We start from the raw sequence: 72,089 nt of genomic DNA, 5'->3' as shown, positions 1-72,089 counted from the left end.
GGTTTTAATGAAAAACATTTTTGCGCCTTGGATTTATACATAAATCTGTAGAAAGTTGAGTGTACTCGTGTGTGTGGTTGTCTGTTGACAGGTTTAATAAATTTAATTGAGAGTACTGGAAGTGGTGTGTTAAGTATTTACTTTACAGTAGAGAGAACAAGTGCTATATATAAGACCATATTCATAAATCTCCAGGTTACAGAGGTCTGTGTTGTTTACTGCCCATGCCTTAGAAGTTCAGAATATTCTGAATGTCTTCGTCAAGGCCTTGAAGACTTTAGCACTTTACCTCAAAGGCAGTTCTCTACAAAGATGTCCTTGGCCAAGTAACTGAGACCTCAGTCATTCACCAGAAACTCTGGAAGTTGCTGATCTAATTGTAGGAAAAGACCAGCACCTCCTTCAAGAAACTCTGTTATCATGAAATAATGATTTGTTGATTCATAAAGGAAACCAATTAAAAGGTCTTAATGCCATTTGTGTTACTACTGATCTATAAAGTGCTAATACCTGGGTCGTCCCCTGAAGTCTGCTGATTCCATTAGCACTACTTTCAGAAGTTTGTCTGTATCAGTTAGTAGGACAGTTGTACTGATTCTTGGTGTTCTCATTAAGACAATGCTGAAAAAGTCCACCACTTCACAATATCTGGCTTCTGTCTCCCAGACTAATCCTCCATTCCCAGCTGAGTCAAGGTAATGGTCAGAGAATGCATTATGGGCTGCTTTGATGAGATGGACAAAGGACAGCAATGGTTACAAAGATATGGATAAATGAGATTTATGGAAGACTTGGCCAAGGGGAACTTGTTGATGCCATTCTTCCAAGGTTCATTGGTTTGGAGATTGGATTTCCTAATCATCAAAGGTCACACACATTATCAAGTGTCATGCTAGTGCAATGTTTCCCATGATGTCGTGATCCACTTTTTCACATGTCAGTGTCTTCATGACCGAATGGAGAGGGGGTCCACCTTCATGAACTGAAGATGATTGTCAGAGTTCCCCATTGGTGAACCAAAGATGATCTTCAAAGATCCCTCTTTGTGAATCAGGGACAACTTGGTGAATCGAAGAGGCAAAGCAGGCAGGGGTGTTCCTCTTCATGAATTGAATGTGTGAGATATAGGATATGGCACAGGAAATTTAACGCAGCAAAGCTGATCACTTAGGCAGACCACCATAATAGGGTTGCATAAGCGACCATGACCCACTACCATTATTTGAATAGGAGCTCACGACCCACCAGTGGCAGGACAGGAACCAAAAATAGGTTGCAGCCCAGTGGTTGAGATGCCATGCTGCAGTGATCAATGAGAGAGTGACTGTTATGTAGTGGGTTACACAGTTTTATTTTCCCTTTATCTTTTTTTGAAACATTTGTTAAACATTTTGAAACAATTTAAGACTGATTTCCAAAACTAATCCTCTACAAAGATGTCCTTGATCAAGTAACTGAGACCTCAGGCATTCACCAGAAACTTTGGAAGTAGCAAAACCTCATCGGCCAATTGTAAACCAGAACCTCCTTGATTAGTGATTTGGTGGTAAAATGTCCAGAAATCTTTCAGACTAAGGGCAAATACTTTTTGGGGTTTCCATGATGGGCAAGGAGAAAGAAGCTTGAAGAAATTCGAATGTATTAAGGCCGACTTCTTTGCAAATGTTGATTGGCAAAATTTGCCAAAGTGTTTTCACGTCACATTTCCTGGGTTGGCAGGGGACCTTGTTTGCCAAAATTTTCCCTAAAAATCTGCAGTGTGGCCAGTTTAGGCAAATCCTTTTTTCACAGCACCCCATGATGCCTTGTGAGACCATCATGATGTCACAGAGCTGTAATGGCTAATATTGGATGGGGATGTCACTACCTGATCTGTGCTACCTACCTGATTTGCGTCACACATGCAGAGAACTTTCCACCTGACGTATTATGGCACTACCCAGTCCTCAAGAATAATATCCTTACTCAATTTGTACTTCTACAACAAAAAATAAAATAAAATTTTATAAAATAAATAAATAAAATAAATAAGGAGTATGTGGTGGGTGTCATTTTCTAACCCACTTGATCCATGCCAGCATAAGGTAACATAGGTATCATGAAATGGGTGTCCCGAAAACACAGGTACCAATGACAATTCCAAGGCTGCCCACTAGAGGGATTGAAACACAGTCAGAATACCCCGACTAGAAACAAAAAGGGCCGACACGAATCTAGATAAAAGTAAAAGGTTAATTTTCATAAAAGGCTATGCAAGCAACAAAGTTCTGAAGAGCATAAGGAGATGCCTAAACGGCATGGCAATAACAGAATAAACAGAAAACAAAGTCCCAATCCGGAATCCAACAGTCATGGTCAAAAACAAAGCAGAGGTTCAAAAATATCAATAAGCACAGTAACAAAAACAGAATTCATGAGACATAGTCAAAAGCAGAGCACAGGGTCAAAATATCAGCAAACACAAAGCAATAGCAATAGCATATAAACTCACCAAAAACACTCTCTACTCCAAGGGCATTCAATGAACCACCAGGAACTACAGGAGGCCCTCCCTTAAATAGGATGGAGGGCCGTTCCTGGTGGTGATTGGCAGGTGGCCCCACCCCTTGGGGAGCCACCCACAAAACACAAGGGACATAATCAAGGCCACATTCATTTATAGAAGAACACAAAGAAAAATGTACATTGTGATGGATACCGGGGAATTCACCATACTCCAAACCCCAACACGAACACACACAGGTCCTGGGTTCAAATAAAGGATGGCTTATTCGCCAATTCCTTCAAAACCAACAAAAGCACTGGTTATTTCTTCCCACAATACCTCTCCTCACAACATCTCTCACCACCGCACTGCCCTCCTCCAGTTGAGTGTTGCTCTATGTCCTCCCAGCTCTGGCTCACCTGGACAAGGTGCCGGGTCCACTGCCTGATGGAAGTACTTCTGAATCATATGGAAGTCTCCCGACAACATCTCCCGACAGCACCCCCTTTTGGCACCCATGGTTCCCAGCACGGCTGTATTGTTGGACTACATCTCCCAGCATTCTCTACTGGTTCATAAATGAGTGTCGATACAGAGGACTGCTGCCATCTCCTGTTGTGGGGGAATAAAAAGTCACCCGCAATATCTTCCACTTCCGGTGGACTGTCTGTACATCTCCTCTGGTAGTCACTTCCAGGTCTGGCTCCTTCCTTTCTCTTGGTAAAGATGCCCATCTGCCTGTTCGGAGCATCCCATTGGGTTATGGACCCATCCTCCTTCACTGGTCAGGGTGCCCGTCCAACCCGTGTGGCATTCACAACATAATAAATATTAATCCAAATAAAAGGCATAAAATAACGCAAAACAAACAAGAAACACCACTTTAAACCCCAGACAGGGGAGACATGCTGACTGAAACGTGACAATAGGGAAGAAGGCAGGAACAGACCCTGGACAGGGCGCCAAAGTGTATATAAGCTGACTATAATGAGAATATTATGAAGATACTTTGTTGTTCTGCATAGACTCAATGGACGTCGTGTTTTCACATGTTATGCACCTCACTGTGTAGGCAAATCGGGTAATGACACTGATCTCTTTCATCATCGGCTCTGTGGGAGTAAGCTAGGCATAGAGATAAGGACTCATCCTATCTTTGGTTGCATGCACGGTGGTGCAGTGGTTAGCACTGCTGCCTTACAGCTCAGATCATATTTTTCACCACAAGTATTAGTCCACCATACACTTCCATAGCCCACAGGGACAACTTCAAGAACATTGCACCATTTTGATCAACTCAATGCTAGCCCAGTTTCTCTTTCTGTACTGACTTCACTGCATATCGCCAAAGTTCTCAAACATTTTCACATATTTGGCTGAACCTGAGGCAAAGGGAATTCAGCAGGATTCATCCATCACTATTCTTTATGCAATATTTTAAACTAAATTGTCTTTTTTTGTTAACAAACACTGTCAAAAACTGCCTGGGATGCTCACGTGTGAATGGTGGCCTATTGACTCTTGCAGTTCCTAAGACCTGCTCTATAGCAGCCACTCTGTGGATGAGTATGTTTGTTTTTACTCTTAAAATTGTTAGAAAACATTTATGGAAGAAGAAGAAGAAGAAGAAGAGAACCCAACCCTCTTCATGTTAATTATAGCTATTTGTCCAATTTGTCTTTCTGATAATCAGTCATAAGTAGCTTCACTTTCTTTTCCATATTTTCTATCATTTACTGGGCTTAATTTTACTTGTATGCCTAAATTGCTATGTACTGGCACTTAGTATGAGTGACAGTATACCCAGTACAGTTTGAATTACTGATGCCAGTCTAAATTGCCAATAACCATAGACACTATCCATAATCGTAAATTTTACCTGACATGCACCCAGATTGTATACTCACATATTTTATAAAGGCTTCATCAAGGTTGTTAAAGTTTTTTATTTATTTATTTGTAACATTAACTTTCAAGTCAGAAATCCTTTGTGCTGTTTATTCAGATGGTTCAGTGTAAGGTGTAATTGCAAAATTTCACGCTTTTAGTTTTAGCTATTAAAAGGCATAATAGCAGACAAAATGGTATTTTACTATAGTAAGCTCAGCTATTTCCCCCCTGTAGTTATATTAAATTGTGCTGTCTTTTTCTCAGTTATTTGCTTCAAGCATTAACAATAAATAGTACAGCTTTTACTTCTGCTAATCTTAATAATTCAAAACCATTAGCAAACGTGATTCCCAGCAGTGGCTAATGCTCAAACAACTAAGTTCACTTCCATTAAATATTTGCCAAGAGCACAGTTGTCCATGAAAACACATCTCAATGACACCACAAAAAGGCTGCTGACATTCAGATATTCAACAGCTGTCACGGCGAATGACCTTTTTATGTTACTTTAGGTAACCACTCAACGGAGAGAAAATGCGAAAAGGTCGAAAGATTAACTCCATCAGAAATTCTCCTTGGAAAGAAAAGCTTTGCGCGTCGAGCCATTGTACTTTTCTCACTAAAATCACATGTTATATCTCGACTAGACAAGATCTATATTATTTATTTCTTTGTTTATTATCTAATTTAAAGTATGTCCTACTATTCTAATGTAATAGCTTATTTGTCATAAATCTGAAGTGTTTCTCTGTATTTTCCTTTAGGCCTCATCGGCCATGCTGCTAGAGAACAGGGAGTAGGGACAGTCATCAACAACATCAACAACAATAACATTTATTTATATAGCACATTTTCATACAAAAAGTAGCACGGCTTTACATAATGAAGAAAAGAAAAATAAAAGACAAAATAAGAAATTAAAATAAGACAACATTAGTTAACATAGAAAAGGAGTAAGGTCCGATGGCCAGGGTGGACAGAAAAAACAAAAAAAAAAATCTGCAGGGGTTCCAGGCCACGAGACCACCCAGTCCCCTCTGGGCATTCTACCTAACATAAATGAAATAGTCCTCTTTGTAGTTAGGGTTCTCACGGAGTCACTTGATGCTGATGGTCATACAGACTTCTGGCTTTTAATCCATCCATCATTGTTGGAACATCACGGTGCTTTGAATAGATGGTGGTGGCGCAAGCCATCACCAAAAGGACAACGGAAAAGGAAATAGAAGAGAGAGTAGGGGTTAGTACAGATTTTAGAGCCACCATGAATAGTTATTATAATGAATTGCATATACAGAGTATCAGGATTTAAATTACAGTGAAGTTATGAGAAGGCCATGTTAAAATAATGTGTTTTCAGCAGTTTTTTAAAGTGCTCCATTGTATTAGCCTGGTGAATTCCTATTGGCAGGCTATTCCAGATTTTAGGTGCATAACAGCAGAAGGCCGCTTCACCACTTCTTTTAAGTTTTGCTTTTGGAATTCTAAGGAGACACTCATTTGAGGATCTGAGGTTACGATTTGGAATATAAGGTATCAGACATTCCGATATATAGGATGGGGTGAGATTACTTAAGGCTTTATAAACCATAAGCAGAATTTTAAAGTCAATTCTGAATGACACAGGTAACCAGTGTAGTGACATCAAAACTGGAGAGATGTGCTCGGGTTTTCTTTTCCTTGTTAGGATTCTAGCAGCTGCATTCTGCACTAGTTGCAAACGATTTATGTCTTTTTTGGGTAGTCCTGAGAGGAGTGTGTGAACTAATTTCTCAGCATCTTTCAATGATATAAGAGGTCTAAATTTTGCTGTGTTTCTTAAGTGAAAAAATGCTGTCCTAGTGATCTGATTAATATGCAATTTAAAATTTAGATTACAGTTAACAGTTACCCCTAATCTTTTTACCTCCGTCTTGACTTTTAATCCTAATGTATCCAGTTTATTTCTAATAGCCTCATTGTATCCATTACTGCCAATCACTAAGATTTCAGTTTTCTCTTTATTTAGCTTGAGAAAGTTACTATTCATCCATTCTGAGATACAAGTTAGACCATTGTGTTAGTGAATCAAGAGAATCAGGGTCATCAGGTGCTATAGATAAATACAGCTGTGTGTCATCAGCATAGCTGTGGTAGCTCACATTGTACCCTGAGATAATCTGACCTAATGGAAGCATGTAGATTGAGAAGAGCAGCAGACCCAGGATAGAGCCTTGTGGAACACCATATTGGATATCATGTAATTACCACAACTATCAAAGAGTTTTCTCCCTGCCAGGTAGGATTCAAACCAATTTAAGACACTGCCAGAGAGGCCCACCCACTGACTAAGGTGATTTTTAAGAATATCACGATCAATGGTGTCAAAAGCGGCACTCAGATCTAAGAGGATGAGAACAGATAAATTGCCTCTGTCTGCATTTACCCACAAGTCATTTACTACTTTAACGAGTGCAGTTTCTGTGCTGTGATTTGTTCTAAAACCTGACTGAAATTTATCAAGAATAGCATGTTTATTGAGGTGGTCATTTAGCTGCATAATGACTGCCTTCTCCAGAATTTTACTTAAGAAAGGCAGGTTAGAGATGGGTCTAAAATTTTCAAGAGCCGAGGGACATGAAGGCTATGGTGCTTACAGTGTGTGTATGTGACTGTGCGGGTCGGCCCCACAATACCCGGTCCTCCCAGTGAGCCATTTGAACCTGCTGCTGCCCATAATATACCAGAGGATGAGCCAGTGGATGAGGACCCTCATACAAAGCAAGGGGTAGTTGCATAAAGGTGCCAAGTGCGATCCAAATCAAAGTGCAAATGGTGCAGTGCATCAAAATGATCTTTCATAAATAAATAAATAATCCATAACAGCTGCTCAGAATGAACTGGAAAAAATGTGAATGTTCTGCCTCCACTCTGCGCAGCACTAACAGTACCAGTGCACAAGCCATCCATGATATCCAGCAACTTTGGGGGGTGAATCCCATGAAGTCTCAGGATGTTTCACAGGGCAGCTCGTTTAATCGAGTCAAACGCTTTACTAAAATCAACAAAGGCTGCAAAGAATTTATGTTGATAATCGCGCTTGCGCTCCATGAGAACCCTCAGTGCCAGGATGTGGTCGATAGTAGACTTCTGAAGTGTAAAAATAGACTGCTCCATTCACTGGTAGTTGAGCAAGTGATCACAGATCCTATTGAGAACGACCCTAGCAAGGATCTTATCTGGCACCGAGACCAGTACTATATCCCCTTGTAGATTCCACAGTCCAGGCTATCAGCCCTTCCTTTCCAGATAGGGACAACAAGTTCCATTTTCCAGTTCATTGGGATGGCACCCATCTCCCAAAGCAAAGACTGCTTGTAATACCAAAAGGACAGCCTTACTACCAGCCTGGAAAAGGTCACCCCGGATACCACAGATCCCTGCAGCCTTAGGTACCCCCACCGGGGTGGTTCACAGTTAATTGGAGGATCAATCTCAAGAACCAAGAAGCCAGAGTCATCCAATGTCCTACCTGGAGGAAAAGCTGCTCAAAAAAAAATGTAATTTTTCTTTGTATTTCTCAAAAGCAACTTGAACTGGCGTTTATACTCTTTTGAAATTTGTGGCTTCACTTTTTCCCATGGGAAAACGTTTGATCTCTGACTTGAAGTATTTGATTTAGGTTCTTGTAGTGTTGTGACCTTTGAGGGCACCTCAGAACACCAATCCCCAAACACAGCCACACACACACACACAAGTTCTTTGTTCAAACAAGAGCTCTTCTTCAACAATAAATAATCCTCTTTTTCTTCTTTTGTCTCCTCTGCTCTTCCCAGGCAAGCATTGCTCACGAGTCCAACACCCTGAGTGAGGAAAGGTGGCTCCTTTAATGCCGGCCTTGGATTGTATTGTGATCGGGACTAAGAGAATGAAAGTGAAAAAAAAAATGCTAATTTTTGCAAGTACTAAAAATTTACACCGGCTGTTACAGACACAAATCAAATGTATGTTTTTATTGTATAATATTAACAATAAGAGCAGCTCACTACTCAAAATGGTAAATTTGTGTGGCACCCAGGATCGAACCCATGGCCTTTTGATTACAAGTCAGCAGTTCTTACCACTGCACCACAGAAGCTGTCATATTATACTTGAACCGTTTGTGAAAGTGTTTATTTGATATATGGACTTCAGGCTTCACACATTATACAGTTCATGTCTACATTTTGTCATTTATTACTAAAACATGAAAAACGTTTCTGTTTTAATGATTGTTGTAGATAAAATGTATGTGTTACCAATAACAATATATTATTTCCCTATACAACTCTAGGTACCTCATTCCAAGATAATCAAGGCTTGAGCTGGGGGAACGTCTTGCCCTTTCTGAGGCAGTGGGTGGATGGTTTAGCAGGTGGCTTGCTACTTGTGTTGATCGACACATTTACAATACAAAAGATGCTGACTGAGGGGTGCGAAGGATTTAAGGTGGGCCGAAAAGTTTTATTGTAGGCTTTGGTAATTCCAGTTTTAACGGATACTGCCACCTAACAGCTTGTTGAAGCATACAGAACTTATAGGCAGTCTCTCCCTGTCTTTCCATTACACAGTTCAATCCGAGAAAGGGAACACAAACCACACCAGTCAGGACATCTGTATCCTTTATTCTTTATACGACATCATTGGGTAGACAACAAACCATCCAACACAGTCCAGAAGTCACTCCATCCCTGTCTTCTATTATAATGAATAAAAAGGATACGATTCAATGAACAAGGGGACGACAGATAATTCTGTCTTCTGGAATGCCTGTCTATACATTTCTAGTATGCCTTATATCACCATTTCTATTACTGTATTCTATTCTGTAACTGAACATAATTTCTAACTTGCTATTAATAACTTGTCTATTATTGTAAGATTTGACTGATTACTTATATGTTATCATTGTAACTGATCCTGAAAAGGTATAATTCTTTTTCTGCAGACACACACTGGATCCCAGTGACCAAGTCAATAAGATTATTGACCCAAGATTGTGGGTTCGCTTCCTAGTTCCTCCCTGTGTGGATAGTGCTTTGAGTACTGAGAAAAGCACTATATAAATGTAATGAATTATTATTATTATTATTATTAAGTCCAAGTATTCATTTCTAGTGAATATTCTTTGAATTAAATGTATCACACAGCCTGTAAGGTTTTATTCTGAAACACTTGCTGAGAAATGATGTTTAGCCATCGAGGTTGCATATCAAATATTATTTACAATTTCTACCATTTCCAAAAAGAGAAAAACTTGGGGCATTGTGTAAAATGAAAACAGAAAAAAATCTTTTACCCCGTACTAAATTGAAAAAAGTACAAAGATAAGATTTGTATCTCCTGTTTTGCCTCTTAAATTTGTAAATATGAGGTAATTCCAATTTTCATCCTCCAGCAAATTTATTTATTTATAAAGCACTTTAAAAACAACATCAAAGCTGACCAAAGTGCTGTACAATAAAACCCAACATATCAGACACACAATAACCAAAGGGTAAAAGAAACAGAAACACATAAACACATAAGAGCTAAAGAAATTAAAGTTAAAAGCCAGGGAGTAAAGGTATGTTTTTAAATAAGATTTAAAGACAGCAAGTGAAGAAGCCTGCCTAATGTGCAATGGCAAATCATTCCAGAGTTTTGGAGCTGCAACTGAAAAGGTCCGATCATTTTTGAGTTTGCATTATGTCTTCAGAAAAAGTAAAAGCATCTGGTCTGCTGACCTGAGAGAGTGAGATGGTACATAAGGGTGCAGCAGCTCCGACAAATAAAATGGGGCACAACAATTAAAGGATGTAAAAACAAATACAAGGATCTTAAAATGGATTTGAAAATGAACTGGAAGCCAGTGAAGGGAAGCCAAAATCGAGGTAACGTGCTCATGCTTGCTTGTGCCAGTTAAAAATCAGGCAGCGGCATTTTGCACCAACTGTAGGCAGGCAGTGGAGGCCTGGCTAATTCCAAAAAGTAATCTAGACGAGAGGTTATAAAAGCATGAATCCTTTCAAGGCTGCGTTTACACAAAACAGGCTTGATTTTTGACAGCTGTCTCAACTGGAAAAAGCAAGACTACGTTCACATGGCTATCAAGTTTTAAAGTAGAATCCATTTTCACACCTAAATTTGTGATCATGGATTTCTCAAATTGAGTGGAAAGGTCGATGCAGGGGTTCCACTGGTGCCATTGGGTCTAAATAGCATGACTTCTGTCTTGTTCTCATTAAAACATATTCCAAAACATATTCCAAAAAAGCTGGGACAGACGTCCACTTATCTATGGAATGTCAAAAAAAAACCAGTTTGCAAGTTTCCACAGGTAAACTGGTGTTTAGGTGAATGGTGATGCTGTCATGATTAGGTATAAAAGTAGCAACCACAGAAGGATCAGTCATTTACAAGCAAGGATAGGTCAAGGCGCGGCGCTTGCCACTAAACTGTGTAAGCAAGTAGTTGAAGAGCTTTAAAACAACATCTCCAAATGCAGGATTGCAAAGAATTTAGGGGTTTCACTATCTGTGGTCCAAAACATCCTTAAAAGATACAGAGAGTTCAGGGAAGTCAATGTGTGTAAAAGGAAAAGGTCGCATACAGACATCGAATGGCAATGATCTTCAAACCTCGGATGGCACTACATATACAAACAACATTCTTCTGTAATGAATATAAACACATGGGTTTGGGAATAAAATCAAAGATAATTTGTCACAGCATCTACTGTACTAAAGGAAGCAAAATCTCCACTATGCAATATCTGGAAATGTTGGTGTATTTTGTGGGCTAAAGCTCATCACAGATGGACTGACTTAGAATGTAAATGTGTGCCGTATTCTCACAAGTCCACCTTTCAACATGTTTTTTTCAGAAAATTAATTTTGTGTAGGCTACTCTGGAACCAAGAAGATAAGGATCATCCTTTGTTACCAATACCAAGTTCAAAAGCCACCTTCTGTTATGATACGGTGGCGAATTAGTGTCCATGGCATAGTAAACTATGGGGGAACCATTAACACTAAAGGATACATGCACATTTTAGAACAGCACATGCTGCCATCTAGTTGATGTCTTTTTCAGGGACGTCCTTCCTTATTTCATCAAGGTAACACTAAGGCACATTCAGAATGTATTACAACACTCACAATTTTGCCTAAGAACACAGCCATGAATAAAGAATGGGACCAAAACATCCTCCGAGAGCAACTTTTCCCAACCATCCAAGAACGGTTTGGTGACCAACAATGAACAATCCATCATGACGGAGCACCGGGCCATGAGGTGAAAGTGAGAACTAAGTGGCTCGGGGAACAAAACATTGAAATTTTGGGTTCTTAGCCAGGAAATTCCACAGCCCTTAATCTCATTGAGAACTCGTGGTCAGTCCTCAAGAGGTGGGTGGACAAACAAAAACCCACCAATTCTGACAAACTACAAACATTGATTATGCAAGAATGGGCTTCCATCAGTCAGGATTTGACCTAGAAGTTGATTAAAAGACAGCATGGCTGGGCGAATTGCAGAGGTCTGGAAAAAGAAAGAAGGGCCAACACTGCAAATATGGACTCTGTGCATAAACTTAATGGAGTTGTCAATAAAAGCCTTTGAAACTTAGGAAATGCTTGTAATTATACTTCAGTATACCATAGGGACATCTGACAAGAAGATCTAAAAACAATGAAGCAGCAAACTTTGTGAAAAACAACACTGGGGTCATTCTCAAAACTTTTGGCCACAACTGTAGATAGATAGATAGATAGATAGATAGATAGATAGATGTGAAAGGCACAATATGATAGATAGATAGATAGATAGATGTGAAAGGCACAATATGATAGATAGATAGATAGATGTGAAAGGCATTATATAACAGATAGATAGATAGATGTGAAAGGCACTATATAACAGATAGATAGATAGATATAAAAGGCACAATATGATAGATAGATAGATAGATAGATAGATAGATAGATAGATAGATAGATAGATAGATAGATAGATAGATAGATAGATAGATATCCTCATAGGATACAAATTGCCTATTACAAACCTATAAAATTCCATACCAAGTCCAGTCACTTTTCCAGCACCACACTACACAATGTTTCCCACACAAGGTTTGGTTGTAGCATTTAATTGAATAATCTTAAGTGGATTACAAAATGATGTAGACGGCCACAGCATTCACCCATTAGTGAATGTGTAGTGTGACACCCTCAATGACTCAGTCATAGTACCTTTCTCTCTTAGTTTCGTGATTTTCTCGTAGCGAGTGATTGCAATTGCACATATCATTTATACTTTCATAGTGTAGGATATCAGCCATGGACCTAGCATATTATAGATGGTGTCATTTTCTCTTAAGATGTGAGCTAGATCAACTCAGTAACACTGAGCACAAAAGAAACAAGACCACCTTGAAGGATGACTCAGTGGCAGAGCCAGAAATTTCAAAGTGGAGATGCTTGGAAACAACTGGTGTGCAAGCCATAAGGTGTTTTTAAATTCTAAAAGTCTCAACATCCAGAGGTAGAGGCGATAATCAGCTTTAAACGTCAAGAAAATGCACAGACTTATTTTGTTAAATTGGAAGAATCCTAACTCTCCTCTGATAAGTCAGTGGGAAACCGATGTTTTATATTATTTGAAATTGGAAAAAATCAAATTCTCAGTTAGAGGATCTGTACAAAATTTTTTCAAAACCTGGCAGGATTTAATCAATATTATTTTAGAATAAGAGAAATAACTATTACCGCATTTAATCCCCTTGTCCATCTCTTATTTACATATATATTTATTTCTCCCTTTCTTTTGTTTATTGTTGTCTTATTAAAAAACCCTAAGCAATTCTCCTTTGGCAAAGCTCTCCTTCTCAGGGGTGGGGTTTGATTTGTCTTCAATTTTGTTGGGTTATAAATTGATCTATTTGTATGGAATGATTACAATGAAAATTAATAAAATAAAAATATAAAAAAAAATGTAAAAAAAAAAAAAAGAAAATGCACAGTTACAGTAAAGATAGACTCTCTTCGCTTGGAGGAATGTTAGACTCATTGACATGGAGATCGAGATAGAAAATGAAAGTGAGGTACTGGCATCAGCTGACTGGTCCCCAGCTGATCATGGTGCTGTAAACGTTTGTGTAGGTGATGCGCCTACAGGACCGCCACTTACAATGACAAGAGCTACAAAACAGATTGCATTGCACTGTGACCCACCGCCATCCATTCGCCATAACTGCCCCTTTGCAGCCACTGCCGCTGTATTCAGAGACGGCAAATACGCAGTGAGAGTAGCCATAGAACCAGCAGCAAACATTTTATACAGATTTATGTGTGAAAACAATGCTTTATGTGCTTTTCAGAAAACTGAAATATTCAACTCTGAGAGAAAAGAAAAGGAAAAAAAAAATCATCCCTAAAAGAGCTAGTCTGTCATTCAGATGAACCCCAAGGCTTTGCAAATGTTTTCACCACCTACACCATCAATGAGAAACCAGGGTCACTGTGAGTTTGACCACCTACCCAAAATCCACAATTATCTCCTTTGTCTTAGTGATACTGAGCTGTAGGTGGTTCACTTTGCACCATTCAATGAAGTTCTTCATTAGTATCCTGTATTTACTCTCTAGCCCACAGCTTTTCCACATGACGTGAATTAGTATTTTATCTAAACTCTGAGGTGTATAGGGTGAAGAAGAAGGAAGCTAATACAATTCCCTGTGCTGTGCATGGTCATGTCTGAGATACAGTTCTTAAGCCCCACAAACTGGGGTCTACCAGTTACAGAAGGTAGTCCATTATCTGGGCACACTGGTCATACAATGGTGACACAGCAACTCTTGCTGCCAGCTTACAACTCCAAGGGACTGAGTTGGGTTCCTGTCCTAGTTACTCTCCATGTGTGGATTTTGCCTGTTCATCTGGTTGAAACATGCAGGTTAGACTCATTGATGTCTCCATGCTTGGAAGACTGCATGAATGAGTGTGTTCAAAAATGAAGGGACGTTGCATTCAGGGTTGGTTTCTTCCTAATAATACTGGGATAAGCACTCTCTGCTATGGCCCAGTAGGGATTAAACTGGGATTAGAAAATGAAAGGTTCAGATCAAATGACAGAAATCTGGATTGACCAGTCAGAGGGAGAAGCTCCTTGAGCTTGAAGCCCCTTTCAAGATAATAAGTGTGCTGTTGTAAAAAAAATCAAATAAAAACACTGGCAATCCTTGAATAAAATCTTAACTTTGGCACTTAGGCAGCTTTTCCCAATGAACGTTACTTACCATTTTTTCACCACTACTGTGAAAAAAACATTGAGAGGCCCAAAGGCACAGAGCCGACAAGTAACAGTAATAAATGAGCTAAATTGCAAAGAAGAGAAAGCACAGAGCAGCAATGCGATTAAAGGAAAATTATGAAGAATATGCTGTTTTGTCCCCCAGAGTAGCTGGCGTTCCATAGACACTGATAATAACTTGCTAAAGCTTCTGAAGAGCAAACAGCTGAGTGCCCTCTATTTAATAACTTCTTTCTAAGACCCAAGAGGTCATGTTTGAAGATGTAAACTTTTCCTTCATTCATGTAAATTGAAAATATATTGTTTACCTCACCTTTCTCTTGTCCCTTGGATCTCCTTCAGAATGTGAAGGTCAGCCAAATCTCCAAAACTGTAAAAATGAGACCTTGGAAAGCTGACACTGTGATAACAGTCAATGCAGATATAGATGGTAGATCTACAGGATACTTGGGCTTCTAGGACTTAAAAAGAAGACAAATCATGGAGAGCAATGGGGCTGAAGTGATGTTGAAAAATGGTCATTATAAAAGCTCTTAATTCTGCTTGATGAGAAGTTACAGAAGAACTTGCTGAGTTACCGGAAATACCACTTTAACACTAGAATACCTGAAGCCTACAAAAAAACTTGTAACTTAAATTCCCTCACACCTCCTCATCAGTGTCTTTTGTTTCGTAGCCTGCTATCTCATTCTCCACCGATGCAGCTTTAGTCGCACACAAAGTTTTTGCAGCTCAAGTCTGTTTATCGTGGTATGAGGTGCCTGAAATTGTATAGGGAGTGAGAGGTTCAGCCCAGACACAACCAAACGGACACCAACAGTTTAGGAAAACACACACTTTTATTAAACTAATGTCCCCAAACACCAGTCCCGCACACACACACAGTGCTCCCGCACCACAACACCCTTCCTCAGGCCTTTCACTATTCGTGGGCCGCCTTTCTTCTCTTCACAGGAGCTTCATCCTGCTCCCACTCCCGACTCTAGCTCCCTGATTGTAGGAAGGCACCCCCTTTTATTTCTACCCGGATGTGCTCCAGGTGCTCGATGACATTCTTCCGGCAGCACTTCCTGGTATGGCGGAAGTGCTGCCCTTGCACCCGGAAGCACTCCGGACATTCCTGGAATATCCTTCCTCCATCTTCCCAGGTGTGGTGGAAGTGTTGATCTCCCGGACTCCACGACGCTCTGGGTGCCCCCTCACAGGGGCCACAGGCCCCAGTGGGCTTGAGCCACCTTGCTCCTTCCCTGTGGTCCCCTCCACATCCAGGGTGGTTGCCCCCTTGTGGCCCGGGGGACATATAGATCACCTCCCGGTCCTTCCAGGCGTCCCGGCTGGGTCTGACCCCCAGCATCCTGTGACAAGGGGAAATACTATATTGTTATTTGGAACACATACATTCCATGTGTGTTCTGTGTCTACGGGATGACAATGCCACTCCTTATTCAGTAAAATATTCCAGTCGTCCCACGGGAGAAAGACTTTCCAAGTCTAAGGTCATAAAGCTTATGGAGTCATTTCTGGACAAAGGCAGAACCATAACAACAGTTGTGTAAAGTATGACAGGAGTTCACATTATACACTTTATGTCAAAATTTTGTCATTAGTACTATAGCATGAAAAAGTTTTCTGATTTATAAATGTGTTCAACATTTGTTGCCTTGCATTTCCTGTCATCCTACAGTACATTTACCCAGATTGTTGTAGACATGGAACACACATGAAATGTATGTGTTCCAAATAATAATATATTATTTACCCTGTACAACTCCAGGTAACTCACACCCAGATAAACAAACTTGAGCTGGCAGAACTTGAGGTACGACTAAAGCTGCGTCGGTGGAGGATGGGATAGCAGGCTGCCTGCCGCCAGTGTCGATCGACACATTTGCAAAACAAAAGACGCTGATAAGGAAGTGTGTGGGTATTTAACCCTTTAACCGCCAACTCCCTAAATATTCCCCAAGCCAGGCGAAATCTGAACAATTTTTGTTTTTTTACTTTTTTACATTTTTTTTACATTTTTTACATTTATTCAAGCAGTATTGACCACTAAATGTTGTGCAAGTTGCCAGTGTATACACGAAATCTATAAATGTAACCTGAATTCTCAGCTAAGCAAAACATCTTGATACCAAACCGTGCCCTTTTCAATGGTAGATACTGTCGAAACTGTAAGCGGCCCTTCCACGACAATAAACTTTCATCAACTGCAACTGACGGTCCTGGCATGTAGGGTAACTGAAATGCTTCAAATAAATGATCAATCAAAGGACGTAGCTTGAACAAGCGGTCGCGGTTTGGATCTTTCTTATCTGGCTCGTTTCTGTTGTCATTCAAATGAAAGAATTTCAGCAGCAAAGAGAATCGGTTACGTGTCATGACAGCTGCAAAAATAGGTGTTGCATACATAGGATCTGTAGACCAGTACATCTCAATATCTGGTTTTCTGATTATTCCCATCAACATCAAAATCCCAATGAATTTTTTCATTTTGTTTTCATCAGTGTCAAACCAAGCACGAACACGGGAATGTGGAGGTAAATTGGGATTTTTCTCAATAAACTGTGCTGCATACAGATTTGTCTGATGAACAAAATGTCTAATCAAATCAGGTGACACAAACAGCTCATAAAACTGCTCAGCAGTGTAATTGTTTACATCAACAATAAAGCCACACGTTCCCTCAAACGAATGCAGAAAAGGTAGTTCACCACGGGCAGCAGCCCAGCTGAGATGCTGGGGATACACCCACTCAGCGCCGTCATCCGATGCGTCTTCATTCACAATATCATGCAGCGCACGTTGCTGCTCATCACTGTCACTAAAATCTTCTTCAGAACTGCTACAATCATGATCAGAACTGTCCAAAATCGCCTGCAAAGCCTCACTTGAAGTCAGTTTACGTTTCGCCATATTCACAGCTGTTACATGCGAATCACGTCACATGACCGGCCAAAACAACCACAGACTTGTCGAAATACAACGTAGTAATAATACCCACGCCAAACCGTCAGTTATACTACTTGCCAGGCATTCATATAACCACAGGCAAATGTGCCGGATAATTCCAGCAGTATGGCGTTAGCATTAAAACAGCGGTGCCGGATATATCCGGCAGAGGGCGGTGAAGGGGTTAAGGTGGTTTAGGATTAAGAGTTTTTTCGTAGGCTTCTGGGATTCTAGTGTTAAGGAATAATTATTGTCTGTGTCACCGGATGCATGTTGCTTGTTTTCCAGCACTGCTATGTCTTTTGTCTAACTAGAAATACTCAACAATCCAGCTATGGACCCTGTCATGGATGGCACGCCTGGGCTAGGCCTGGGCTCTGCTAGGATGAGTCCCGGTCTATTTCCTAGCTGAGAAGCCAGGAGATAGTAAAGCCAACAGACTTCCTGTCTTTGGCAGGAAGAGCCGCCAACAAGTTGTGGAGTGTTTCAGCATCCCAAAGGGGTGGATCAAGGACCCTTACTAAACCGAGAGGAGAACATCATGGAGCAATCTGGGAGGACTCCATACCCTAGATGGCAGCATTGCTGAGCCTTGATAGCTAAATGGACAAATGCTGGGCGTGCTGGGTAATGTAGTGCCGTGGAGCAGTCCTGTTGGGCTCCATTGGTGCCGCCAGGGAGTGCTTCAGGGATTTATGCTCCCTACTTTCAGAGAGTTCCATTTGAACCGAAATTACTTGCCATTGGATGTGCACTGGAGGTACTCCATGGTCTTGGATAAAATGAATCACGCAAGAGAGTTGGAGTCGGGTGGAAAAAAGATAAAGCTCATATAGGAGCTGTGGAAGTAAGAGAGAAAAAGGATTATGGCTGTGCTTGTCTGGAGGTTAATATCCCAAAATAAGCCTTTTTTAAGGTAATTTATTATAATAAACCTTTGGGTTGGGGGCGGGAGTGCTGTATCTCCCCCTAATGGTCACAACCCACTAGCACCACCTAGAGCACGGGGTGTCAAACTCAAGTCCTGGAGGGCTGCAGTGGCTGCAGGTTTTCATTCTAACCCTTTTCCTAATCAGTGACCAGTTTTCACTGCTAATTGACTTCTTTTCCCTTTCTTTTAATAGCCCTGTTTTTAAGGATTCAGTCCCCTGAATTTATTCCTTTGTTCATTAAGTGCCAGCCAAACAGAAATGAAATGTGAAATGAGCTAACAGATGACCAGCTAAACCAATTTCACTCCAACCAATCTCTTAATGAGAAGCTGATTCTTGCTGTTAATTAAACTTGTTATTTAATTCCACAGCTTATTGCTGCTCTCATTCTGCCACAGCAGACATTTCCAAAACTGTTGATTTTTCTGTGTTTTCTAAGAACATTGTCAAAATCTTTTGGTGACCTGTGAGATCAGCCTTACAGAGACCTTCACCTTTCTTTATTTTCAGATATTGTGTGATGGGCACAGGTGAGCTGGTCATGTGGCACCTTGTTTTGTGTTTCATTATTGTTTGGCTGCTAATTAAGGAAAAAGAAACAACTAAGGGGCCTGAGTCAAGTTAATTAAAACTAAGGCAAAAGAAGTTAATTAGCAGCAAAAACTAATGAAGAAGATGGTTAGAATGAAAATCTGCAGCCCCTGCGGCCCTTCAGGACACCAGTAACCTAGAGTGTGAGCATAACATCTTTTGATTTATGTACATTTTTTTATAATTTAACTTATGACACAATTGCATTAGACAATAGTATAATTCATTTTGCCTTTTTTCTGAATATGATTAGTTTTATTTTTCTTATATTGTATTGTGCTTTGTAAGTGGGTACTTGCATGTAAAGACAACGTGCTGCCAGACGATGTGACACACACCAACATAGAATCAGACTTTGCTATGAATAGACTTTAAAAGAATGTGGTATCAGAATATTAAGAAGAAATGTGTATTGCGCCTCCTACTTAAAAAAGCAACACTTGTTATGGTATATTCACACTCGAAAGTTGTAAATTTACGGCATTTGTTTAGCATTTTTTCAAGCTTTGTACTGGCATTTTTCAAGTGTTTTTTGGGACATTTCTCAAGTTTGTTTTGCCAAAGGTTTGAAATGTGCCACTGTGATCTCTGAGGTTTATTCCATATTAGATTATTTTACTCAAAAAGGGTAACTGAGTCCATTAATAGACACAGCTGAAGCATTTAAGCCACGCAAACCAACTGACAGGGAGAAGGCAAAACTGCTATGTAAGCAAAATGACAGGGAGAAGGTAAACGCAAGATGGGAAGAGACAAGTAGAGGCAATTCAGGCAGGTAATTAAAGGAGAGGAGGTGTACCCCGTGGTTTGACGTTCAATTTATGGTCAACAGTTACTGTGTGCCATTTAAATTTAAACTGTGGCGGTAAAAGATTGCATCCTATGTTTGGAAACGGCATGCTCTTATTTTGAAACCAGAGGCTGTGAGAAAAGTATGAAAGCTCTGGCAAATGCACTAGACATGGACGCTCACCTATGGATGGATGGAAGACATCTCTCCGGCCCATACCTACCTGTAGGAAAAATGCCTCTGCACAGCCCAGTGAGGTCTGGGTGGTCTAATGGCCTTGGAACCCCTGGAGACTTTTTTTTTCTCCAGCCTAACTGGATGTTGGGCTTACAGGCACCGTGCTCACTTGGTTTAGTTCTTATTTATCAAATCGATTCCAATATGTACAGAAATGTGCTGACAGTACTCCATCATTATACACAGAAGTTCAATATGGTGTCCCGCAGGGCTCAGTACTGGGACCTCTACTGTTTTCACTTTACATGTTTCCACTGGGATCTATCATTAGGAAACATAATGTTAATTTTCACTCATATGCAGATGACACCCAGTTATACCTTTCATTTAAATCAGATGAAGTTTCTCCGATGTTGTCTTTAATTAGTTGGGTTAGTGAATTAAAGGAGTGGATGAATAAGAACTACTTGTCTTTAAATACAGATAAAACAGAGATGTTAATTATTGGAGGGAATGACGCTGACCAGAACAATATTTTGTCATCATTTAACTCAATTGGAATCCCAATTAATTTTACTGAATCAGCCCGCAATCTAGGAGTTATCTTTGACTCTAGCATGTCATTTAAAGCGCATATTACAAAGTTGTCCAAAACATGCTTCTTCCATCTTAAAAATGTTAGGAAATTAAGGCGCTTTCTAAATAAACAGGATTCTGAGAAATGAATTCATGCATTTATCTCTAGTAGGATCGACTACTGCAATGCGGTGTTCACTGGATGTTCAAATTGTTCTTTATACAGCCTCCAGTTAATCCAAAATGCTGCTGCAAGAATTATTACAAGAATAAGAAAATACGAACACATAACTCCAGTTCTTAAATCCTTACACTGGCTCCCAGTTAAGTTTACAGCAGATTTCAAAATCCTTCTTTTAACATATAAAGCATTAAATGGTCGAGGTCCGGCTTACTTGTCTGAACTTATCATGACTTACAAACCAGAGCGCACATTAAGATTTCAAGATGCCGGTCTGCTTATGATTCCAAGGATTAATAAAATAACAGTTGGAGGTCGAGCTTTTAGTTACAGGGCCCCAAAACTGTGGAATGGTCTGCCTGCTACTATAAGAGATGCCCCTTCGGTCTCAGCTTTTAAATCCTGGCTGAAGACTCGCTACTTCAGTTTAGCACACCCTGACTAGAGCTGCTGATTAACTGTACAGACTGCATCTCTGTTGTTAGTCATTAGCACTAAAACATAAGTAACATGATAGTTAGAATTGGATACTAACCCTCACCTATTCTGTTTCTCTTCTCGGTACTCAAATGTGGCACTTGGTGCCACGGCCCACCTGCCAAGTTGTTTTGCCTGCCTAAGGTAAAGTCATCCCTGATGGAGGATCGCAGGAATCGTGAGAAAGAGGGGTCCTTTCATTGGATTGGCTGGCCCAGCACTGTTTCAGCCGTGGAATGGCCAAATGGGGGAGGCAGCTTGATGGATGAGGTCCCAAGGAGTCTAAAATTATCCAAATCTTATTATGGGATATCATCTACTGTTAAATTCTGCTCCGTACTTCTAAAAAATTTTTATTTTTTATTTTTTATTGAGGATTTGTTCTGTTCTATGTATTGTATTGTATTGACCCCCTTCTTTTGACACCCACTGCACGCCCAACCTACCTGGAAAGTGGTCTCTCTTTGAATTGCCTTTCCCAAGGTTTCTTCCATTTTTTCCCTACAAGGTTTTTTTTGGGAGTTTTTCCGTTGTCTTCTTAGAGAGTCAAGGCTGGGGGGCTGTCAAGAGGCAGGGCCTGTTAAAGTCCATTGCGACACTTCCGGTGTGATTTTGGGCTATACAAAAATAAACTGTATTGTATTGTAAACTGTATTGTATTTTTTTTTTTGTTTTCTCTGTCCTCCCAGCCATTTGACCTTTAGTATGTTTTGTTGTTAATAATTCTTTATTAATTTATATTGCCTAATCTTAATCATTTCCTTGTCTTGTAACTTTCTTTTGTCATCTTGTAAAGCAAATTTGCTATAGAAACAAATGTTGTTGTTGTTGCTGTCTTGAAGTGGCCAGAGTCGACTGGAAGAACCCCATGACTCCATGCTTTGCCAGAAGCTTTCCTTTGAAAATGTGTTATTGTAAGGGTCAGCCAATAATAAAACTTTAGAACATTAGAACAATCTAAACAAGAACAGGCCATTCAGCCCAACAAAGCTCACCACTGCTATCCACTTAATTGTTCTAAAAAGAGAAATCTTGAAAGTCCCTAAAGTCCTACTGTCTACCACACTACATGGTAGCTTAGAACCTTAGTGCATCCTTTCTTTAGTGTTGTTTGTCCCTTATCTTAAAAATAAGACCCCACATTTTATTTCATTATATAACATCATTTCCTGTCACTTGTTTGTGAGTTGTGAAGCTGATCTAGTGTGGTGAGGTGACTGTTGAGTCTCCAGAAAGTCCTCTTTGGTTCTTTTAACCCGACTGCCTGAAAAGGTCAATTACATCTCCAGGGGGCAGCAGCTCATGGCTTTCTCTTTCGGATGCTTTCTTTTTTGTTTTGTGTAATATGTTGGTTTAGTATGCTTGTGTATTGTAAGAGCCATTTTCCTTGTTCTATAAGATTCATGAATATTTCTTAGATGACAATGCATAAATAATGGGAGGTTCCTATAACCCCCGTAAATAGAATTGTATTGGTATATTCCTACCATTTCTAACAGCTTGGAGTAAACATTATTCTTCAGTTAGTTAGTGATAGCCTTGCCTTGTATAAGGTGTAGAGGCATACGGTTTTTAACCGTGATCGCACGTCACCATGCCTGGATACTTGCCTATGTGCCAACCGGCTTACAAGCCTTTTGAGTGTGTGAAGTAAATATGCACTTAACAGCACTTAATTTATGTGTTGTACCGTACGTAAAGCATACAGAAGAAGAAGCTAAGAACCTTTAAGTAGAGAAAAAGAAACGTGACCGCACGTAACGGTGCTCGATGGCCTACGGGCTCTTTGAATGTGAGAAATAACAAGTAAAGAAAACTTGTTTACTTAAGTACCGCACTGTACGCTAAGGCATACAGAAGAAGAAATTAAGAAACTTTAAGTATAGAAATAACTAAAATCTTTCAAGAAAAGCTAAGTTTAAAGAAGATACATTTTTCCCTTTTTTTTTGCCTTTTATTCTACGTGTGTAACTATTTTTTCTTTTATTCTTGTGTGGATTATTTGCTTTTAGCTTTCACTAAATACCTTTAAAACGAACTCTTGGACTTGTGTCTTACCCGTGCCGGATGACACCTTATATTTCAGCGGCTACATGTATAGTTATGGAAATTGCCTCCAAGATTTACTAGATATTGGTTTTTGGCTACAAATTCCCATTACAGATGATTTTCAACACACTCACAAAGTTCCCGCTGACATAGTGAGACCACCGGGATCACTGTTGATTGTTATTGGGGTCTGTCAGTTGCCACAGACAGCGGGTGGAGAGGAAACAGAAGAGGGGATGCTAGTCTGGCCTACTAGGGGGGGGGCTCAGGAAACAACCACATAAGCCTCCTTTGCCGAGTATGTTTCTCATCCAATGCAAGATCCTTGACTCAGAAAATGGATGAACTGGAACTGTTAATTGCTGGAAATCATTATGTACATGACTGCTGTGTTATGATAATAACTGAAACTTGGCTTCGCCTGATGATTGTGGACACAGCAGTGCAACTAGCAGGCTGCACAAATCACCGCGGGGACCAAAACAAAGACTCCGTTAAGAGCAGAGCAGGCGGTCTTTGCATTTACAATTGAGGTAAAAAGTTTACATACACTCATCATGGACGTGAATGTCCTGGTAATAGTGGGCTTTCAATGATTTCTTTAAAGTGTTCTTTTCCTGGGGTGGAATGATTGTACAACATACACTGTTAATGACTCTAAAAGAGAGGAATTTGGTGCACAAGTTTGAGTTTATTTTGGATTTTCTAAAATCCAAACAGGGCCAAAATTATAAGGGGAATAATGCCAGGTGTATAGGAGGTGGGTTTGAATTATTCTACCATGGTGTGGATGGGAGGAGAAATGGAGTAGGGATTATTCTGAAGGAACAGAATGTCAAGACTGTTTTGGAGGTGAAAAGAGCGTCAGACAGAGTAATGATTATGAAGCTGCAAACTGGAGGTGTGATGATGAATGTTGTTAGAGCATATGCTCTGCAAAGTGGGTGTGCAATGGATGAGAAAGAAGATTTTTGGAGTGAGTTGGATGAAGTGATGAACTGTGTACCCAAGGGACAAAAAGTGGTGATTGGAGCGGATTTCAATGGGCATGTTGGTGAAGGGAACAGAGGAGACAAGGAGGTGATGGGTAGGTATGGTCTCAAGGAGAAGAATGAAGAAGGTCAGAGGAGTGTGGAATTTGCCAAAAGGATGGACATGGCTGTGGTGTATTTTAAGAAGAGGGAGGAACACAGGGTTATGTACAAAAGTGGAGGAATATGCACACAGGTAGAATACATCCTATGCAGAAAAGTTGATCTGAAGGAGATTGAAGGCTGCAAAGTAGTGGCAGGGGAAAGTGTAGTTAAGCAGCATAGAATGGTGGTCTGTAGGATGATGTTGGAGATCAAGACGAGGAAGAGAGTGAGGGCAGAGCCAAGGATCAAATGGTGGAAGTTGAAGCAAGAGTGCAAGGTTGAGTTTAGGGAGGAGGTGAGACAGGCACTAGGTGGCAATGAAGAGTTACCAGACAGTTGGTCAACTACAGCAGATGTAGTAAGGGTGACAGCAGGAAGGGTGCTCGGCGTGACATCTGGACAGAGGAAGGAGGAAAAGGAAACCTGGTGGTGGAATGGGGAAGTACAGGAGAGATTACAGAGGAAGAGGAAGAAGTGAGATAGTCAGAGAGATGAAGAAAGTAGACAAGACTACAAGGAGATAAGGCGCATGGTGAAGAGAGAGGTGGCGAAGGCTAAAAAAAAAAGGCGTATGATGAGTTGTATGAGAGACTGGAGACTAAGGAGGGAGTAAAGGACCGGTGGGCTAAACAGAGGGACCGAGCTGGGAAAGATGTGCAGCAGGTTAGGGTGATAAAAGATAAAGATGGAAACATACTCACAAGCGAGGAGAGTGTGTTGAGCAGATGGAAAGAGTACTTTGAGAGGCTGATGAATGAAGAGAACGAGAGAGAGAAGAGGTTGGATGATGTGGAGATAGTGAATCAGGAAGTGCAATGGATTAGCAAGGAGGAAGTAAGGACAGCTATGAAGAGGATGAAAAATGGAAAGGCCGTTGGTCCATATATATATATATATATATTTTTTTTTTCTTTTTGGATTTTACTTGGGCGGCACGGTGGTGCACTGGGTAGCGCTGCTGCCTCGCAGTTGGGGGACCTAGGTTCGCTTCCCAGGTCCTCCCTGTGTGGAGTTTCAATGTTCTCCCCGTGTCTGCATGGGTTTCCTCCGGGCGCTCTGGTTTCCTCCCACAGTCCAAAGACATGCAGGTTAGGTGGATTGGCGATTCTAAATTGGCCCTAGTGTGTGCTTGGTGTGTGGGTGTGTTTGTGTGTGTCCTGCGGTGGGTTGGCACCCTGCCCGGGATTGCTTCCTGCCTTGTGCCCTGTGTTGGCTGGGATTGGCTCCAGCAGACCCCCGTGACCCTGTGTTCGGATTCAGCGGGTTGGAAAATGGATGGATGGATGCTTTTACTTTGCAGAAAGCTTACTAGTTACTTATCTGACCAAACTTCCACTGGCTACTTATTTTCCTAGCTTTTTATGTTATTTGTTTATTTTGAAGGCATGTGTGTAGAACAAATCTTTTACAAGGTACGTACATAATAATAGAGCCTGTTAATATGTTACTTAAAGTGTCCATAAAGAGTATTCAACCCCTTTGAAGTTTTCACATTTAATTGTTACACAACATTAAATCACAGTGGATTGAATTTATCTTTCTTGAATATGAACAACAGAAAAAGACTGTCAAAGTGAAAGTAGATCTCTGCAGAGTGGTTCAATTTAATTACAAATGTAAAATGCAAAATGTCTGCTTGCATAAGTGTTCACCCCTAAATCCTCACTGGTGCAGCCAATTGGAATTAGAAGTCACATGATCAGTTCAATGAAGATCACCTGTCTGGGGTTTCATTTGATCGAAGCATACATGCACCTGATTGTGGAAGGGCCAACATGCAGTGGGTTAAGATGGGCTAACCCACACAGTGAAGACCAAGTAACACTACAAGGGGATTGAAAAGCACAAGTCAGGTGATGGAGACAAGTCACTGAATATCCAGTGTGAAATAAACACAAAGAGCACAGATAAACATTTGGGGTAGCCACCCCGTATACTTGACAAGCAAGTTGAAGATAATAGTCTTTACAGACTGAGTATAAAACAGAACTGAACAAGGGGGCTCCGCCCCCTGCTCGCTTCGCTCGCCTACCCCCGGTGTTGGGTAACCCAAAATACATTGATAAATGTATGAGATATATTGGAGTGTAACAAAGGAAGTATATTCATTAATCCTAATGAATGTCCACTAATAGTGGACTCATAACAGAATGCGTTGTCAGCTAATTGGCGGAATTGTTTATCGGCCGTCTCTCGTTCCTTTCTTTGCCGTTTATCTATTCACTCTGCTGTTTGAGGGGCGCGTTGTAGGTGCCTACGTTCATTAATTGTATTCAGGAAGGCTCGCTTCTGAATGTATCTCTGTCAGTTGTGGTCGTTCGTTTTGAACCCGTTCCTGCTTTGCTTCCGCAGTTTCAGACGCGCGTTGTAGGCGTCTATGTACATTGTATTTGACCATGCAGGCTCGTTTTTGTAGCTCCGTTAGTCGAGCTGTTTGGTTTTGGAGCCGAGACAGTTTTGCTTCCGGGGTTTCAGACGCGCGTTGTAGGTGCCCACGTCTTTTGTTTTTATCCATGCGGGCTCGCATCTTTGTGGACCTGTGGGGCCTCCGTAGGTGTGTTAGAAGCACGTGGGCCATGCTGTGTAGTGTGGCCGTTTAGTTCAGAAGCGCATTGTAGGCGCATGCGCCTTTCGTACTTTCACGCGCCTTCTGTACTATCTTTGTGGACCTCTGTAGCCTCTTCCGTTTGACTCTGGGGTGCAGCGCAGAATCCTCTTTTTTGTGTGTCTGTGTCGTCACCTATGGGTGCGTTGCCTCATTTCTTATTTACGTTAGTTGAGCTCCTTCGTTTTTGAGCTGTGACTCTTTCGTTCTCGGTGGATCGGACCTCGCTCGCTGTCGGCGCATGCGCACTATGTCTCCTGCGTCCATGGGCATGCCATGTACCTGCGTAAACAGAACTGAATACAATGATCAAAGATGGTGTTTATACAATGAGTTGGCAGGAAGGGGCAGGTCAGAGGCACAGAACTGGAAATGACATCAGAGGACTTGACTTCAGTCTTAAGAGGGAAAAAGAGAGAAAGCGTCAGTGGACAGTGCTAACCCCCGGTTGTTGTAAGTGTAATTATCTGAGTCAGTTAAATCAATCATGAAGTAAAGGAAAAAGTATGTAACATGAGGCAACATCAGACAAGATTATTGTGAGCTAAAAAAATGCTGGGAGATGAGGGTGCTATTGCACAGAATAGTCGAAAAAGACCGAGCAAAAGGTGAGAAGCCAGAGAGACAGATGAATACCGAGTGACCGAATCAGAAAGGGGGACTTGAGAATTGTAAACCGAAGAAGAGAAAGGAGAATAAAAAAAAAAACCCAAAGTATCGATTGGCATCTAACTGCCCACTTTTCGAAATGACTTTGCCACTAATGAGTTCACAAAAGGTTTGTTTTTATCCATCAAGGTATACCGAACATTGACGGAAAAGCCTCATTAAGTTGATTGGCTTGACCCCCCAGGTTGATCCGCAGTCACAAGCAAATCTCAACCAATCAGAAAGCACAATGCACTGAAGTACTGCTGTAACCTAAAGACAGGAATGGGTGACGTGATGTGCCAATCGCAGTTCCATGCTTTTCGAGGTCTTGTAATGCATTAATGCTCAAATTGTAAACAAACAAACAAAAAAAAAACAGTTATAAATTCTGCTAGACCAGGCTCTCCACATAAATTAAGTTAATGACTAAGTGAGAACTCAGAAGGAGTTAGAAGTTACACAGAGTTAGATGGAGAGGCTATGCAGACAAAAACTGTTGCCCAGGTGCCTCATCAGTCACATCTTTATGGGATAGTGGCAAAGAGAAAATATACACAGGACTTCTTAGGTGGAGCTTGCCAAAATGCATCCGGGAGACTGTGTAGTCAGCTGGATGAAGGTAGTATGGTGTGATCAGACCAAAATCGAGCTCTTCGGCAATCAGACTATACGCCATGTTTGAACACTGCACATTATCAAAAACACACCATTCCCACTGTGAATCATGGTGGTGGCAGTATCAGGATATGGGAATGCTTCTCTTCAGCAGGTCCAAGAAGGTTTGTCAGGACAAAATGAATACAACAAAATAACTCTGAAGCAATCTGCAGGAAACCTTCACCTTGGAAGAACATTTTTTTCTAGCAAGACAACAATCCCAAGCATAAAGTCAAAGCTATACTGGAATAGCTTCAAAACAAAAAAAAAATAATGTCCATTAGTGGCCAGGTCAGAGTCGAGTGTTGTATTTATCAAGTGTCTTAGAGTAGGAAAAAGGTCCCAACTTGCTCAAAAAACACAGAATGACACAAATTTGGTTCTACTCTTAAGGGAAGGAGTAGTAGAATTTTATCAGTTTTCCTAAATTAGGAAACTACAATAAATACATGCATTAATAAATTAATAATAATAATAATAAATACATTAATTAATTAACTTACTGACTAATTAATTAAGTAATTAATTAATTAATTAATTAGGAAACAACTCCTAACGTCACCAAGATTTGGAAGAGCTTGTGAGCTGACAGAAGATGGTGTTCAAGCAGAGATTAGCAAGCACATCATGGAAAGGGTAAAATGTTTTGGAAACTTTGGACCACATGAAGAAATATCCATTTGGTAGAGATGGCATAACCTGCGTATCAAATCTTGTCCGTCATGTGATTAACTCCATCTACACAGAGAAGCCAGGCACTGTCAGCTAAAATGAAAGTGTGAGAAAGGTTATGTTTTTTGGCCACAGGGAAGAAGCAGCTTTACAAAGCTAATGACATGGGTATGTCACAACTAACCATTTCTTGAATTTTGCAGCAAACGTTGAACACTGTGTGAGGTAACATGCAGGTTTATGCATTTCTCGACACTCTCCCTTGGTAAGGCAAGATGCATTCATGCAAATCGCTGATTTTCCTGGAGTTGTTGGTGTGGTTGATGGCACACACATAAAGATCTTTGCCCCAAGCGTGAGCCTGCATATTGCAAGAAATATCACACTATCCACACAAAGGTGGTCATAGATGCTAACTGTATTGTAGTCATTTACATATTACAGTGAAGATAGGTGGGCTGGATGGATGATTTTGATACACTTTACAAGCTCAGAAAGGTTCAAGAAGTGGCATTGGATGCATAGAACCTTACAGAATATAAGGAGAGGCATGACAATGTGACTCTAGAAGATGATGGAGACACGGGAAGAGTGAATGTGATTCCAGGAACAGTGCAAGAATAGTCAGGGCTAACTTCTGTAACTGTTACTACATGAGATGTTTCCTCTCGTTGGTGATTCTTCTGATGGTACGTCTGTGGATCATTCATTTTTAAATACACCTGACTATTACTGGGCTTTACTTTCATTCAGTGTGTGTGTGTCTCTCTATCTTTCCATCTTGATACTCGTTACAGTATCATTCTTGATGTTGTTCTGAAATGGCACCAGTTGCAAGGGGGAGTCAAGCTAAAGTTGGAAAATGGGATTTATTAGAACATGGAACGTTTTATTCTACTGGAATCCACTGGCACTTCCAGGCAGATGGCGCAAGTGCATTGAGAAGAGTGGAGACGACATTGAGAAATGACATGATCAATTTTGTTAAAGTTTGCTCCATTCTCTAATAAATTGTCATGTTATAACTTTAGCTTGACTTCCCCTCGTACATACCACTTAACGTATTATCATACTTTATTTAATGTTTTCCTTTTCTTGTTCTTCACCGACTACTACTTTGAATATTATTATTTTTGTTTCTAATATTATCTTTGTGGTAATGTATCAGACTTGTAGAGTTAGTATCAGAAAACTATGAAACATCCTAAAGATTTCCAGGAACTACAACATGCCTTCATGAGTGCTATTTTGTGGTTTGGGTGTGTACCGTAAAATCGTGACGTCCTTCATTCCCTATTCCTCATTGGGAGTGGGTTTAGGACGCTTCATAAATACATCTCATGTACTACTCAAATTCTTATCCTAGTCAAACTTTTAGTGTGGATTATGGAACAGTCTTCCTCCTGCTTTGCTTTCGGAGGTTTTTATTTGAGTATTTAGAAAGCAGTTAAAAAGTCATCTGTTTAGCCGAGCCTTTCATGTGGTGGAGTGATTTAAGTTGACTCGTACGTCTGTTTTGATTTTGGTGATGTTGTCTGTTTTTAGATGCTCTTTGTTTTTCATATTGTGTTAATGTGTTATGTAATTACTTTGTACAGCGCTCCGTGACTGCTGTCGGGGATGGGTGCTTTATAAATTGATAAATAAATTCCTAGGAGTAACTCTGAGACATTTGATAAATATGAACATAGATCTCAATTCGATGAACACATTGACTGCTGGACCATTTATTATCAAGACACTGCGGAATAGGTATACATATAAGATAATGAATTCTATCAAAACTCATTAAAAATGTAAAGAAATGAAATAGAAAGTAAGAATTTTATTATCAACAGTAACTATGTCAAAGATGTAAAGAAATGGTTAATGACTTTATTTTCACCAGCAACGTGACTAAAGGTCGAAATCTGAATGAGTCCGAGAAGCATGGCACCTCGCAGAAATCGTAAATCTAACACGTTACTCTACGCTGTCCATGCTTGTGGCACACGATACTTGATAGTTGGTGACTGTTTGAAGTTAGTGGGTGGCAGAATGCCCATGTAGTGCTGTCCTGACAGTTGGGACAAGTCGGACTCCTTGTGACGAAGAAACACGTCTAGGACAGCTATCTGCATCAGGGCCAGAGCTTACAGGTTCCACATTATTCAACTGATTGATTGTCATTATCTCGAACACTGTCATTACCATCAAAATTTTCAGCTTGCAATACATCTAATTATTCCAAAACATTAGAAACTGTTTTTGCCATGGCATAACTATGGGTTATTTATAGCGGTATTTTTCACAAGTTGTTGTCACAAAAAAAAAAATTGATGGCTATCCATTAGATGACAGCACTTTAGCAAGTAACTGAGATGCATCAGCTGAGCTCGCCAGTAGGCTGGCAGTGTATCTAGTGGCTGTATACTGAGATATGACTTCTCTTATATGTCACGTCTCGACAGGCTCAGTGAGATATGAATTAACTCGTACTTCTGTGTTCAAAGAGTTAACAAGCTGTCGCTGGACTTGACCATAGCTGCTCATGCTCCATCCCCAGACAGATATGAGCAGTTGTCACAGACATGCGATTAAGGGACAGCCAAAGGGTCCAATTCAGGGTGTAAAAGCCCTGGGAAAAGGGTTTGTAAAAGGGTACTAATGCCTTCTCTTTTTCTTTCCACAGAACCACAGAAGATTAAACAACTTTTCTTCCCTTCGAGATGACCTCACTTCCGTCCCAACCTGATGACCTCACTTCCGTCCCGCCTTGATGACCTCACCCTACTTCCTGCCACCTCGATATACAGTCATCCCTCACCTATCGCGGGGGTTACGTTCCAGTAGCGACCTATATTTATTTTATTATTTATACATATTTTAAGGCCTTATAAACCCTTCCCACACTCTTATAAACCTTTCTCACTGCCTTGTTAGCCTTTCCCACGCTCTTATAAACACTTCCTATGCTCTTAAACACTTTCTACATTCTTAAACACCTCAGACCAACACTGCACACTGCACGCAGCGATCAGACGTCGATGTGTCTGCACTCGCTTTGTGAAGGGGGGCAGCTGAACTCACGCTGAGCAAAAATGGACTTTGTGCTGCTTCTGCCAAAATGCCTGCTTGTCGCTCTGAGCCTTCGGAAGGAGGAGGAGGAGTGGGGGGGGGGGGGTGAGGGCTGAACGCACCTTCGCTCAAACCCCCCTCCCCGGAAGCGCAGTAGGCTCCTGCCACTTCGCATTGTCAAGGGGGTTGGGAGCTGAATGAACGCTAAGGAGAAGTGGACTTTGTGCTGGCTTTGTGCTGCTTGTCGCTCTGCGTGTCAATAATTTAAAAGCCTGTACATCACCTATTTTCCTGTCTCACTGTCTTGTCTTGCATGAAGTTAAAATGTTTTATAATAGTGAGATGTTACTCATATCCTTAGCCCGACATCCACATATCATATGTGTTAACAAAGTGTGTTTTATAAGTTTACATGTGTTTAAAGAATGAGGGATGGGTATTTTAAGGCTTAAACTATAAAAATGTTTATTTATATGGTCTTTCTATATCGCGGATTTTCTCCTGTTGCTGATGGGTCTGGAACATAACTTCCGCGATAGGCGGGCAATCACTTGTATTTAAAAACCCGCGAAGTCGTGAATCCGCGAAAAGTGAACCGTGAAGTAGCGAGGGATTACTGTAACATCTCAGTCTTTTTATTTATTATTTGTCATTCGGTTGTTTACAGCTTATTTCAGTCTTTATTGACTACTCTGCCAAACCAATATACGGGGCCAATCCCCAAATCTTTATTTTGTCCTTGTGCCGTTATTCTACACAGTCTGCAAAGAATGGGGGAAATTAGCAGAGTACAAAGATGATAGAGACATGTCATGGGTGCCATTTACTAAATAGTGACTTACAGGAGGTGAATGTTTATGTCATATCAATCATTTTGTGTTTTGTATTTGTAATCGATTTAGAGCACTTTGCAGAGAATTTCTGTAAAGAGTCTTCTCTGTTCATCAATGTTGTTCAAGGGCGTGAATATTTTGATGGGCACTGTATCACGGTGATATTGATGACCTTGCTATTTTTCAACATATTCGCTTAACGTTTTCTGTCTCGCTGCCGATTCCATGTTGTTTACCTGCCGAGTGTTTCATTCTCCCAAGCTGTTGCCACACGGGTGTTTTCTTCTCCCTCACCTTTGGCACATCCTGTCTTTATTTTCGGAGCCTGATACACAGTAGCTGTCATCAGATCAGGCAGACTGCCACATTTTTCATATGAATATTAAATCTACAAACTTCACACCCAAGCTGCGGATCAGATGTTTATCATTAAATATGGTTGAACAATCAGTAAGGTGATTTAGCGCATTAAGAGTTCTCTTTCCCATTTGAAACTTTAGTCTTAAGTACAGAGGATCAGTCAACACAAAAAAATGACTGTCAGGAGAATTTTAATAATTGTGTTTTAATAGTGCAATAGTTTCTTCTCCATAGGTTTCATAATCAATGAAGACAAATGAAACAGAAGTGCTCTGATGCTCATGGAAATAAAGCAAAGCAAACCCCGCAGAATGTGTATCATTTATTACTTCTTGAAGATGGATTGTGCTTGTGTGAGGTTCTTAGGGGCTGCTCACAACAGAGCCGGGGACTCCGCAGAATCGTCTGAAGCCCCTACAGGCTCTGTGACAGATTAGCTCTGGCCCAGCCTGTACAGCTGCATTGAATATTCTCAGAAACTGAATGGTTTTATCTCTGCGTGTTTCTTCTTCTGAAATAACATCTCAAGTAAATAACGTATTGGAGTTAGACAAAACCGCTCAGAGCAACAGAGAACAATATTATAGATGGGAGCATCAGATAGTAAATGCATTGCATCTGTCAGTTTCCTCGATTAGCAATTCACAATAATGTGTCAGGCGCCATGGCAACATTACCTCTCTCCTACTATTCAACACTTTGATTCTGATACAAAAAAAAAAAAGCAAAACAAATTCACCAAGATTGTTTGCAAATCCCTTAAGTAATAATTAAAATGAATTAAAGCACAGTTAAAGAAATGTTGAATTCATAAATTCATGGACATTGTTTGCACAGCTTACCTCAAAACTTGTCTGCTAATGTCAAAGTCAAATTTTTGAAAGTATTCTGCTCACCCAAAAATGCAAAAGGTTTCACAGAAAATGACTTAAACAAGGAGCAGAGTGCAGCAGATGAAAAGGCAAATATTTCCATGAAAGAAGATGCAATTACCTTACATTATAAGATTTATGTACTTTATCCACCTATTTTATTAACCCTTCTTTTTAAAGAAATATATGAAAACTTCTATATAAAAGATAGATAGATTGGAAATGCACCATGTAGAAGACCGTAAAAGACAGATAGATAGATAGATAGATAGATAGATAGATAGATAGATAGATAGATAGATAGATAGATAGATAGATAGATAGATAGATAGATAGATAGATAGATAGATAGATAGATAGATAGATAGATAGAGCCCAGGCAATTTCTCAACGCTGTGGAGAGAAAAAGACAAGGCAGTTAGCAACAGCACCCCCTCTCAGCCAAGGGTGGTATCACATACTGTGAAGATCTCGAAAGTTGACCCTCTGATGTGCATGCGTGATAGTGGGTAGATAGAAAAAAACACTACATATAATGGGTAGAGTTTCATGTGTGAAACACACTATCTATATATATAATTCACTAAGCCGGAAGACAAGTAGCCACCCATGGAAAGCACGCCGGAAGGGGCGTGGATTCACTAAGCCACCGACAAGTAAAACACCCATGGCGCACGCAGGAAGGAGCCACGCCCACCAACTCTAAGACCATTGGATACGACGACAACTTGCAGAGCCACGCCAACCAACTCGGACGCGACGCCCCGGAAAACATGCCGTCATTTCTGTTTGTCTGTGCCACAGTCCACATGCAGCTCTGAGCCACGTTGACTTTTCATTACTCAACCTCAGTGGAACCTTGGTTCACACACAGGCAGCGCCAGAGAGAGACAGAGGCACACACAGGCAGCGCGATAGAGAGAGCCGCGCACACACAGGCAGCCCGACAGAGAGAGCCGCGCAATCCTTTAAAACTGAGGTTAAAACATAATGAAGGAAGCAGTCTTTAAAAACCAATAAGCCCTGTGCCTCTTTTTCATTAGCGTCTCACCTGCTTCACCGCCCTGAAACAGTCGAGACGCTTTCTCAGCAGCTGACCTTCTCTATGCCTGGCTCCACTACTGTCAGTCGCCTGATTAAAAATGGTGAACTCCTGCAATGTTACTATCTTGGTTGGCTTTTAAATAAAGTTCGGATTTGTTCAAATGTTCCTTTTTTTCCCCCTGTGCTTAAAACTCATTTTAAAAAAAAGTGTTTATACAACTGCTGCAATGTTAGAGAGAGAGAGAGAGGGCTCGCCTGCTTCTGAGAGACAGAGGGGGGGGGGCTCCTGTGCTGCTGAGAGAGAGAGGGGGGGGGGGCTGGGGAGGCTCATGTGCTGCTGAGAGAGGGGGGGGGCTGGGGAGGCTTCGTGCTGCTGAGGGGGGGGGCTGGGGAGGCTCGTGTGCTGCTGAGAGAGAGAGAGAGAGAGAGAGGTGGGGGGGGTGCTGGGGAGAATCGCGTGCTGCTGAGAGAGAGAGAGGGGGGGCTGGGGAGGCTCGTGTGCTGCTGAGAGAGAGAGAGGGGGGGGGGCTGGGGAGGCTTTGTGCTGCTGAGGGGGGGGGGCTGGGGAGGCTCGTGTGCTGCTGAGAGAGAGAGAGAGAGAGAGAGAGAGAGAGGTGGGTGGGGGGGGCTGGGGAGAATCACGTGCTGCTGAGAGAGAGAGAGAGCATTCAGCTGAGCAGGGAGCCTGGGTGTTTATGTCAGTGTTATTCAATGTTTTTACTATTACACTGTGCATTCTATGGTGTAATGATTAACTATATTTGTGCTTAAAAATCATTAAAAAAATATATTTACATACAGTTCTAATGGTCTGGAATGGATTAATTGTATTTACATACAATCCTATGGGGGAAATTGCTTCGGTTTACGACCAGAGGTTTGGAACGAATTACGGTCGTGAACCGAGGTTCAACTGTATATTGAGTCTAGAAAACATGATCAGCAAGTCTTTGATAGGCTGCAACAAAATGATGAAAGAACGGGCACATTTTTTTCTCACAAGCTGGGTGGGTGTTAGTTAGTTAATTAGTTACTCGAAGGATTTCAAGATTTAATATGCACAAGCGGTAACCCTGCAAAAGCAGCCCAAACCAGAAAAGACGGCTGGCAAAAAGTGGCTGACAAATTAAACGCGTGTGCATTGTACTTACTGAAAGCAGCGTTACGGATTTTGCAAATGTTCATTTTTTCCCTCTGCTTAAAAAACATGATTATGCGGCGTATACTACGCCGCGGGTTGGTATGCAGCGTGTAAAACAGTTTGTTTGTCGCGGATAATTTGCCTTTTACTTTAATACGAAGACAATTTCCTGTTAGATTTGCCTTTGCGATGACAATTGATAAGGCACAGGGCCAAATTTTCAAAAAGATGTGCATGTATCTGCGCTGGACGCATAAGAATAATAATACTTCATTACATTGATATAGCGGTGTTTTCAGTATTCAAAGCGCTATCCACACAGGGAGAAACCAGGAAGCGAACCCAAAATCTTCCACAGTCTCCTTACTGCAAAACAGTAGCACTACCATTGCGCTACAAGGCAGTTAAAGAATGCACCGGCCTCGATTTTGTTTTCACTTCTGTTTACAGCGATCGGATCGTAGCGTGCATTGTTGCAATGTTACTTTTCTTGGTGGCTTATTACATTACGGATGTTTCACATGTTATTTTTTTTCCCTGTGCTTAAAAGACATTAAAAAAGTGTTTCTCAACTGTGACTCCGGAACAACTCAGTACGCAAGCTATATTAAGCGTCAACAATGAAGACTTGCTACACCTTAATGAACAAGTGCTGAAACTTATCCCAACCGATGAAGTAACTTTCACCAGTGTGGCCTCCATCGTCACAGACGATCCCGCTTTCAGTCACGGACAATTGTATGTTGCTCTCTCCAGAGGTCCATCTTTTCATTCATTCACAGTGGTATCCACAAACCCACCCCATTTGGACAACTGTGTCGTTCAGCAAGTGTTCACCCATCAATACATAATTATGCGGCGTATGTTACGCCGCGGGTTGGCTAGTATATAAATATAAGAGAAATATGTCTATATATATCTAATATAATTATAATATAATATGATACAGACAGATTTTTGGGAAATACAACAAAGAAAATACAGATTGCTAGACCGATAAAAGGCACTGCATAAGTGATAGATAGATAGATAGATAGATAGATAGATAGATAGATAGATAGATAGATAGATAGATAGATAGATAGATAGATAGATAGATAGATAGATAGATAGATAGAAAAACACTGTATATATATATATATATATATATATATAAAATAAAAAAGTCTTGAGTCGAGATGTGATCATCTCGGGGAAACACTTTGACGTCATTACAACCTTAGAAAGCAAGGTCCGTGAGACAGTGACTTTTGCACGTCACGCCCTACTTCAAACAATTTAAAACAACTTCATGGACATTTAACCTCACAGTTGTTGGAATGCTTTTGGCAGACACACTTCATGTGCTCCCAGCTCTTAAAAATGTTATACGTTCTAGATGGCATGTGAACAATTAACCGAAGAAGAAAGAGCAGCATGTCAAATAGAGACACGAAAGCATTGGAGAAAAAAGAAGGCAAAAAAGGATGCACAAGAGAACAATAATAATCTATGTGCAAATTCAGAAAATAAGGAAAGTAATAATCAGCCCGGACGTCCCACAAGACAAAGCAGTGAGACAAAAGGACAGCTGCTGTACAGGCCTTTAAATCAACGATGCGCTGCGCGACAACCAGACCACGCAAAGACCCCTAGTGTGTGTATGTATGTATATATATATATATATATATATATATATATATATATATATATATATATATATATATATATGTATATATATATTGTGGGAGGCGGCTGGGGGTGGAACCCAGCCGGGACGCCCAGAAGGACAGGAGGAAGGCTCATGCCTCCTTCGGACCATGCCTGGAGGACTCGGGACCCCAGCACTTCCGCCACACAGGGGCGTGTCAGGGGAAGATTGCCGGGACCCACCTGGAGCACATCCGGGTGACTATAAAAGGGGCCGCCTCCCTTCATTCAAGGCTGGAGTCGGGTGGAAGAGGACGAGGTCTGAGAGTGAGAGATAGAGGAGAGAAGGAGGCGGCCTGAAGGCATTGTGGACTGTGAGACTATTGGGGTGATTGGTGCTGTAGCACTGGGTTGTGCATATTTGGACTTTGTGCATTGTGTGAATAAACGTGTGTTGGGACTTTAAAATGAAGTCTGTCTGTCTGTGTCTGGGCTATTTCCTACAATATATATATATATATATATATATATATATATATATATATATATAGTGTGAAATGCAGCACTTCCGCCACACTAGGAAGTGCAGCGGGAAGGCCGCCTCACTGCATTTGGGGAGCCGGAGTCGGGAGGCAGAGGACAGAGCTTGTGAGGAGAGGAGTAGAGGCAGCAGAAGAACTGAGAAAAGTAAAATAGAAATGAACTGAGTTATTGTGACTGTTTGGAGCACTGTATTGTGTATAGAAGAAAAGGAAAATAAAAGTGTGTGCTTTTGGACATTGTGTGTCCTGGTGTCTGTCTGTAGTCGGGCTGATTTTCCACAATATATATGTAGATAGATATATTGGAAATACAACAAATAAAAGACAAGTTGTTGGACCAATCCAAATCACTAGATAGATAGATAGATAGATAGATAGATAGATAGATAGATAGATAGATAGATAGATAGATAGATAGATAGATAGATAGATAGATAGATAGATAGATAGATAGATAGATAGATAGATAGATAGATAGATAGATAGAAAAACACTGTATATATATATATATATATATATAAAATAAAAAAGTCTTGAGTCGAGATGTGATCATCTCGGGGAAACACTTTGACGTCATTACAACCTTAGAAAGCAAGGTCCGTGAGACAGTGACTTTTGCACGTCACGCCCTACTTCAAACAATTTAAAACAACTTCATAGACATTTAACCTCACAGTTGTTGGAATGCTTTTGGCAGACACACTTCATGTGCTCCCAGCTCTTAAAAATGTTATACGTTCTAGATGGCATGTGAACAATTAACCAAAGAAGAAAGAGCAGCATGTCAAATAGAGACACGAAAGCATTGGAGTAAAAGAAGGCAAAAAAGGATGCACAAGAGAACAATAATAATCTATGTGCAAATTCAGAAAATAAGGAAAGTAATAATCAGCCCGGACGTCCCACAAGACAAAGCAGTGAGACAAAAGGACAGCTGCTGTACAGGCCTTTAAATCAACGATGCGCTGCGCGACAACCAGACCACGCAAAGACCCCTAGTGTGTGTATGTATGTATGTATGTATATATATATATATATATATATATATATATATATATATATATATATATATATATATATATATTGTGGCAGGCGGCTGGGGGTGGAACCCAGCCGGGACGCCCAGAAGGACAGGAGGAAGGCTCATGCCTCCTTCGGACCATGCCTGGAGGACTCGGGACCCCAGCACTTCCGCCACACAGGGGCGTGTCAGGGGAAGATTGCCGGGACCCACCTGGAGCACATCCGGGTGACTATAAAAGGGGCCGCCTCCCTTCATTCAAGGCTGGAGTCGGGTGGAAGAGGACGAGGTCTGAGAGTGAGAGATAGAGGAGAGAAGGAGGCGGCCTGAAGGCATTGTGGACTGTGAGACTATTGGGGTGATTGGTGCTGTAGCACTGGGTTGTGCATATTTGGACTTTGTGCATTGTGTGAATAAACGTGTGTTGGGACTTTAAAATGAAGTCTGTCTGTCTGTGTCTGGGCTATTTCCTACAATATATATATATATATATATATATATATATATATATATATAGTGTGAAATGCAGCACTTCCGCCACACTAGGAAGTGCAGCGGGAAGGCCGCCTCACTGCATTTGGGGAGCCGGAGTCGGGAGGCAGAGGACAGAGCTTGTGAGGAGAGGAGTAGAGGCAGCAGAAGAACTGAGAAAAGTAAAAGTAAAATAGAAATGAACTGAGTTATTGTGACTGTTTGGAGCACTGTATTGTGTATAGAAGAAAAGGAAAATAAAAGTGTGTGCTTTTGGACATTGTGTGTCCTGGTGTCTGTCTGTAGTCGGGCTGATTTTCCACAATATATATGTAGATAGATATATTGGAAATACAACAAATAAAAGACAAGTTGTTGGACCAATCCAAATCACTAGATAGATAGATAGATAGATAGATAGATAGATAGATAGATAGATAGATAGATAGATAGATAGATAGATAGATAGATAGATAGATTCCACTAAGATCCTCCTCTCACACCGCACTTTAATACTGTAAATCCCCAATTAGATTCTGAAGCCCAGACACTGCCACTAATCTTTTTCTTCTGGGTTTTTCATTTGCTCAGTTTAGCCTGACCTTTAATAAAGTTTATAAGCTTCATGTTGTTCCCTGTTCTTTTTGTTACCTTCCACCCAAACCCTACTATATTCAATCGTCAATCTCTCAATTAGATTAAGGTTCCTAACATAAAGAGGTTGAAGCCTCATGCAAAACATGAAACAGTCTCTCAAACACCACAAAATGGACAAGCATCAGAAACCCCAGGACTAATTATTTCCAAAAAGGAGTTCATCATTCGTACACCGTACCCCAACCTTCACTGCTACTCCCCCACCCAGTTAGCCAACGGTGGCTGGTATAGCAACCTCCATGCTGGCTTCAGTCCATCTCGAAAAATGTTTTTATTCCTCCAAGGTGTGTTGAACATCTTCTCCAGCTGGCTTTGATGGTTGACCTTCACACAAGTTTGGCAGAGTTGCTTTCCTGCAGCTAATTGTGGATGCAAGCTCATCAGACTATAGGTTATTTGTTTTACTATCAGTCCATTCACCCGTTGGGAACACCACAAGTGTGGGAAAAATGGGACTGTTGGATGGATAAATTTTAGTTTGAAATAAACTCTCCAAGAAAGTTAGCATACTTGTAGGTAATGAAGCCTGTACTTTTGATAAAAAGTTTCCCTCTTCTATCTTTTCCTACTTCTATGTGGAGTCGATGTGCCTCTCCAAACAGCTCAGTCCTGCACCTCCTCTCCAGTCAGGCCCTTTTTCTTCAGATCTTCTTTTACTTTATCTATCCGCCTCAACTTTCTCTTCCCCTGTACTTTCATTCCTATCACTCTTTTGCCCACAAATTAGTTCATCGAGAACACGGGGACACAGTTGGAAACTTGTTTAGGATAAATTTCACACAAACATTAGGAACCTTTTCTTTACACAGAGAACCATAGCCACTTGGAATAAGCTACCAAGTAGTGTGGTAGACAGTAAGACTTTAGAAACTTTCAAAACTCGACTTGATGTTTGTTCAGAAGAATTAAGTGGATAGGACTGGTGACCTTTGTTGGGCCGAATGGCCTGTTCTTATCTAGATTGTTCTAATGTTCTAAATATTCATTGTCTCTCCTCATCACATGATCATACCACCTCAACCTATTTTCCAGTCCTTTCTTAGATTTCTGTCCTACTTTTGTTGTACCTCTGATTATCTCATGTATTATTCTGTCCTTTTTTGTCACTTCACACATCCTTCTCAACATTCTAACTTCTGACACATCTACCTTCTCCACCTGTGCTCCCTTTACTGCTCATGTCTCAGCTCCATACATCATTGCTGGTCTTACCACTGTCTTAGAAACCTGACCTTTAACCTTTGCCTTATTTCTTTGATCACACCACACTCCCGATACCTTCTTCCAGTTGTTCCATCCACACAGCACTCTATGCTTTGCACTCACAATAATTCCCGGAGACTATGAGCCTCATAACGGTATTCATAGCTGTCTATTAGTTCATATCTCTCTGATAAATTGATTTTTATTAACTTTGGTGATTCAGGATAAATATTGGTATGCAGTCATATTAAATTTAGGTCTCTTGAAAAATTAATTTGAACAGTTAAACAAATAATAGGATATGAGCAAAAAACCGGAATTGACACACATTTTACCTGCAGTTTCAATGTAGTTGTAGTAGCCTATAACATCATAATGACTCAAACGCAGCTAGTGTAGATATTTCAGTTTATTTTTTACCTTCGGAACTTTTCTCTCACCGTACTTAGGATAGAGAGAACAGCTGTCCCTATTTGCCTACCCATAATCCACCATACTAAAAGAATGAGCATCTGTGTCCGTCTGGTTGCTATGTTTCTGTGATTTCAACTGATGGTACAACACAAACATTTGTGATAATAATATGTATTACATTTGTCATACTAACTGATGGCGCATCACAAACATTTATAGTAATGCAGTCTGATGCGCCATCAGTTGGAATGACAAATTTTATTAGTACATGCATTACAAAATACTTTCCAACAGATAATGCAATGTATACATTAACACTGAGGTCTATGTTGGTTATTTAGATTTCAACTTGTCTTAGATGGGTAGTACATCTAGTGGTGACAATAAAGAAAGATGGTGTAAAATAAGACGAGGAAAAAATTTTTTGGGGGGGAGGTCACCACGACTACCCCATTTAATAATAAAAAGAAAAAAAAGAAAAATCAGTGACCAACCGGGTCTGTCAATGATATCGGTCGCTTCTACTGTGGAGCACTGTCTCACACAGTCGCAGGTTCTCAACTGAACACTGACGTCCAGGTTTATTGTGGAAGAAATTTAACAGGCACCCCCGACTGAGTGTCCTGTATAGACAGTAAATCCAGGAGAAAAGCATCAATCGTTATTCTTTATTATCTAAGTCTTGCAAGAGGCAACAGAGCAGATCTTATTAGCAAGTGTTACAAAGGAAAGGAGCGTCCTCTGCGCTATATTTATACGATTCATTGATTAGATCACAATTCCAAGGAATCCATTACACAATCAGAAAACCTTTAACATGATTGGTTACACCAGTGGTTCTCAAACTGTGGGGCGGGCCCCCCTAGGGGGGTGCGAAGTAACAAAAAGGGGGGTGCGAAGATGTGAAAAAAAGAAAACAAGAATCGAAAATATGAAAAATACATCTATTGAAACCAAAACAAATTACCTTAAACTACATTCTGATACTAGAAAAATAAATATAGAGTTAGATAAATGTCGATAAAAGTTAAGTAGGTATAATAAAATATGCATCTATGATATATCATTAATTCAAAAAGAACAAATTGGTATTAGTGGGCTCCTTTCAAAAAAAAGTTAGGGGGGCACGATTAAAACTGTTATGAAAACTCGGGTCACAAATACTTAAAGGTTGAGAAACGCTGGGTTACCCAGTTGCTAACGGGACATGACAAATGTTGATACGTTAAATAACCACATTAAGCCCCGTCGACTAGGTGGATTGACAGTCCTGTTAGCATAGGAGTATGTGACTTTTTCGGAGTGTTAACAGTACACTCCATGCACAGGATCCTCGTTCATTTTCTTTCCATACCATATGCTTCCTACGTTTGCCATCAACAGGAATCTTAGCCTGAGCATAACAATAGAACAATGATTGTGCCTTAAAACATGACATTTTCTCTTAAGCTTTATATATTATTTTGCTATGAAGTCACTAAAAATTCATTTTTCATAATGAATACTAAAATAACAGTTTCAGCCTTTAAGCATAAGCTCAGAAAATAAAAATATGAAACTCGAGCACAAACACAGCAGATAATAAAGTTGAGCTCCTTTTAACAGTTACCTGCATCACAAACTTAAGTGCAATTTGAACCAGAGCGCAAACTCAACTCAAACATTATCCGTTGGTATATGGTGGTTTAGGAGGAAGACGCGGGGCTTCCAGTGTCACAGAGGAGGTGACGTTATTGTCCTTGCAGCTGTTCTTGGTCGTCTACAGGTAAGTCAGCAATTGCTCTCTCTCTCAAGTGGGAGTAGGCATAACAGTCTTGTCAGACCCTTGAAAATCCCCCATCTCACATGTGTCTGTATAGAAGTTTAAGTGAATCTGAGTAAGAACAGCAGGCTAAAGGTCATCTGGCAATTGCAGAGAGGAGGACGAAACTACACATGTCAGGGTAAAAAATTCAAGTGAGTCTCAGAACACTGGCAGCTTAGGTCACATGCTCAGGGTCACAGAGTGAGTCAGTGGTGTGGACTGAATCGGTGACATTATATAGTGCTTTTCTGTAGTGAACACCATCCCACACCTTATTGTATGTTTCTAGTAAGTGAGCTCTGGAAAATGGTTTCTCAAGATCACACAAGACCAGCATCTCATGTTTTACCGTCCAGGCAACACGTTATTCACAAGGCCACTCTCTTTAAGAACAATTCTTTGGCCTTGTGCATGTTTTTTCAGTTCGTTTGGTTTTAACATGCTTAATAGAAAACAAAAAAATTAATAACTATTAAAAAATCATTAACACTAGCAACATCAAATTATGAATAATGCGATTTGTTGCAGAGCAAAAAGAAGATCATTTACATTTTCTAGAAATGTGAAGAAACATAATGAATTCTCAGCAGGGGGTGTTAGAAATGTTCTGCTTTTTCAGAGCATGTGACTGCATCTAATAAAAGTTAAACATTTATCTTCTGCAACCGTTTCCTACACTGCATAATTGCATTTGAACCTTTGTTATTAATTGTTACAAAAGGAGAGAGGGTAAGTGTCTGCTGCCTGCGTTTACAATTGCATGTTTAAATTATTTAAAGCCTTTATTAACTGGTATAGTTTGTGGATGTGACACAAATCTAGTGCTTGAAGCCACCATGCTTAGTGATTTGGTGGGCTGGGGAAGTAATTATGACTCAGGGAGTTTTAATGTCATGCGCCTACAGGAACATTTCAGTATACAGTATTCACAATTTGAAAGGGTAAAGCTTTTAATCTTTTTTTTTCCTGCAGTCTAACATTTTTGAAATATAATTTTTGTTATTATTACTTTAATAATCAGATTCGTTACCTACCGAGAGGTGCACTGCTACATCACAGCTCTGGAGGTCTGTCTTCTTTATGCAGCTTAGCCACTCTTTCTGTGGAATCTGCACATTTTCGTTACATCATTACAGGTTCCTCCCACAAACCATAAGATATTCATGTTATGCAAATTTAACACAATACATTAGCATGAATGTGCTTGCAGTGTGTCGGTGCTCTCTGTTGAGTTAAATCATGCAGAACCTGAGCACAGGTGAATTCAGAAAACAGATGCATGGATTATTTGCTACATAAAATATTAGATTACTTAGCAGCTTTATTAATCTCATGGGGTAATTCAGATGCATAAAGCAGCGGAAACATAAAAATCAAGAATACAGACTCACAGGACAAATAATACAGCCAATTAATCATTCAATCAAGTGATAACTAACTAAAATAAATGAATAAAATAAATAAATTTATATCATACAGATATTTCAAAATGAACTTCATGAGTACATTGGGAGGAAGTATTGAGTTGCCTGATATCAGTGTGAAGGAAAGACCCCAGGGTGAGAGTGTTGGGGTTCTTATCACACAATGATGGAATGAGCCTGGAGTTAAAATTGCTCCAAATGAGCGCCTCCTTGAAGGAATGATGGGGATATTTCATTATGGAATCCAATTTTGCCATCATCCTCTTTTCCGTAACAGCGTCCAGTGAGTCCAGTGTTAGACCTGTGATGGTGCAGGCTTTCCTGATAAGTTTGTTCAGGCATTTTAGGGCTCAGAAGACTGCAGTGTTGAACAGTACACTGGCTACTATGGACTGGTAGAACATTTCCATCAGCTTGCTGCACACATCAAAAGACCTGAGTCTCGTTAGTAGTCCAGTATACTCTAGCCTTCCTTTTACAGAGTCATTGTGTTATCAGACTAGTCCAGTTTGCACCACTTCTACATCCTCCCCCTGAATGGTGACTTGTCTCAGAAGCTCCTTGCCATGCAGGAAGTCCACCACTATCTCTTTTGTGTTGTTGATGTTGAATTGCAGGTTGTTGTCCCTGCACCACAAGACAAAGTCCTCCACAACGTTCCATTATTAATGCAGTGTCACGCACGTGCGAGTAGGAGGACGTTGTACGGACCAAGCAAAGGTAATTCCACACCAGGCCAGGGGGTGGTGGGATGCACTAAACCTTTTCCTGTTATCTCTACAGACCAGCTGCGTGAAAACCTAACTGACTCAACATTGAAGGCATCACTTCTAGTTCCGGCACCCAGAAAGACATCACTTCCAGTTCCGGCCCCTAAGATGACATCAGAAGAAGGTTACATCACTTCCAGGTTACTCAAGGGAGTTGCTCTCTCAGAAAACCGGGGTACAAACCGACAATAGTACCGAGAAAGGCCTGTACGACATCATCCAAGTAGGCAGCACTATAGGAATTATGAGGACGGAGTACTTTTTTCACCAGATGCTGGAAGGTCGCAGGTGCCCCATGTAATCCAAATGGAAGAACATGATACTGCCAGTGCCTGCTAGGGGTGCTTAACACTGTCTTTTACAGTGGCGTAGTCAGCAGGATGATGACCTCCTCGATAGACCGAAAGTCGAACCTAACACAAGACTCGACACACTATATCAACCTGCAGCTATAGAAGGGTCGGATGGGTAAGTACCTCTCCCAAGTCACTGTAACAGGGCCTGAACATTTTACAGCAGCTTATGATGGATAAAAATGACAGCATCATGCGGTGAGGTTGAGGATTGGGAAACCGTTTTGGGTCAGGGGAAAGATAAGCGAAGCAAAGTGAAGTGATATCCTTAATGAAAACCAACACCAGCGCACTCAAGATCTCAGACTGGGCCAAAGGTTCACCTTCCGATAGGATACTGACCCTAGACTTAAAGCAGACAACACAGGAATGGCTTATGCTCAACTCTCTGAATGTTCCTGAGTGGCCAAGCCAGAGCCCGGATTGAACCTAATCTTGGAATTACTGAGCTGAGGGTCTGAATACTGTACTTGTATTAATGAGATGTTTCAGTTTTTGTTATTTTTAATACATTGGCAACAATGTCTAAAATCCTGTTTTTGCGTTTCCATTCCGAGGTATTGAGCGTTGCTGGATGAGAGAAAATATTAATTTCAATGATTTTAGCACAAGGATGGAACATACTAAAATGTGAAAAAGTGTGGGGATCTGAATAATTTTTGAAGGCACTATATATCTCATATTAAGAGGTTTCTTGAAAAGTTAGAATTCTCCACTGTGATAACAAATGCAAGTGTTCAGGGGAATGCTAAAACATTATAAATTATTATAAATGTCCTTTGGAGGTGTGGGTTCATATCCCACTTCACACACCAGTACACTGACCCTTGGAGGAACCACACAGGACACCCGGTAAGCTTTTCATGGATGTCACTGGTGCACTTTACTTTACTAATACAATGCAGTCCCCACCGCAGATGCCCACTGGTCAGCCTGGTATTATGGTTCTGGGAACACCATCAAAATAACAAAATCACAACTGCCTCCAGCCTCACTCACTGCTGTAGCTAGCACTGTTTTCCTCTCTATCTCTCAATGTCTTGTCTTCTCTGTTCTCCTGTTCTTTGTTCTCCCAGGCTCTGCCCCCTCTTCTTTGCTACTTATTTTGTCCTGTCTCTGACAGCATGCAATTCAGATGCTTCTTTTCTGTTCCTTCTGTGTTTCTCTGTTCCTTCTGTTCCTGCTGAGCATTGACACACACGTGCGCATGGGAGGCAGCTAAAGGGCTTGAAGGAAGGTAATTAATTCCACACCAGACCAGGGGTGGTGAGGTGCACTGATCTTTTCTCTTTTTCCATCCCAGACCCATTACGGGAAATTCCATCTGGCCTCCATCACATCACTTCCGGTCACAAGTGCAAAGGTGCCACTTTCGGTCATGATTCCAATGACGTCACTTCTGGTTCTGGTCATAATTACCTCACTTCCTCTGCTGCACTTTAAAAACCCTCCATCTCAGCCTCACCAGTCAGTTCTGTTTTGAACTCCAATCTGTACACAATTGTACACAACATTTATCATTTTGCAGCCAGGATCAATTATACTGGAGTCTGCCCCTAACCTTTTTTGTCTCATCTTTTGACAGCATGCAGTCTGAGAAAGCCAAGTTAGAGTTACACTTCATAAACTCAATATAATAAAACATTAGAACTTTAGAACAATCTAGACAATAGCAAGCCGTTTGGCCTAACAAAGCTCCTCTTCCTATCCACTTAGCTCTTCTAAAATAACATCAAGTCGAGTTTTGAAAGTCCCTAAAGTCCTACTGTCTACCACACTACTTGGTCTCTTATTCCAAGTGTCTGTGGTTCTCTGTGTAAAGAAAAACTTCCTAATGTTTGTGTGAAATTTATTCTTAACAAGTTTCCAACTGTGCCCCCGTGTTCTTGATGAACTCATTTTAAAATAATACTCTTGATTCACTGCACTAATTCCCTTCATAATTTTAAAAACCTGTCTCCTCTTAATCTTCTTTTGCTCAAACTGTAAAGGCTCAGTTCTTTTACTCTTTCCTCATAACTCATCCCCTGTAGCCCTGGAATCAGCCTAGTCGCTGTTCTCTGGACCTTCTCTAGTGCTGCTATGTCCTTTTTGTAGCCTGGAGACCAAAACTGCACCCAGTACTCCAGATGAGGCCTCACCAGTTTGTTATAAAGCCTGAGCTGAACCTCCTGTGACTTGTACTCCACACATCAAGGCGCTATATAACCTTCTGTTAGCCTTCTTGATGGCTTCTGAACACTGACAGTTGATAGTGTCGAGTCCACTATGACTCCTAAATCCTTCTCATAAGGTGGACTCTTTATTTTCTGACCGCCCATTGTGTATTCAAACCTAATATTTATACTTCCTATGTGTAACACTTTACTTTTACTTACATTAAATTTCATCTGTGACAAATCTTCCCAAGTTCCTCTGTAATGATTCAATGGATTCTAGATTATCTGCCAAATGCCCAGCTTGGCATCAGTAACAAACTTAACCAGCATGTTACTTATATTCTTATTCAAATATTTATATATATTGAAAATACCAGCAGCCTCAGCATTGACACCTGCTGGACATAATTCTAAACATCAGTCAATTCTGATATGGTTCCTTACACATCACCCTCTGCTTCTTGTAAGAACATACAATTGAAAATAACCATGGCAAGTGACCTGGTAGATGTAAAACTCCCCAATAAACGGCCTTTAACATGTACAGTGAGAAATTAAATGATGCAATCTCACGACTAAAAAATAATGCATTATAAGCGCCTCCATTTCATCATTTTTGTTAACCAAGCATAAAATACAGCATTGTGTACATGAAATGTTGTTAAGACAGGTCATAGATCACATTTTTCATGGCTGCATTTGTAGTCAGGGTGGGATTAACCATTAAACAAAATAAGCATGTGCTTAGGGCATCAAGGGAAGGGGGGCATCACAGAAATTTTCCATTGTTGGATCTACCCTATGGTGAAAAACTATAAATGGTGCAACTGAACCAGGTTCCACAAAAGTGGGCTCCCACAGTAAGTGAAAAAATTACATACATAAATTTCTATTGGGTTGGTACCCCAAAATTTTAGTGTTGTATCAGCCTCTTATTCACAAGGATGTCCAAACTATCTATCTATCTATCTATCTATCTATCTATCTATCTATCTATCTATCTATCTATCTATCTATCTATCTATCTATCTATCTATCTATCTATCTATCTATCTATCTATCTATCTATCTATCTATCTATCTATCTATCTTTATAAAAATGGTAATAAAATAATAATAATACAGGTTAACAATCTTTATTAATCTTTGGAATACAACAAAATTTGAATCTGGTACCTGCCACACGGTCCACTGAGACTCACATGGTCAGTCTTGTCTTGGTCACATCGGCTGTCCCATTCAGTCGTCCACTGAGAGTGAAAGCAGCTCATATATATGGGGGTACCAAATTCTTTTAATTGTGTAGTACCTCTAAAGGTCTTAATCCAGCCCTGTCTCGATCTAAATCTTATTGAAAGAATTTTTTGAATTCTTAAGATCTCTCCCTCATTTACTACTAATAACATCTCACAATTCAGAGAAAACCAGAACACAATGCTAGACATAATTTGTAATGATGAAAATTAACTCTAAACCGTACTTCATTTCAAGAGAGCATTTGTCCTTTTATGGTTTGGTTGGTCTCATGTGTTTCTGTTACTTAATTCTAAGGCACATGACTAAATGAATTTCCTCTTCAGAAATAATTATGTTCACCTAGACCTTAACCTAGACCTTAATTTTAATTTACTAGATGTTTTTATGTTCAGATGCCTGTTAAAATTAAAGTGACTTGCCTGACATCTCTTGTTATAATATGTCTCAAACATGTACTATGAGAAAACTAGTAATAATTAATGCTTACATTTTGCAAGCCATTTCTTTTTTTCTCTTGGAACGAATAACAGTTATCATAATAGCACATACAGGAACAGAGTTATTTATAGAATACTAATGACAAATTTACGAAAGTGTAATACTGGGTCACGGGGCATCTGGAGCTGATCACAGTAATCACAGAACAAAAGGCAGGAACAACCCCTGGACAGGACACCGGCACATCACAGAGCAAGCACACATATGGGCCAGTTTAGCCAACGCCATGTCACCTAACCCGCATGTCTGTGGACTGTTGGAGGAAAGCCACTGTAGACTTAAGAGGAACAGGCAAACTCCACACAGGGAACACCCTGAATGTGAAACCCCATCTCTTTACTTCAGAGCGGCAGCACTACCACTACTACTGTAATAATAACACATATGAACTAATAATATATGTAATATTTAATGTAAAACTCTCTGATAAATAATCATGCAGGAGAAAGGCAGACACGTGACCTACTTGAGCATTATATTGCCAAAAGTATTGGGACCCCCCTCCATATCATTGAATTCAGGTGTTCCAATCACTTCCTTGGCCAAAGGTGTATAAACTAAAGCCCCTCAGCATGCAGACGGCTTCTACAAGCATTTGTGAAAGAATGGGTCGCTCTCAGGGGTTCAGTGAGTTCAAGCGTGGTACCGTGATAAGATGCCATCTGTGTAATAAGTCCATGCGTGAAATTTCCTCGCTACTAAATATTCCACGGTCAACTGTTAGTGGTATTATACAAAGTGGAAGCAATTGGGAACAACAGCAACTCAGCCACGAAGTGGAAGGCCACATAAAATCACAGAACGGGGATGGCGCATGCTGAGGTGTGCAGAAGTCACCAACTTTCTGCAGAGTCCATAGCTACAGACCTCCAAAAGCTCAAGACCAGTGCAGCATAGAGAGAGAGCTTCATGGAATGGGTTTCCATGGCTGAGCGGCTGCTTCCAAGCCTTACATCACCAAGTGCAAAGTAAAGCGTTTGGATGCAGTGGTGTAAATCAACAAATGTCTGGTGCCTTCTAAAAGCACAAACAACTCTCAAGAGAGTCGATCTAACATATTGCCATTGTGGTGCTGTGGTTCCCATTCCCCATCACCTCTTACTAGACATCTTATTTGATAAAAAAAGTAAAATAAAGTATGCCTTCGTCATACTCAGAAGTCGTACATAATAAAAAGTCATGTGCCTATGTAAGAAAAGTCTCATTTAATAAAACAATAAAGACTTGCATATTCAAAGTCATACTTAATAGAAAGTCGTGTGCATCCATCTATCTACAGTATCTATTATACAGTGCACCTTATGTCCATTTTCTGTAATGTAATTTATTTCCTATCTATCTGTCTATCTATATGGAGCAGTTGCTTTTTATCCTTGGAACCTTGAAACCTTGACCTGGATTAGTAGAGCACAGATGGTGAGAGGTGCCTGGTTTCTTCCAGATATGATGCTAATGTTGGTTTCATTAGATCAGAGAATCCTGTTTCTCACAGTATGAGAGTCCTTTAGGGGCCTTTTTGCAAACTCCAAGTGGGCTTCCACATGTCTTTTACTGAGGAGAGGCTTCTGTCTGGCCACTCTATCATAAAGCTCAGATCGGTGGAGTGCAGCTGTAATGGATGTCCTTCTGGAAGTTTCTCCCATCTTCTCACAGACTTTTCTCGAGCTCATGCAGAGTGTTCATCAGGTTCTTGGTGAGCTCTTTTTACTAAGGCGTTTCTCTATTGATTGCTCAGTTTGGCCAGGTGGCCAGCTCTAGGAACACTTCCTCCATTTAAGAATTATGGAGGCCACTGATCTCTTGGCAACCTCCAATGCTGCAGGATTTCTTTGTAACCTTCTCCAGATCTCTAAGCTCTTGACCTCTTGGTTTGAATTTTGCTCAAGTGTGGGACTTACTGTACTATAGACAGGCGTACACCTTTCATAGTCATGTTCAAATAATTCAGTTGACTACAGGTGGACTCCAAATAAGGTGCTGAAATATCTCACCAACGATCATTATGCAATGGAAGTGAACCAAATTTCAATTGTCATAGGTGAAGGGTTTGAATCCTTGTGTCAATGTGATATTTCAGTTTTTTATTTAAAAAAATATGTAATAAAATTTGCAAAAAATTTCTAAAATCATGTTTTCAGTTTGTTTCTGGGATATTGAGTGTTGCTTGATGAGTGAGAAAATTAATTAAAATTATTTCAACACAAGGCTGCGACATAACAAAATGTGAAAAATGTGTCACTTTGTGAATCCACTGTGAGGATGAGCCATGAGAAGTGTGAAAGATGAATGTTCTCTTCATTCCCTTGTACTAATCCTTGTCAAAGAAGTTAAGCAGAAGTAAGCTTTAAAAACATGCTTTGCTGAGCAAACAGAAAAATATTTGTCCAAAGGACTCAAGGTCTAAGCATTCCACACATGAGACTGCCTTATCACGTTTTCCCTTAGTTTACATCTGAAAGGCATAACAAAGGGGCCAAGAAATCAAGTTGCACAAGGGGCGTTGAAGGGGCTCAAGGATTGTGTATAATAAAGTGTTGACTGTTGCATTTCATAATGATATTAAATCACGCATTCTAGGGGTATAAAAACTTTGCCCCACCCAATAGACGGGGTTCAGAAGAACCCTGACGCTGTCATGTAATATTGATTGCCTGTTTTTCTGAAACTCTGCTCACTGTGACGATGAGAAAATAAAGCTGCTATATGACCACACCTGCTGTCTTGTCTGAAGTTTTCGTCCACAGAAGCGCAGTATGCCTTGCTGTAACGTGTACACATTGATCTTCTAAACGCGTGACACTTCACCCTCTCACATAATGTAGCTGAGTTCCACCTAGTCATCATTCCTAACAGTACAGTGTGTGTGTGTGTGTGATATCATGTGTAACCTGAAGAAAAAAAGTGTGTGACTTGAAATAACGTAGAAAGAAATTCAGAACATAGCCTTGGGTTTCAGTGAAATTGAATGATTCCTACAGCAATTAAAGAAGGAAAGCAAAAAGCCAGACTCCCAACCCTGGCAACCTAAAGCTCTAAAATGGAGATTAAAACCTTCTAGTCAGCCCTCAATAGGTGTATTATGTCTTACTTTAGTCACCTCATTACAAAAGAGGCTTTACAGCAACTGATATGAATCACTTATCTTATCCCACGGCTATAAGGTAAGAGATATGGAATGGCGCTGAATATATTTAACATTCGAAGGCTGGAAAGTGAGGGAGTTATCACATAAAACATTTTAGACAATAAAAAAATACACACTTGACAGAGAAGGAAAATAAAAATACAAACAAAGAAGACTAATATTGACGGTCAGAGAGTTTCTATGATTTCTGTTTTTAAATAAAAGCAGTGCTGTTCCTCCTGATAGGATTTGTTTGCTCTAATATTTTAACTGAGTTTATTGAAAACAGTATAGATAGAATTTAACACACAATGTGTGCAGTATACAATACAATTAATCCTACAAAGCTCTCCGAACCCCCAACAGTCATCCTTCAACCTTTCTTCTTCACTAATCCCATAGTAGTAGCCGAAGAGAAAGAGCGAAGATTGAAGACTGTTCAAGAATGAACAAGAACAGCTGGTAGGTAACTCAGCCTGCCATATTATGTAAAACTGATCGGATGATCCCCATTAAATGAGCTTTATTTTTTCAATTTCAGAAAGTTCTATTCCTAATCCATAGTGTACTTTGAAGCAGGAACAAAATAAAAACACAAATGTATTTGGATTGGCTGCAAAAATGTGAAAAGGCATACCCAAAAAAAGGCTTGAAACTGGCAAAAATGAAGCAAAAAGATTAATAAATGATGGAGACAAGGTTTTCTAAAGAACATTGAGACAGAGAGAGAGAAAAGGAGAGAGCTGACAGTCTTACCCATTATGGCCTGTAGGGGGCACCCTTGAGGCATCCCCAATTCTTCTTCATCTTCTTCCGGCTGCTCCCTTTAGGGGTTGCCACAGCAGATCATCTTGTTCCATCTCTTTCTGTCCTCCTCATCTTGTTCTGTCACCCCCATCACCTGCATGTCCTCTCTCACCACATCCATAAACCTTCTCTTAGGCCTTCCTCTTCTCCTGTTCCCTAGCAGCTCTATCCTTAGCAACCTTCTCCCAATATACCCAGCATCTCTCCTCTGCACATGTCCAAACCAGCGCAATCTCGCCTCTCTGACTTTGTCTCCCAACCTGATCTGACCCTCTAATGTCCTCATTTCTAATCCTCTCCATCCTCGTCACACCCAATGCAAATCTTAGCATCTTTAACTCTGCCACCTTCAGCTCTGTCTCCTGCTTTCTGGTCAGTGCCACCGTCTCCAACCCATATAACATAGCTCCTTAAAGTCGTAGGTAAAAAACTAAATGTGCTTTATTATTAAATATACATTTAAAGGATACTGTATTTATAATAAGTATTCCCCCACTGACACATTTTCTTATTTTATTGTTATAGAGCATTGAATCCCAGCAGATTTTTTTAACTGAAAACGGGTCTTTAATGTCCAAGTGAAAACAGATCTCTGCAAAGTGTTCTTCACTAATTCCAAATATAAAACACAAAGTAATCAATGGCATCAATATTCATCCCTCTTAATGTGAGTGTAGGAGAGCCACTTGGTCTTCGAAGTCACGTCTGTCATATGAGGTGCATGGTGATGCGTAATTTTAAATAAATAATCAAGAGTCCCGGAACATGCAGGCTTTGAATGGGTGCAGGTGCACACGCTGCTCCAAACTTGATTGGGGTCCTTGACTGACTGTGCATTTATGTGCAAATACGAGGGGGTCAGTCAGGTATTTCATTCACATTTCGGAGCAGGCATCCAATCTGCACCCAATCAGGGCTATAAAGAGAGAGGGAGATGATTGGAGAGAACAATTAAGATGGACAATTGGGAGTCAATTCATTCAGTCAGTCATTTTCCAACGCGTTATATCCTAACACAGGGTCGCAGGGGTCTGCTGGAGCCAATCCCAGCCAGCACAGGGCACAAGGCAGGAACAAATCCCGGGCAGGGTGCCAGCCCACCACACACACCAAGCACACACTAGGGACAATATAGGATCACCAAGGCACCTAACCTGCATGCCTTTGGACTGTGGGAGGAAACCAGAGCACCCGGAGAAAACCCACGCAGACACGGGGACAACATGCAAACTCCACACAGGGAGGACCTGGGAAGTGAACCCAGGTCTCCTTACTGCGAGGCAGTAGCACTACCACTGTGCCACCGTGCCACCCCAAAGTCAATTTAATAACAAGAAAAAAAAGACAGCCCAGAGAATAGCTGGAGAGGCAAATGGTCGGGTGTAAACCAGACAGCAGTTGCAGCAGCAGCAGCAGCACGTGAGAATAGAGACAGAGTGATGGGACCCCGAGAGTGGAGCGAAGGGAACAGTGCTCTGTTGGGTGTCTCCATTAATGAACCTCCCAGGCATCCAGGTAGAAAGGGGATGGTGTATGGGATGATGAAGGTCTGGCTGTGCATGTCCTGGAGAATGGGAGTTTAAGGCAGATGGGATCGCAGTCAGGATAGACGGTCGAAGCTATCGGTGTCTCCGCCATTTGGAAGACCAGTTCGGGAGACGTGTGGTGAAGGATGTACTGGGGGCTGGCTGAGGTAGAATTTACTGCCGATATGGATATTACCTGAAATATGAGCAACTGTTTCATTCAGATTTCAGAATTGCTTTTATCCTTCAAGTTGCTCTGGATTTAATGGCATTTTATTGATGCACAGCACCTTTGATCACTTTATCTTTTGTTTGGTTTTTAATAAAAGCACTGAAGACTTTGCACCAGCCCCTTGCTGATTGTGCATGTCCTCATTTAGCCAGTTACCGACTATAGACGGTTCCGGGTTCAAAAGACTTCTGGAAGCAATAAGGGAGAATGAAGCCGACCCGGACCATCACATCATCCTTAGTTTAATGGAGATCACCTGTCTGAGGTTTCAGTTGATTGAGGTCTAAATGCACCTCACTAGTGCTGAGTTGGGATGATGGCCTATCCCACACCAAGAATACGTCAAGTAACTCTGTGACTTCCAAGTCAACATCCAAGTCACTGAATATCCCGTTAAAATGGAAAGAGTAAATCAGCAGAGCATCCACAAAATCCAAGTGGTTGTGCAAGGAGAAGACGAGTGAGGGTGGCAACCTAGAGATCTCTGAGAACTCTAAAGTAGTTTCAAGCAACAGTGAAACTGTGCAGACTCAACTGTTGCCCAGGTGCTTCACCAGTTGCAGCATTATGGGAAAGCAGCAAATAGAAAAATGCACAAGACATCTCAACTTTATTTTGCTAGAAGGCACATATCAGACTCTGAAGCCAGCTGCAAGAAGATTTTATAGCCTGATGAGACCAAAATTGAGCTGTTTTCCAATCAGACTAAAAGCCCTGTTTGAACACTGACCATTATCAAAAACACACCATCTCCATAGTGAAGTATGGTGGTGGCAGCATCAGGCAGTGGAGGTGCATCCCTACAGCAGGCCCTGGAAGGCTTGTGATGGGAAGATGAATGCAGAAGAATACAGAAAGAAAACCTGGAGCAAAAAACCTGCAACTTGGGAGATGATTTGTTTTCCATCAAAACAACGATCCCAAACATAAAGCCAAAGCTACTGAGGAATGGCTTAAAACGACAATGTGGAATGACCGAGTCAAAGCGAAGATCTCAAACCAATGAAGAATTTGTAGGTGGACTTGAAAAAGAAGGCTGTTTACTCATGATCACCATGACACCTGACAGCTTGAGCAGTTTTGCAAAGGACAGTGGGGGCAAACGGCAATGTGGAGATTTGCAACTCTGATACAGAAAGAGAGACCTGCATACACAGACTTAACGCTGTCATGGCTGGCAAAGCTGCATCTACTAGTGACTTGTTCGATTATTTTTGGCTTTATATTTGTGATTAATTTAGATCACTTTGCAAAGATCTGTGATCACTTTAACATTAATGAGCCAAATTAATTTCACTGTGATTCAATGTTTTATAAAAATTAAATGTGAAATCTTCCAAGAAGGTGACTATTTTTCAGTAGGTAATACAGACGGAGTATTAACAACAGTAGAATGAAACACTAAAAGTTAATGACCTAGTTACGACACATTTAGGGTACAAAGCCCCATGGGGTGGGTGGTCCACTTCCCATTCTAAAATAAAGCTATACCCACTTACAGGGATACAGTAATCCCTCACTTATCGCGGGAGATAGGTTCCAAGGCCGACCACGATAACTGAATTTCCGCGAAGTAGGGACACTATATTTATTTAATTATTTAACGTGTATTTGGACGTTTTTAAACCCTCCCTGTATTGTTTACAACCCACCATTTACTCTATTAAAAACAGGGACAACTGCTAAGCAATATGAAATCGGTAGATAAGTTTACACTTACTGTATAGCGAAGTACACGTAGCAGCTTGTAGGCGGTCATGACGTCGTCAACCTTGTTGCAAAGATTCCTAAAGCAGATTCCATCCAGACTACTGCCTTATCACGTTCACTTGCAACTCGTTTTGCACCCTGGTTAAAGGACACTGCGGCCGTAGATCTTATATGCTTTTCCTCCTTTTTAAATAAAAAGAATCGATGTCCTGCAGCGGTGTAGCTGTTCCCTTCCTTCAACATATCCAAAACTTTTACCTTTTCTGCAATCATTTGCATCTTCTGTTGGTGCTTGGACACGGCCCCTGAAGCATTAGCACGTTAATGATGAATGAGTGAGATGAGACTTCCTGGTTAATGCAACACTCCGTTGCTGAGCCAATCAGCAGCACACAGGAACTTAACTGCGTGCTCTGATTGGGTAGCTTCTTAGCCATCCGCCAATAGCATCTCTTGTATGAAATCAACTGGGCAAACCAACTGAGGAAGCAAGTAAAAAGACCCATTGTCCGCAGAAACCCGCGAAGCAGCGAAAAATCCGCGTTATGTATTTAGATATGCTTACATATAAAATCCGCGAAGTCGTGAATCCGCGAAAAGTGAACCGCGAAGTAGCGAGGGATTACTGTAGTTATAATCATCTGGTCTCATCCCCTAAAACTGTCACTAGCAGCCCCAGGTGCCTGTTTAATCCTAAATCCCACAAGCCCCTTGAAGTTCCAGGCCAGACCCAGAACATTTACATTCATCTCTATATATATAAAATCCAATGTCTTCTCTCTCTGTATGTCGGTCCACTTTTCACGAGAGAACTACTTAACGGATTTAGATTAGGTTTTTTTCTATAACTTTCTTGAACATTCCGGTTGATTTAGTGACTTCTCATCATAGTTCACTTGCGGTACCGATTTATTTTAAAAAATCTGACAGACATGCAGTGGGCCGAGGGGGGTAGGAGTGGGCCCCTCCTCCCTCACGCTGCAGCCTCGGGCGTATCTTACATCCACTTAGCTAGTGAATGAGAGATCTACTTAACGGATTTAGATCGAGTTTTTTTTCTAGAAATTGTTTGTACATTCTGGTTGATTTTGCAAGTTCTTTCATTGCGCTAAGTATCATAGTTCACTTGCAGGAGCGATATATTCGAGATAATCCGAGACAGAGGCTATGGGCTGAGGGGAGGGGGAAGAGTGACATCAGGAGTGGGGAGCGGGACAGGGCCCTCCTCGCTGTCCTGTTTCACTACTACATGAGCGGATCCGCAGGGGACGGCAAGTACACGATATGGACAAACCTCTTAATTATTGAATTCAGGTGTTTCAATCAGACCCATTGTCACAGGTGTATAAAATGAAGCACCTAACCATGCAGTCTCCATTTTCAAACATTTGTGAAACAAAATGAGTCGTTCTGAAGAGCTCAGTGACCTTAAGTGTGGTACTGTGACAGGATGCCACCTTTGAAATGAGACAATTTGTGAAATTTCATCCCTGCTGGATATTCCACAGTCAACTGTAAGTGATATTATTGGATAGTGGAAGCGTTTAGGAACAAAAGCAACTCAACTACAAAGTGGAAGACCATGTAAAGTCACAGAGTGGGGTCAAAGACTGCTAAGATGCATGGTGAGTAAAAGTTGCCAACGCTCTCCTAATTCCAAGGTTGAAGTATTTCAAACTTCCACTGGCATTAATGTAAGCACCAACACTTCATGGAATGGGTTTCCATGTCTGAGCAGTTGCCTGTAAGCCTCACATCACCAAGTCCAATGGCAAGCATTGGATGGAGTGGTGCTTAGCACACTGGCACAGGATTGTGGAGCAGTGGAAACATGTTCTATGGAGTGATGAATCACGCTTCTCTGTTTGGCATCAGATGGGCAAGTCTGGGTTTGGTGGATGCCGGGAGAATGTTACCTGTCTGACTGCATTGTACCAACTATGAAGTTTGATGGTGGAGGGATAAACGTGTGGGACTGTTTTTCAGGGTTTACTTCCAGTGAAGGGCAATCTTAATTCTTCATCATACCAAGACATTTTGGACAATTTTATGCTTCCAACTTTGTGGAAACAGTTTGGGGAAGGCCCTTTTCTATTCCAGCATGACTGCGCCCCAGTGGTGCACAAAGCAAGGTCCATAAAGACTTGGTAGGATAAGTTTGGTGGGGAAGAACTGGACTGGCCCACACAGAGTCCTGACCTCAAACCCATCGAACACCTTTGGGATGAACTGGAATGGAGATTGTGAGCTAGGCCTTCTCATCCAGCATCAGTGCCTGGCCTCATAAACGCTCTATAGAATGAATGGGCACAAATTCCTGCAAAAACAAATCATGTGGAAAGCCTTCCAAGAAGAGTGGAAACTGTTATAGCTTCAAAGTGGGGACTAACTCCATATTAAAGTCTATGTATTTGAATGCAATGTCATTAAAATCCCTGTTGATGTAATGGTCAGACTTGTCCATATAGTGTATATAGATCCCTGAAAGGTCAGGGGTGACACTCATGAAAGAAAAAAAACACCAGGAGCCTATTTCAAGTAGGACAACTCATTTAAACAATTAAAATTGTATTCTCTATTCTTCTCTATTTTTTGTTTTCTACCATATTTAGACCTGGGGTCTCATGTATAACGCCGTTCATGTTGAAAAACGTCTGTGGCTAAAAACTCAAGAGTGGACAGAATTTGCAAAGGAGCAGGTGGAGCACAATTCCTCAAAGTCTGGTGCCAGTTGAGGACACAGAGCGAAGTCGAAATCGACTTAGAAGCCAGTCATCATCATCTTTTAGAAATATGCACTCTCTTTTAGGTCTTCCATTTGTGATGTCTTCTAACAACAGTAAAGCAGCCATGGTAGTTGGAACAGTTTGTCCATTCCATTCACCATTATATTGTTACAGAATGACTACAATCAAGTAAATTAAATTTGTAAATGTTATGCAATTAATTTCAGCGTATTGGAAGAAAATCTAAAAAAGAAAGGCAGACCACAGAAACCATAGCACTGCTTTGATGATCGGTACCACCCGTTAGAAAAACTGAGCAGAAACTTGCGTACGTACGGTGTGAGGATGCTGTGAAAATGTGCGCGGCTTTACACCAAGTTTAGTTTTTATTCATCTCAAAGTGTTAGTGTAAATGGGTGTACGCAACATTTTTGTGCGTACACACCGTTTATACATGAGGGCCCTGGTGATTGTGTTAGGTGGTATTGCTTGGTTGATTTGGAATATTTAACAGAGATAATCTTGATGGATTATGATGTTTGGGATGTATGAATACTCCATTGAACCTGGGACATCCATAGTTTTGAAGCTGAGGATGGACTGGGCAATTAGGAGACTTACTGTAAGAAACAAGCATGGGTGCAAATGTGCAAAGTGCTTTTATTCGCCACACGGTGATCCAACAATGAGTAAAGTGCAGCACGGTCTTCTTTCAATTAATTAATCAATAAATAGACAAAAAGCATGGCCATAGGGAACGTTAAAAGTCACAATAAATAAAAAACAAAATCCAAACAGATTAAGAATCAGAAGGCTAAAACAGAGTCAGGATCATCTTCTTTAGAAACAACACTGTGCCTCGGTGTCTCCATTAAAACAACATCTCTGCTTCTCCCCTGACAAGGTCTACTCAGCCAAAAGAGACGCCCACTGACAAGCACAGTCATCTTTTACAGCTGGCTTGTCATATATAACCGGCCGGTCGGTGTATTATCGATAGCTGGACTTTCAGAAACCATTTGATAAGGTGCCACGTGAGAAGTTGAGCATCAAATTAAAAGAAGTGGCAGTTCAGGGTGATGTTTTTAGATGGGTGCAGAATTGGCTCAGACACAGGAAGCAGAGGGTGATGATGTGAGGAACCTCATCAGAACTGGACGGTGTTAAGAGTGGTGACCAGCAGGGGTCAGTGCTGGGGCCGCTGCTATTTTTAATGTATAGATATGATTTGGATAGGAATATAAGTAACAAGCTAGTTAAATTTGCAGATGATACCAAGATAGGAGGATTAGCAGATAATCTGGAATCTGTTAAATCATTACAGAGGGTCTGGCACCACATACAGGGTTGGGCAGATTTGTGGCGCATGATATTTAATGTCAGTAAATGTAAAATATTACACATAGGAAGTAAAAATGTTAGGTTTGAATACACAATGGGCTGAAAATCAAGGGTACACCTTATGAGAAGGATTTAGGAGTCGTAGTGGACTCTAAACTATCAACTGCTACACAGTGTTCAGAAGCCATTAAGAAGGCTAACAGAATGTCAGGTTATATAGTGCCCTTGATGTGTGGAGTACAAGTCACAGAAGGTTCTGCTCAAGCTTTATAACACACTGGTGAGGCCTCATCTGAAGACTGTGACTTTAAAATGAGTTCATCAAGAACACATGGACAGTGTTGGAAACTTGTTTAGGGTAAATTTCACACAAACATTAGGAAGTTATTCTTTACACAAAGAACGATAGATAGATAGATAGATAGATAGATAGATAGATAGATAGATAGATAGATAGATAGATAGATAGATAGATAGATAGATAGATAGATAGATAGATACTTTATTAATCCCAAGGGGAAATTCACATACTCCAGCAGCAGCATACTGATAAAAACAATATTAAATTAAAGAGTGATAACAATGCAGGTAAAAGCAGACAATAACTTTGTATAATGTTAACGTTTACCCCCCCAGGGTGGAATTGAAGAGTCTCATAGTGTGAGGGACTAACGATCTCCTCAGTCTGTCAGTGGAGCAGGACAGTGACAGCAGTCTGTCGCTGAAGCTGCTCCTCTGTCTGGAGATGATACTATTCAGTAGATTCAGTGGATTCTCCACGATTGACAGGAGCCTGCTCAGCGCCCATTGCTCTGCCACGGATATCAAACTGTCCAGCTCCATGCCTACAACAGAGCCTGCCTTCCTCACCAGTTTGTCCAGGCGTGAGGCGTCCCTCTTCTTTATGCTGCCTCCCTAGCACATCACCACATAGAAGAGGGTACTCGCCACAACAGTCTGATAGAACATCTGCAGCATCTTATTGCAGATGTTGAAGGACGCCAGCCTTCTAAGAAAGCATAGTCGGCTCTGTCCTCTCTTGCACAGAGCATCAGTATTGGTAGTCCAGTCCAATTTATCATCCAGCTGCACTCCCAGGTATTTATAGGTCTGTACCCTCTGCACACAGTCACCTCTGATGATCACGGGGTCCAGGAGGGGTCTGGGCCTCCTAAAATCCACCACCACCTCCTTGGTTTTGCTGGTGTTCAGGTGTAGGTGGTTTGAGTTGCACCATTTAACAAAGTACTTGATTAGGTCCCCCTATACTCCTCCTCCTGCCCACTCCTGATGCAGCCCATGATAGCGGTGTTGTCAGCAAACTTTTGCACGTGGCAGGTCTCCGAGTTGTATTGGAAGTCCGATGTATATAGGCTGAACAGGAACAGAGAAAGTACAGTCCCCTGTGGCGCTTCTGTGTTGCTGACACAATGTCAGACCTGCAGTTCCCGAGACGCACATACTGAGGTCTGTCTATAAGATAGTCCACCATCCATGCCACCAGGTATGAATCTACTCCCATCTCTGTCAGCTTGTCCCTGAGGAGCAGAGGCTGGATGGTGTTGAAGGCGGTAGAGAAGTCCGGAAACATAATTCTTACTGCACCACTGCCTCTGTCCAAGTGGGAGAGGGATCAGTGTAGCATATAGATGATGGCATCCTCCGCTCTCACCTTCTCCTGGTATGTGAACTGCAGAGGGTCGAGGGGGTGGCGGACCTGTAGCCTCAGGTGGCGAGGCAGCAGCTGCTCCACGGTCTTCATCACATGTGACGTCAGAGCGACAGGCCGGAAGTCATTCAGCTCACTAGGACGTGATACCTTTGGGACTGGAGTGATGCAAGATGTTTTCCAAAGCCTCGATAGACACTTGGAATAAGAGACCACATAGTGTGGTAGAGAGTAAGACTTTAGGGACTTTCAAAACTTGACTTGATGTTTATTTAGAATAATTCAGTGGATAGGACTGGTGAGATTTGTTGGGGCGAATGGCCTGTTCTCGTCTCAATTGTTCTAATGTTCTGACATCCATGATCTGATTATAGTTATCGCTACACCATTCTTACATATTACCCTTTTTGCCGAGTTTCCTACTTATGACAATGTTCTCTCTAATCTAATTTATTCTAAACTATTTAGAAGTAGTCCTTTATGTTCAGATGCCCACTCATGTGACCAATTGTATGCTGTGATTCCACTGCTGTATGTTGAACCTGAGAACCCAAAAATAAATAAATAAATAAATAAATCCATCCATCCATCCATCCATCTATCCATCCATTTTCTTCCGCTTATCCGAGGTCGGGTCGCGGGGGCAGCAGCTTGAGCAGAGATGCCCAGACTTCCCTCTCCCCGGCCACTTCGTCTAGCTCTTCCGGGAGAATCCCAAGGCGTTCCCAGGCCAGTCGAGAGACATAGTCCCTCCAGCGTGTCCTGGGTCTTCCCTGGGGCCTCCACCCGGTTAGACGTGCCCGGAACACCTCACCAGGGAGGCGTCCAGGAGGCATCCTAATCAGATGCCCGAGCCACCTCATCTGACTCCTCTCAATGCGGAGGAGCAGCGGCTCTACTCTGAGCCCCTCCCGGATGACTGAGCTTTTCACCCTATCTTTAAGGGAGAGCCCAGACACCCTGCAGAGGAAACTCATTTCAGCCCACTTGTATTCGCGATCTCGTTCTTTCGGTCACTACCCATAGCTCATGACCATAGGTGAGGGTAGGAACATAGATCGACTGGTAAATTGAGAGCTTTGCCTTATGGCTCAGCTCCTTTTTCACCATGACAGACCGTTGCAGCGCCCGCATCTCTGCGGACGCCGCACCGATCCGCCTGTCAATCTCACGCTCCATTCTTCCCTCACTCGTGAACAAGACCGCAAGATACTTGAACTCCTCCACTTGAGGCAGGATCTCGCTCCCAACCCTGAGAGGGCACTCCACCCTTTTCCGGCTGAGGACCATGGTCTCGGATTTGGAGGTGCTGATTCCCATCCCAGCTGCTTCACACTCAGCTGCGAACCGATCCAGAGAGAGCTGAAGATCACGGCCTGATGAAGCAAACAGGACAACATCATCTAGAAAAAAGCAGTGACCCAATCCTGAGTTCACCAACCTGGACCCCCTCGACACCCTGGCTGTGCCTAGACATTCTGTCCATAAAAGTTATGAACAGAATCTGTGACAAAGGGCAGCCCTGGCAGAGTCCAACTCTCACTGAAAACAGGTTCGACTTACTGCCGGCAATGCGGACCAAGCTCTGTCACTGATCGTACAGGGACCGAACAGCTCTTATCAGGGGGTCTGGTACCCCATACTCCCGGAGCACCCCCCACAGGATTCCCCGAGGGACACGGTCGAACGACTTTTCCAAGTCCACAAAACACATGTAGACTAGTTGGGCGAACTCCCATGCACCCTCCAGGACTCTGCTAAGGATGTAGAGCTGGTCTACTGTTCCGCGACCAGGACGAAAACCACACTGTTCCTCCTGAATCCGAGGCTCGACTATCCGACGGATCCTCTTCTCCAGGACCCCTGAATAGACTTTTCCAGGGAGGCTGAGGAGTGTGATCCCTCTGTAGTTGGAACACACCCTCCGGTCCCCCTTCTTAAAGAGGGGGACCACCACCCCGGTCTGCCAATCCAGAGGCACTGTCCCTGATGTCCATGCGATGTTGCAGAGACGTGTCAACCAAGACAGCCCTACAACATCCAGAGCCTTGAGGAGCTCCGGGCGTATCTCATCCACCCTCGGGGCCCTGCCACCAAGGAGTTTTTTGACCACCTCGGTGTCCTCAGTCCCAGAGATGGGGGAGCCCATCTCCGATTCCCCAGGCTCTGCTTCTTCATTGGAAGGCATGTTAGTGGGATTGAGGAGGTCTTCGAAGTACTCCCCCCACCGACCCACAACATCCCGAGTCGAGGTCAGCAGTGCACCATCCCCACCATATACAGTGTTGACACTGCACTGCTTCCCCCTCCTGAGACGCCGGACGGTGGACCAGAATCTCCTCGAAGCCGTCGAAAGTCATTCTCCATGGCCTCCCCAAACTCCTCCCATGCCCGAGTTTTTGCCTCAGCAACCACCGAAGCCGCATTCCACTTGGCCTGCTGGTACCTATTAGCTGCCTCCAGAGTCCCACAGGACAAAAGGGACCCCTTCCCATGGGCTCACCACCTATGGGAGGGGCCAAGGAGGTCGGGTGCAGTGTGAGTTGGGTGGTGGCCGAAGGCAGGGACCTTGGCGGTCGGATCCTCAGCTACAGAAAAATAAATAAATAAATAAAGTGGACAAAATAGGGAAAAAAACATAGTCAACCAGTTTACAATACTTGACAAGTAGCACTTGTCACAGATGGAAACCAAGTCTGGAGTTTTCTTCAACTTTGTTTTTTGAAAATCTGAGCTTTGAGAGGTGTCTATACAGGTTTTATTTTTAATTGTAGTAATTCAAGTTTTCTTTGAAAAAAGGCTTTAAAATTGCTATCTGTAATTGGGAGCATACAATTCTCCTCCTAATGTTGTTTAAAGGGTTCTCAGGGTGGTCTGTTTTGTATCCATTAATATAATTGCTTGTTAGCCTGTATGGTTGTTGAATAGCACAGTTTCTATGCCTTATAAAGGATATAGTTGTAAGTGCAATGGACTAAATTTTTGTCCTAAATATAATCCAAGTAATGTTTTGCAGCAAGCTGTATTACTCAAAAAGCTGGCCAAATAGCGCAAATGTGTATTCTGTGTTCAAGTCACTAAGGGTCTTGATCTCACTAAGTCAAAGATAAAAGCTTTAAAAAAGGGGAGACCCATGACCTCCTTTAAAGAGGACAACAAGACTGATGCCAAAAATATCAAAATGTTTCCTCTGATCTCAATCAAAACCACTCATTTATTTTTTTATTTATGTAAGTTGTGGCCGAGCACAGGATGAACAGACTGTGGCAACAGAAGAATACTTGGGACCATTTAATGTCCTTTCTTTTTGTTTTCCTTTAACTCAGAATCAACACCTTCTGGTGGCAAAACAAAACAGCGCCAAGGGCAGCACAATTAACATAAACAAGAGGCGTTCTTCAGCCAAACTGTGACAAAGAATACATCTCCCAAGGAGCTCCAGACTGCTCACGTCTCAGTCTCAAAAGATTGCTCAATCCAGGCACTTGGGCTTCTTATCTCATGAGGACCAGAAGGGGCAAGGCTAAGTGCCATCATTGGGTGGTTTCTTTAAGCTGTGGGGAGAAAAGGTGAAGACACAGTTAGCGGCAGCCCCCCATCTTGCCCCGGTGGATTGTCACATACCTTGACTGAGCCAGTGAGAAGGTCCTCAGACGCAAATGCTTGAAAAAGTGAATGGCAGTTGGTAAAATATTTGAACGGTTTTGATGAGAACAGTACCTTCAGGGGAAAAAAGCTCCATCGCCATGTGCTGTTTATGAATTATTGTGTTGAGGAAATTACGTGTTGCCTTGAAAGCTTGCATATTGTAATCTTTCTAGTTATCCAGTAAAAGGTGTCATTTTGCTTAACTTCTCACTTCAAAACAAATCCAGGTAATTAACAGGACTTCCACACATGAAGTAAAACCAGGGGTTTAATATCTCCAGCGTGGAAGGGGTTCAGTTTTTATAAGTGGAAGACTTTTACCACAAAGTATATAAATTGCCTTATATTAAAAGATAACATTATACATTCTCCTTATTAAGAAATTGGAATAGCAGACACTAACAATCTGAAACTTGACATCTGAAGACTAAATTGGGTGCAGGGTCTGTAGATCAGGGTCATATTGGTATCATTCGAACATTAGAACACTCTAGATGAGAACAGGCCATTCAGCCCAACAAGGCTCGCCACTCCTGTCCACTTAATTCTTCCAGAAAAATGTCAAGTCGAGTTTTGAAAGTCCCTAAAGTCTTAATATCTACCACACTACCTGGTTTCTTATTCCAAGAATCTATCGTTCTTTGTGTAAAGAAAAACTTCCTTATGTTTGTGCGAAATTTACCCTTAACAAGTTTCCAACTGTGTCCCCGTGTTCTTGACGAACTCATTTTAAAGTCACCATCTAGATCCACTGGACTAATTCCCTTCATAATTTTAAACACTTCACTCAGGTCTCCTCTTAATCTTCTTTATCTTAAACTGTAAAGGCTCAGCTCTTTTAATCTTTCCTCATAACTCATCCCCTGTAGCCCTGGAATCAGCCTAGTCGCTCTTCTCTGGACCTTCTCTAGTACTGCTATGTCCTTTTTGTAGCCTGGAGACCCAAACTGCACCCAGTACTCCAGATGAGACCTCACCAGTGTGTTGTAAAGCTGGAGCAGAACCTCCTGTGACTTGTACTCCACACATCAAGGCGCTATATAACCTGACATTCTGTTAGCCTTCTTAATGGCTTCTGAACACTGTCTGGCAGTTGATAGTATCGAGTCCACTAAGTCCTTCTAATAAGGGGTACTTTCAATTTTTAGACCTCCCATTACTTCTTTTTTACTTCCAACGTGTTACACTTTATGTTTACTTTCATTAAACTTCATCTGCCACAAATCTGCCAAAGTCTGTATGCTGTCCAGTTCCCTCTGTGATGATTCAGCAGATTCCTGATTATCTGCCAATCCACCTCTCGTGGTACCATTGGCAAATGAAACCAGCTTGTTATTTATATTCCTGTCCAAATCAGTTATATATGAGGAATGTTCAAAAAGTTTCCGCACTTTTTTTTAACTTTATTTATTAAGAATTCCAAAAACAAGTGACATCACTTTTCTACATAGTCACCTTCATTTGCAATGCAATTTTCCCAGCATCGTACCAACTTTTTAATGCCCAATTACTACTCCTTCCACCTTCACTGCTAAAAACATATTACTTTAACATGGCTTTCTCATAGCTTCATTTTAATTTAATCCTGATGCTCTGCATATTCAATTAATTATCATTACTATTCATGGTGGCTCCAAAATCCATACTAACCCCTACTTTCTCTTCTGTTCTTTATCCGGTTTTCTGTGGTGGAGACCTGTGCCACCACCACCTAATCAAAGCACCGTGATGTCCCCACATTGATGGATTAAAGGCCAGAAGTCCATGTGACTGTCATCATCAAGTCCTTCCATGAAAACCCTGAATACAAAGAGGACTGATGATTTATGTTAGGTAGAACACCTAGAGGGGCTGGCTGGTCTCGTGGCCTGGAACCCCTGCAGGTTTTTTTTTTTTTCTCCAGCCGTCTGGAGTTTTTTTTGTTTTTTCAGTCCCCCCTGTCCATCGGACCTCACTTTTATTCTATGTTAATTAGTGTTCTCTTATTTTAATTCCTACTTTGTCTTTTTTGTCTTTCTTCATCATGTAAAGCACTTTGAGCCACGTTATTTGTATGAAATGTGCTATATCAATAAATGTTGTTGTTGTTGCTGTTGTTCACTCTTTCCAACAAAAATATAAAAGTGCGGAGACTTTTTGAACGCCCCTCATATTAAAGTTAGCAGTGGCCCTAGCACTGACCCCTGAGGGACACCATTCTTAGCGTCACCAATTTCAGATAAGGTTCCTTGCACGATAACCCTCTGCTTCCTGTGTTTTAGTCGAATCAGCACCCATCTATGCACTACAGTACATCCTGAACTGCCACTTCTGTTAGTTTGATGGCGTTAAATATTCATATCTGTCACCTAGTAGGTGTGTTTGCTGTAATTTTGCTTTTATATTAGAGTGAGTGTTACAACACGGTAATGCAAATGCAGCATCGCACATCCAAAATTGCAAATGTTAAGAAGTGGCTGTTGGCAGAAGTGAAGTGATAGAGACCCCGGTATGATTCCTCTCTCCAAGATCACAAAGATGCCCAAATGGTGGCAAATTCATGGAAAGAAACTGCGAAGAGCACTGGAGAAAACAAAACAATATGTACAAGGGCAATCCCAAAAGTAAGGTCTCCAAAGCGGTGGGGACGTAGAGAAACTGTTCTTACGGCTGTTGGCCACACTGTTGTGATTGGTGCTTCCTCCACTCCCAAACAAGCATGTATGGCTTCGCTGGGATGCTCAATCTTGGCTTGGCAGCCCTTGAAAATGGAGCTCCCGTTGAACGCTACTGCCAAGTGTGAAGTTCACGCAGGAGACCGTCAATTTCCGACAAGACAGTTGCGAAGGTTGAGGAAAACATGCGTAAAGATCGGCGGTTGGAACTTCATCACCCACCCACCCTATAGCCTGGACTTGGCACCCAGTGACTACCACCTGTTCCCTAAGTTGAAAGAACATTTGTCCGGAAGGCGATTCTGATCCGACGAAGAGGTGAAAGATGAGGTTCAACGCTTCCTGAAGGACATGGCGGAGAGCTGGTATGACATGGGCATTCTAAAACTACCACAGCGTCTACAAAAATGCATCGACAGAAATGGCGATTATGTACAAAAACAAATAAGTCTTTAACCTTTAAAATGATGTAAACATTATAGAAAATAAATGGTTGTTTGTATTTTTAAAAAAATAGGAGACCTTACTTTTGGGATTGCTCTCGTACAAAATCACGGAAAACATGGACCCCGACCTTCTCCTTTTTATTTCTCTTAAAGCCAGTAATAATGAGCACAACTCAGCAGTCTCATCCAGCGTAAGTATTTATTCGCTGGACAATTATAATTCACGTCCCCTCCAATAAAATTGTTAGATATGTCACTCTGACCAAACACTGACACCTACTGGCTATGTGAAAGTCAACATGCCGATTGAATGATATGCCATGAATACAAATGCCGTGCACAAACGTAACACGGCAAGCATTAATGGGGCTTTAGGTTGAACATGCCAAAAGCAGAATGCAATAAAACACTACTTGTAAAACAATGAAAAACATAAAAGTACAAAAATAAAAAGACATAACAAACCAAAAACATAATATACAAAATGTCCAGTTAAAAATAAGCCCTGCTTGATATTAAGGTTTTCCATAATGAGTTTTCGAAAGTTTGAGTAAGTATGTGAATTCGAGTAACACTGTGAAATGAAACTATTCAAATTTAGACTTGTGAACGCTAGAATACCCCAAATCTTGTGACGTTCATGCAGCATTAGTAACCGTATTGCAGAGAAGTGTTTGGATTAGAACTTTAACCTTTTGTTCCCAGCTCCCTTGTTGAATTTTCCACACTTCTGCACTGTCAGGATTCTGTCAGGATTGACCTAAGAACCTTGAATGAGTTAAATAAATAAATAAATAACATCTAATTCTAAAGTTCTTAAAAGACTAATTGTAACTCTCTACTCTTCTAATTAGAAAACACATATAAATTGTATTAAATACAAAAGAAACTTTAATCAAAGAAATTAGAAAAAGACCAAACAAGGAATAGTCAATAAATAATTAACAACAAAGCAAAGTAAAAAGGTTTGGTTAATTCTAAATTGTCAATTACCTCAAAGGTTAAGCAACAAAGAAAGAAAGAAATTAAACACGAGTTTATTTGAAGAACAAAGAATGCATAACAAAATAAAACAATAGGATTTTCCAAAAACCTAGCTCTCAGTTACAAGGACTAATTTATTTTTAGCATGAAAATAACACTTGGAATCTGAAAATTCTGGCCTTGAATTGATCAATCTTGACCATAAATCTAAACGACAGATTGTGTCTGGAAAATAAATAAATAAATAAATAAATAAATAAATAAATAAATAAAACAAAGTGTAAATTGTTGACCAAATTCACAAAACTAAACCAAAAGTCCAATTGTGAAATGAGGAAGAAAATGGTGCAGCATTCAGTTGCGTTCAGAGACTTGGTTTCGGTGTTTGAAAGCATTTTCCGATTTTTCTAGTCCCTTTATCAGTTTGTTATCACAATACGTATTTTTCAAACAGTAACAGGGTATAATAATATGTTTTAGTACTGTATGTTTTTAATACCATTTTACAATATCATGTATTGATATCTGCAGACAGAAAATTTCAACTCAAGTGATGAAAAGATTCCTGTGCTGCTCTGTGTCTG

Source organism: Erpetoichthys calabaricus, chromosome 4 (genome assembly GCF_900747795.2).
Source record: "Erpetoichthys calabaricus chromosome 4, fErpCal1.3, whole genome shotgun sequence".
Classification (NCBI taxonomy): domain Eukaryota; kingdom Metazoa; phylum Chordata; class Cladistia; order Polypteriformes; family Polypteridae; genus Erpetoichthys; species Erpetoichthys calabaricus.
The sequence above is the reverse complement of the archived record's forward strand: the minus strand, read 5'-3'. Positions refer to the sequence as shown.